Here is a 66,451-nt window from a genome sequence, read left to right on the forward strand (position 1 = left end):
ATCCCACTTGCATGCCAGCCCACCTAGCAGCCCGGAGCGCTCACCCAGCGCACCAGGAGGAGGTTTCTCCCGGCCAGGGTCTGTGGTCAGATCGGCATGGGGGAGATCGCAGAGTTCTCCGCGAGACGCAAGGGCGATTCAATTCAGGCATAGACCCCCTGCTCCTGATCACGGCCTTCTCCCTGCCCGCGGAGAAACCGTAAAAATTAACCTCCACTCCCTGAGGCAGTTAGCCAAAGATGTAGAAAGGTTTGACCCGTCAGCGTCAGGGAATAATGTGGAGACCTACGTCGATGAGCTGAGATATACTTTGCAGTTTATGCCCGGAGCGTCCGAACAGGAAAAGGCTATGTTAGTAAGGAAAACTACCAGTCGAGCGGTCCACGAGTGGATGTCAAGACAAGGACCGGAGGTCTGTAATAGCTTTGAGGAGCTGTGTCAGGCAATGATCGGAGAATTTTCGGCTTTTATTCGATCCCATATCTGCCGTGGCCGCTGCGCACCATATTAAGCACGAAAAAGCTGAAGCCCCTCGCGACTATTATGAGAGGCTTAGGCGCACTTATTTTGAAGGGCGGAATGAAGAGGGTTGCGAAGAGAACGTGAATTTCAAAGGTTTATTCATTGCTAATCTGTATCCCTCAGTCAGGAAAATGATTGTGATGCACACTGATGCAAAAGCGATGAAAATGGCTGACATTAGAAGGTTGGCTCAAAAAGCCTGGGGAGCTGAAGTCTCTGCTTCCTCAGAGCGAAAACCTGCTAAAACGGCCGTGTTCGCTACTAAAGCCAGCAGGGTTGACGACTTGCCTCAGCTCGAGGGAGCTGAGGTTCCTGAGCCCGCTAAGCCCCGGCACAAAATAGGCAGGCAGGACCGCACTAAGCGTCAGAGCCGCCGTGAGCGCTACGGGGAAGGCAAGGGCTCAGGCAGAGCCGATCATAAGGCTGGACAAAGGGAGTCGACTGCAGCCCGCCTGGCCAGGCTTGAACAAGCCCTGCTTGAGAGATCAGGACAGGGTAAACCTTCCGCTCCGAATGCCGGAAGCGTGAATGAGCTTAGGGGGACCACGCCCCTTCTCACTGGTGGAGGCGGGGATCCATCCCAAACCCCTCCCTCAGTCTATCTGATTGGGTGGGAGGGTTCCTGCCTGGAAGAAGGCTGTGACTCTAAGTTGGGCGCTGATCCCGCCCCTGAAGTCAAAGAAAAGGCAGGCTTCCAACAATTCTTAGGGAATCTCAGCCAGAAAGGCAAAGCAAGGCGTATTTATATCAAGGTTTCTCTTGAAAACGTCTTAGATAGAGAAGCACTGATTGACACTGGGGCTGAAATTAGTTTGATGTTTCAGTGAGCTCAAACGAGTAGCGAAAGGAAAAGGCATCAGACTTAAGGTAGAACCGTGTAAGATAGAGATTTCCAGCTATACCCAGGCTCATGCCAGGATCACACACCGAGTGTGGGTGGCACTTAGGTTCGGGCCAATGAACGTAGTGCATCCTGTTTACATCTCTAGGTTTAAAACAGAGCCATTACTCATTGGCCAAGACCTGCTTGACAGGCTGGAGCCTCTGGTGGACTGCCAGCGTGGAAAATTGTGGGCTCAGGTCAAAAACCCTAAGCCTGTCGTACAGCAAAAAGGGGGGTTCAGTGGTTATGCTGTGCTCACACAGTGCCCACTGAACACTATAGTTGAGTTGGAGGTTCCTCTGGACAAGAAATAAATGTCTTTTCTTGCTTTCCAAAACTACAGGGAAGTCCTGCCCAGGCCAGCACCACGGTCTCCCAACTACAGGAGCAGTGCTCCGAGCAGCGGCTTGACCCGTCAGGTAAAGCACACCCCTTTTTCATCCCTGAAGAAGAGTGGATCTCCCTGTCCGGTAATGAATGGGAGTCCTTTCTGTGCATCCTGGCACCTCAGGGGGACCAGGACTACCACCCCATGGTGGTGGGAGGGGTCCAGGTGGCAGAAGTGCAGGTTGATGATGTAATTCTTAGGCTCAGCTCTGAGAAGTCCATAATCAGTGAAGGTCTGTTCGAGGACCTGTCGCGAAGCCGTCAGGTGACCCTGGTGACGCAGTCACAGGTTCTGTGGTGGGCACCCCCACCTCATAGGTCCATTTGGAGCAAAGGAAGCTGTGTAGCTTCCATCTCCATCGGAAAAAGGAAGTTTGCTCACTACTTCCAGGTAGCACCTCAGCTGACCCATTCGGTCTGTATTGGTGCAGACCTGTTGGTTCGACTGGGCGCCCAGCTGGACACAGTAAACAGTGTGCTGTGGACACGGGTGAACCCAGATGCCCACTCTCTAAGCGGCGACCCCGAGAACATTCGGTCAGGTCAGACGATTCCTCAGGCCTGCCAGGTAGTAAACGAATCGGACCTGATCGTTCCTGCGTCGACAGCAGGGTTTCCGGTACGCCTTGTCCTAAAGAGGGGACAGAGAATGGACGCTGAGATGGTTTTCTTCCAACCATCAGCTCAGTTTATCAGACTGAACCTAGCAGTCTGTGGTACCCCCAGACTGGAACGGAATGGCCGAGCCACCTGCCTGTTGGTGCAGAACATAGCAAAACAAGATGTCAAAATCCCTGCTCGCACTGACATGGGACTGGTAATTGACAATGGTTTCTATGATTTCGAACTGGCCATCCCAGTACTGGGGCAGCTCCCTGGTCCCTTGGCCAGGGAGGGGGGAACCGAGCAGGTGTACTACACCTACCCCCGGCGGATGATTGCAATAATGCCAATAGAGGGATTCTGCAACCAGGAGGTGTGCAGGGTGGACCTTAGCGATAAGGATGAGATGGTTGTGTACACAGTACACGCAAGTGTTCCGACGGACCACTCAGCCGAGAGTGCGACCCGGGATACCGCCATGCCGCCAAAAGCGGGGTTCCTAGAGCAGGTACAGGAACAGGTTGGTAAGGCAGATGCCCTGGAAACGGAAAGCCAGCATCAGCAGCTGTGTCAGATCTTCCAGGATTTCCAGGAAGTGTTTGCACGGGACGCCTATGACTGCGGGGTGACGGATTTGCACACAGTGCGCATTCCCACGGCCCCTGGCGCCCGCCCAACCTATGTCAGGCAGTATCGCATTCCCCTCACGGTATACGAGTCCATAAAGCAGACGTTGGATGCTCTACTAGAGCGTCAGATCATAAGGGAGTGTAACTCCACTTATAACTCCCCACTGTGGCCGGTGCTGAAACCCAATGGTAAGTGGCGTCTGACCATTGACTACTGGCAGCTGAATAAACAGGTTCCTTTGTCACGATGCCCAATGATCTACCTAGATCAGGAGTTAGCCAAGGTGAGAACAGCGAAATATTTCACCACAGTGGATGTGGCCAATGGGTTCTGGACCCTTAAGGTAGAACCGACAGACCAGTACAAACTGGCCTTTTCCTTTGGATACAGGCAGTTCACCTGGAATCGATGCCCCTTTGGGTATTCCAACTCCCCAGCGGAGTTCAACATATTTCTGCACAAAGCCATGAGTGATGCAGCCGCCAGGGGCAACCTGGTCTATTTGGACGATATTCTGATGCGGAGTCAGACCTGGGAAGAACACATGGCCGAGATCAGGCATGTGTTGACCCAGCTCTCCCGTGCAGGGGCCAAACTGTCCCTGGCTAAGGGACAGTGGTGTAGGACCCAAGTGGAGTACGTGGGACTATTGGTTGGAGCCCAAGGCATACAGCCACAGTCCAGCAGAGTCCAAGCTATGCTGAATATGAAGTCGCCCACTAACCTGTCTGAACTGCGCAGCTTTCTGGGAGTATGTAATTATTCCCGGCAGTTCATTGAGGATTACGCTAAAATAGCAAGGCCCCTCCACAAGCTGTTGCAGAAAGACGTGCCCTTTGAGTGGGGGCCTTCCCCAGAACAGGCTGTGATGGAGCTGAAGCGCAGACTCGGTAGTGCGCCGTGCTTGACCTACCCTGACAAAAATAAGGTCTTCTACCTTGAAGCAGGGTTCTCAGAGCACTGCCTTGGGGCTGCTCTGAGTCAGGAATATGACCAAGAGCGAAGGGTGGTGGCGTATGCCAGTCGAGCCCTGAGCCCAGTGGAGCAAAAGTTCTTGGACTGCGAGAAGGCCCTGTTGTCTTCGGTCTGGTCGGTAGAACACGTCCGTAGTTATGTTGGGGGACAAAAGATCATCATCAAAACCTGCCACCAACCTGTGATATTCCTGCATAGCCAGAGACTGAAAGCGGGCAGGGTGTCAAATAGCAGGATTGTGGCATGGATGATGGCCCTACAAGGCTATGAGATAGAGGTACGTTATGCACAGAGCAAGAAAATGTACCTGGGACAGGGGCTGGCTTTGGGCCAAGTGTGTCACGGCTGTGACATTGACATGGAAGCTCCAGAAATGATTCCCGCTGCTGAGCTACCGAACAATCATCGCTACTACGATGAGAACGTGGGCCAGGGCTTACCCATGGCCTATGTTGACGGTTGCTCTTTTTGCCACGAACAGCAGGTGCTAGCAGGGGTAGGAGTAGTCTGGCAAGACAATACTCCCTGTGGGCCGACCCGCTATAAGCTAGGACCAAAGACTAGTCAGTATGCGGAAGTAGCTGGGGTGCTGATCACCCTCCAGCAGGCCCTGACACATGGCCTTAAACAGTTTGTCATCTGAAGTGACTCGAACTACGCCCGACATAGCGTCGTGTCCCATCTTCCATATTGGAAGGGTAATGGCATGAAAAATGCCCGGGGCAAGGAAGTAAAGAACAAAGAGTTGTTCCTGGCCAGTGACAAGCTCACGACCGAGGCTGGAATGATGGTTTACTGGAGGAAGGTGAAGGGACACTCCCAGGTGAAGGGACCCGACAAAGACGGGAATGATGAGGCCGACCGGCTGGCCAAATCTGGCACCTTAGAGGTTGAACCCTGGCAGTTCCAGCAGGAATGGCTACCCCCAGAAACCGTGGCTGAGGTCAAGGCGGTCACCCGAAGCAGGGCTAGACAGGATGTCGGAGCTGACCCTCAATCTGTAGTGCTTGGGTCACAGGGTTTTAACACCGATCTTGCGGAAATGCAGAAACAGGACCCAGCAATTGGGCTAATGTATCAGCATATCGCTGACCCAGTGCGTCAACCTCTTTCCGAGCAGGTGCTGAGCCAGTCTCCGGAGCTGAAGGAGCTGGCAGAGGTGAAAGACAACCTAAAAATTATAAAGGGGTTGTTGGTTTGTGTACCAGTTGCACAAGGTGTCCCAAAGTGGGTAGTTCCCCGCTGTCATCGGGGGGTCATGAACCAACACGCTCATGACGAACCCTGTGGGGGTCACCGGGGAATCAAGGCCACATACGACACTATCCAGCAGGTGGCATTCTGGCCTCACATGGGCCAAGACATCGCCGCGTATGTAAAGGGGTGTCTGACGTGTAGCCAGTTCCAACCATCACGGCCCTTGCACCGTGCACCACTCCAGAAAAAGGGCATGACATTCCCCTGGTCCAATCTACAAATGGATTGGGTGGGGCCGCTGGTGAGGTCATCCAGAGGGAACAAATATTTCCTCACGGTTACGTGTGCATTCACAAAATGGATTGAGTGCCTCCCAGCACCCAACGACACGGCAGAGACAACTGCAGTGCTGTTGGTGAACCATGTGTTCAGTCGATGGGGACTCCACCTGACCGTGGACTTGGATCGGGGAACCCATTTCACAGCTACAGTAATGGCAACCCTGTGGAATATGCTTGGGGTCAAGGCCCAGTTGCATATCTCCTACCACCCTCAATCCTCGGGCCAGACAGAAAGGGCAAACCGAACGGTGGTTAGTATGCTCAAAAAGTTTGTCTCCACCAGCAGTAGGGACTGGGACATTAAGCTGCCCCTGGTTCTGATGGCCATCCGAGCCACGCCCCATTGCTCTACGGGGGTCCCACCTTTTGAGATGATGACAGGTCGGAAGATGACTCTTCCCCTACACTGTCTTTATGGGGTGGAGGACCTGAGCACGACGGGGGCTGCTACGGCCCATCAGTATGTGTCAGACCTGCGAGCACATCTGCAGGCAACCTTTGCTTTTGCCCAGAACAATCTGGGAAGGAGTGCAGAGGGTAGGAAAGCATACTATGACCTAAAGGCAGTTAACCAGGAACTCTAAGTAGGAGACAAGGTCCTGTACTTCCAATTTGCCAAACCCACAGGGGTGGCCCGGAAGTTCTTACCCAGTTGGACAGGACCCCACGAGATTGTCGATAAGGTATCACCGGTAGCTTATCGAATTCGGATTGAAAAAGGAAGGCAATCTCTGGTCTACAAGTGGGTGCATTGCAACCAGCTCCGGTTGTATCGCCCACCTCAAATGGCGCCAGAGGACACAGAATAGGGTTAAAAGTCCAAACCCGATCAAAGAAGGGGGTGCCCCTTTGTAGTTGCAGGTAGTTAGGTACTGTAGTGTAGGTCCTGCTAGGAAAATATATTCAAAAATATAGTGGAACTGTACCATGTGCCTCATCTGTGTTCCAGAATGGGAATCCTAAAACTGCCACGGCTGGTCCTGACAGTACTGTGGATCGCCTCGACACAGCCCCTTGAAGTTGTGGAACCCGGTCCTCCTACCGGCATAGTCCTGCAGGACGCTCCCGGATTGTTGTTAACAAATTGCAGAACATATACTCAGCGAGTGTATGTACGGCTGGACCCACATGATGTGTTTCGGAAGCACATCAACATGAACAGTAGGGTGTCCTATCATGGTTGGCAGTGGGCTGGGGATACTATATGGCATGCCCCGCTAGACACTATACACATGCTCCGCCAGCTGAGGAAGGCAACAGTCACCCAGGAGGAGATGACAGGCCTCAGCCGCCCAAAAAGGTTCTTGGGGGGTCTGATTGCTGCGGCCTCCGCCGTGGGTTCGCTATTTTCAGCGGGTCTGTTTGCTGCTAACACTGTCACCCTGACCACCCTGAGAAGGCAGGTGTCTGGGTTACGTAAGGAAATGCCAGAAATTTATGACAGGCTGTATCAACAGCAGCAGCGGCTGGAAAGCCTAGGGAAAACCTTACAGGGCACAATTTTAGCAGTAAACCTTCATGCAGCAGTGTTAAATAACACCCTCCACACCGTGGGCAGGATTGTCGACGTGTTACAGTGGGACTACGCTTATGTGCAACAGGTCAGAATGCTGATGCAGGATCTGCTTAGGGAGCTTAGTGCCACGGTAACTAGCCTAGCCATGGGACAGATTCCAACCTACTTGGTTCCACTGTCCTTAGTAGAAGAAGTACTGAAGACAACCACTTCCGAGATGGTGCAGCCATTGCAAGTACATCTTGCATACAGTCTAGGCAGTGCCATTCCCATACATGTCAACCCCGAAGCCAAGGAAATAGGTTTCCTGTTGAACCTTCCCATCGTGAGTAGCAAGGATATCTATAGACTCAAGTCTATATTGAACGTTGGCTTCTGGAGGGGGGACATGCATGTGAAGTTGACCACCCCACCGCTCGTAGCTTACCAGGAGGATGATCCAAATTTGTACCTTGTTCCAAACCTGGAACTGTGTATATCAACCAAGGATATCCACTGGGTATGCCCAAGTAAGCCATTCCTTAGGGACACAACTCAGAGGTTGTGTGGTATCAGAAAGGGGGCTGCCACTGAAAAGTGTAAGGCCACAGTGACGAGCAAAAGTGAGGTTAACGAACCCCAGGTTGAGCAGGTGGGAAAGAAATGGCTGGTCAACACACCACAGTTAACTGTTACAATAACCTATGACAGACATGATACAGCTACCGAAGTGCAGCTACCCAACCAAACAGTTTTTCTACAAGTTCCTGAAGGAGCTATAGTGCATCTCAATGATTTAGCACTATATCACCTGGAGTCAGAACTGTATGAAACGGAACTCGAGATTGTGGACGCTTTCAGAGGACACAGCGTTGACTTGGATGAGAGAATCCAAGAGACATTAAGTTTTGAGGGCGTACAGTTAGTCGAATTTGTTCTCAACGACACAAACTTAAAAACCCCGCTGGTAGGTCCCAAGCACAGTCGTTGTGGATCCTCTGGGGGGCGCTAGGAACAGTAAATGTGGTCATCTTGACACTGCTGCTGGGTAGCTGGATCATGGCTGGGGTAATGTGTTGGATGCTGTTCTCTTGTATCAAAGCCTTGCGGGGTAGTTTGAATGAGACAAAGGGAGCAATGGTTTATCACCGAAATCAGGTAACCACTCCCAAACGTCTGCTGCAGAGCTATCCGATACTGATAGTGAACTGCCGGAAGTTTAAGGTCTAGGGCTAATGATGATGCCCGATGCCTCATTTCTATGTACCTTATAACTGAGAGCAGGTATACGCAATGTTCTTTCCAACACTATTTCCTGTACAAATTCTCGAGAGGTAATGTGAATATTGGGTGGTAGAATCCACCGTGGTACAACAGACATCACTTAACTCTGTTTTTGTTTTGAAGGCAACAACGCCTCAGGACCTCGTGACCTTCAAAAAGGGGGGATATGTAGCGGCAATGCTTGTTAATAACACAGAATTAAGCGTTGGTATGCTTCTAAAGGAGGCCCCATCTCACCCCCCATCTCTGTGGTGCAGCCACAGAGAAAGAATTCATGCAGGCTGATTTAAGATGTTTTCTTTTGATAAGAAACAAGCTCCCAGACGGGGATGCAATTAGCTAAGCCTGGCTATCATGATCAATGGTCATCCATTGGCGCCTATCAGTCTAGGGAGTGCCAAATGGACATCTGGACTGCATTCCTAACTGTCAAGAGTAAGTGACTCATATCTCACCTTGACCAACCAATCAGGGACTGGCAGGGCGTGGTAATACCACGTGGGTCTCCAATGCCCGCCAAACTCTCAACCAATCAGCACACATCTGGGTCTGGATCAAAAAGGGAGCGCAAGCTCAGATCGGGGCTCTCCTTGGCCATTTTCGCGCATCCTCAGAGACAATCACGTGACAACTGCTGTTGTATGCAAAAGGATCAATTCCCGCATCCTCCAGGTGTGTGCTTAGAGCTTGATGTGCTGAAAGGTGTCCTTTAGCCTGTGGTCACGCCTTGCATGGAGAGCATCGTGCAGCTGTCAAGCGTTTCGCAGCCACGCCCCCTTTTCATCTTCTCTCTGGGTTAAGTGTCTCCGCCACTCTCTCTTGACGTTTCATGTCAGCATGTCAGAAGTCCGAGTGACATTTTTAATGGCTAAGTGAGGGCACGATGCTGAAGCAGAGAGGCCACTTCAGCCAGAGAGGTAGTGTGTCAGTCTCATAACCTGAAGGTCGTGAGTTTGTTCCTCACATGGGGCAGGGTTGCTTCCTCTCTTGCTCTTTTCAGACACTTGCGCCAACTGTTCGCTCATAACCACGTCTGGAATGCGTGACCTTTACACGGGGGAGAAGCAACGCCGCATCCCTTTCCTAAAGAACATTCACATTCAGAAATAAGTCAAGAAATTTGCCATTACTTTCGCTCGCGCTGCTGTCGGCCTGCCCATGTTGCCAAAGAAAGATTCACTCGGCGTCAACATGACAGAACAGCGATCACTTGAAAACAATGTTCCACACTCCGTAAGCAAGAACTTCAGTGTTTGAAGTCACCCGATATGCCTATAGTCAAAGGAGCGCAAAACACGAAGCGTCAAAAGACAAGATGAGTTGATGGAAAGAGCGTTGAATTGATGAGCACAAAAGTTCAGCTCGTACAATAGGCAATGAAGGTCCTGGCATTGTCATCGCACTTGAAAGGACTGCCTTGCAGACTAAGGGCACTGGGAGGTTGCTGTTTTGAGACGGAGGCAATGGGATGGTGGGCCGAGATCTATTCTTCTTAAGGAATTCTTCATCGTGAAAGATCGGTCCACAGGTCATCCAAAGAACTTACAAATTTTTTGGACTCAGGGAATCACGTGCTACCTGAAGAGAGTGAAGTGCTGAAACACATGACATGCCCCCTTGATCTCACATGCACAATTCTGCTGCAACATGCACAGCTACCGTCCACACCATGCAGTGGGGCTTCAGCAGAATTTGCTACGCCACCTGCAATTACATATCCAGCTGCACACATATACATGGCCCTTCTGTCCTTTTCAGGATCTCAAAAAAAAGCATAGCGTGGTTTTCCTGCCACCTGATTGACCTCATCTCCCTCAGAATATGCCCCGCCATATTCATTGCTGAAGCAGGACGGAGGCTAACGGACATGTCAGAACAGTGAGGTTCAACGATCTCTCCAAAATATTGTGGTTGTAGTGGAAGAGATATGTTTTAAATTGTACCTTGGTATTTCAAACTCTCTCTAGAATGTTATCCATTTCTATTTTATTTTGACAGGAACTGTTAAAAGGCTAATGACACTAGATGAAAAGAGAAGAAAGAAAACACAACGTTTCAGCCGTGGAGCCTTCTTCAGGTGTGAGGGCTCCACGGCTGAAATGTTGTGTTTTCTTTCTTTTCTTTTAAGCATGGAATAGACCTATTACTTGTTCCTTTGCAGCCTACACATGGTGACGCAGCTCCCCACCTGATCTGCTAATGATACTAGATGCCTGGTAGTTTGTGGTACTTGGTTATTGTCTTATGTTTGCTCAAACTGCATATGTGTTGTAGCGGCGAGGCTTATTAATAAGAAAGAATTAAGTGTTCTGAGCCTTCCCAAATGAGGCCCCATCTCTGTTCATCTCTGTGGTGCAGCCACAGAGAAACTATTCATGCAGGCTGATTTAAGGTTTCCTTTGATAAGGGACAGCTCCCAAAGGGGGATGCACTTAGCTAAGCCTAGCTATCATGATCAATGGTCATCCATTGGCGCCTATCTGTCTAGGGAGTGCCAGATGGACTGCATTCCTAGGTGTCAGGAGTAAATGACTCATATCTCACCTTGATCAACCAATCAGGGACTGGTAGGGCCGAGTAACCCACGTGGGACTCTGATGCCCATGGAACTTTCAGCCAATCAACGAGCTGAAGTTCCTCCAGGTAAAAACAGGCAACACAGAGAGCCTGTAGTAAGATTCAGGAGAATTCTGTGGACTTTTCTAAAGGGAATTCAAAGGAGAATTCCAGGGCAGGACGGCCCAGGAGCAGAAGGCTCCCAAGGGCAGGACATTCTCGCAGCATGCCTCCTGACCATCCTGAGACTCAGCCCGGACAACCACGGAACGGCCAGTGTGTCCAAGTGCCAGAACTTTCCTTTGTTCTAAGAGTCTCGAGCGGAGGTTGCCATAGAGTAACCAGAGGATCCACCCGAGGTTAGCACCAGCAGCAGGCCTCGTGAACAGGTCAGAACTGTGGACAGCTGAATCACTATTCAGAACTAGCGCTTCATCAGGAACGAACCGGTCTTCTTCCTGACTTGCTGGGACCCACAGTCATCTTTTCTCCTGTGCGCAAACTTTGCTAGTTAAAGCCAACACTAACTAGCCGGTCAGTGAGCATCAGCAGCGCACCGTCGCAAGCCGCACAGCACAGCCTGGCACCGAGCCAGAGAGCGCGGATTGGACAGCAACAGCCTGCAACTGTTTCTTTGAGTCCGCAGGAGATCTGAATCCCCAGAGATTGGATGAGTATTCAACTTCACTGCATTACTGCTCGAGAATTCAATTGTTATCCCAACCAGTTGATATCAATTTAATTCCTAAGAGTTATGTACTTGTTTTGAGTATCTAATGTAGACGTTATAACCAAGTTCATTTACGAAACGGTCTAAATGAATGATATATTGAACGTATGTCCTTTTGATATGTGTAACACTTTGTAACTGACTGAATATATACCTTTTGTGTTCTGATAACCCTCTCGATAAGATCTGTTAGGTTTATATGCATATTCTATATATTAATAAATGTATCCTCGTGTATTAGTACCTGTGTGTGTGCGTTGTTTGAGTTATGTCGCATGGTTGGATTCTAAAGCCATTAAAAGAATCAATTTTGTGATTTACTGCTACAATTAATAATTGTCCCAGTAAATGCCCAAACCCTACAGAACTGGTGCCTTCAGAGAGCACACTACAGTGTGATTGCATATTTTTGTGTATTTTCATATGTCAATATTTAATTCACTCACATTCCTGTATGCTTGGAAGGAAGGCAGATTGGATTTGGCACAGGACGCCTGCTCATATATGTTGATCTTTGTTGGGCTGGAAAAACAATGATAAAAAGTGTATGAAAAAAGCTCTCCCCAACATTTCCTTTCTCTTGGCCATGGTTACACTGCCCTTTCTTTCCGTCTTTTGTCCTTCTACAAAGATTCCAGGGCTCTTTATCCACCATAATATCAGAAGCCAAAAATAACCATCTAATGTGTAAACAGCATTTGTAATGTTGGTAGCTGGAAGAGGTTAAGTATGTTTGCAAGACCTAGTTGATTACACCACAGACTTACCTTGTTTTTTTTCTCTTTTAAAGGCTGTGCTGGACTGTACCACTATCATAGAAGATTTTTTTCAAGACACATTGCAGTTCCATAGTAGAATTTATCAATAGTAGAATTCCATAGGACATTATTTATCAACATCTAACATTACCCAGTGTGAGACTCTCCACTGGTGAAGATGGCTTTCTGAAGTCATGAAATCCACTGCTGGGATGCCTGAGAGACAGTGATTGAATCCTGGCTGGAATTAGGCTCTCTGTTAGTGTTGATCTGTGGGAATTATGTGGTAAAAAGGGAAAACTCCTTTACTTTAGTCACTTTGAAAGTTCAAATGTACAGATCTTCAGAAACCCCAGTCTGAAGGATGAAGCAGGTTCTGCTCAAGGAGTTACCTACGTTTTGCTCCATTCAATCCAAGCAGATAGTCCAACATTTGCCTTCTCTTGGCCATGATTACACTGCCCTTTCTTTCATCTTTGTCCTTCTACAAAGATTCCAGGACTCTTAATCCACCATAATATCAGAAGCCAAAATTAACCTTCTAACATGAACAAATCATTTGCAATGAAAGGAGGTGGAAGGGTTTAAGAATGTTTGTAAGACCTGGTTGATTACCACACATAGACATACTTTGTTGTCAGTTTTTTTTCTCTTTGAAAGGCTATAGGAGGGGTGTGATGGACTGTACCACTATCATAGAAGATGTTTTTCTTCTAAGGACACTTCTGTAGCGGCAAGGCTTATTTAAAATACAGGAATTAAGTTTGCTGCTCCCTTGCCAGTCCCTCTCTCCCTCATCTCAGTGCAGCTGGATACAGAGAGGCCATTCCATCTGGTTCACATTTAAGGTGTTTTTCTAGCTGATAGAGTTTCCTGATAAGGAACAGCTCCCAAGGCTGAGATTCACCAGCCACCCTAATAAGTGGTCATCTCTGGCGCCTTACTGTCTGGGAGATTCCAAGGGAGAGGCTCATCCCAAGGTTTACAACCCTAAGGTCAGAGGTCACTGTTACTCATCCTCCACCTCAATCAGCCAATCAGGAACTGGTAGGGCAGGGTAACCCCACGTGGGTCTTGAATGCCCGCGGAACTTTAAGCCACTGAACTACCGTAGTTCCTCTAGATAAAACAGGCAGCACGATGCCCAGAAGGTGCCCCTCCAGGATGTTCTCAGACTCAGCTCGGACAATCATGTGATGGCCAGTGTGTCCGAGTGCCAGGACTTAACTTTGTTTTAAGAGTCGAGAACGGAGGTTGCCCGTGCATAATAAAAAGATCTGCTCGAGGTTTGCAAGCCTCGTGAACCGCCGGTACTCCACCGCCAAAGCTCACCTGATCAACGAGTGAACTACGGTTGGAACTGTCGACAGCTGAATCTCAGGATTCAGGGCTAGCGCTACATCGGGAACGAACTGGTCTTCTTCCCATCTTAAGAGTGTGACTGGCTTGGACCCGCAGTCACTTTCCATGTGCACAAGCTCTGCTAGTTTCAGCCAACACTAACTAGCCGGTCTTCGAAGAGCATCAGCAGCGCATCGCAGCAGGAATCTCTCCCTCCTCTCCTTCTCGCCAGCCGCACTGGCCACTGCCTGGCACCGAGCCAGAGAGCGCCGATTGCACACAGCAACAGCCTGCACACAGCAACACACTGCTTCTTTGTGTCCACGGGAGATCTGAATCCACACAGATCGGATGAGTATTCAACATTCTGCATTACAGCTCGAGAATTCAATTGTTACCTCAACCACAATTGATATCAATCTAATACCTATGAGTGATGTACTTGTTTTTGAGTATCTAGTGTAGAAGTTGTAATCCCAGTTCATTTACGAAACAGTCTAAATGAATGGTATACTGAATGTATGTCCCTCTTGGTTTGGAACTCTTCGTGATTTAATATATACCTTTTGTATTCTGCTAACCCACACTCTTAAGATCTGTTATGTTTATATGCACATTTTATGTATTAATAAGTGTATTAGTATCTGTGTGTGTGCGTTAATGAGTTAACCCGCAAGATCGGTTTTCTAATAGCCATCAAAGAATCATTTTGTGACTTACTGCTACAATTAATAATTGTCCCAGTAAATACACAAAACCCCTACACACGCATGGAAACCAATATTTACCTGCTAATCCAGAATGCAGCAGAGAACAGTTGGACAGAAGGTTAGTATTTGTCGATACTGCATCACAGAGGTCAGTCTCTTCCCCCTCATTATGCAGGCTGACTTGTTCACGATGAACTGTCTTCCAGCTGCAATCACTGACTCAGACATGGTGTTGATGCACTTTGGCTGATTTGGTTAAGATGCTTTCCTCTTAAACAGGAGATGCTGAGTTCAAATCCCAGCAGTGCTTTTCTTCCTGTCTTGTCTTACAAAATGTATCACTATGGATGATTACGTACAGCTTGATTTTGCTTAATGCAAGTTTTCATTTTCTTTCTGGAACAACTTGCTTTTCATGAAATTCATACAGCTTGTGAAGGATGAAATACAAATCTTGCCTTGTATATCACAGGCTGGTAAGAAAGAAGTATTATTTTCTTTTTTTTAATCAGAAGCTTGCAAATGGAGAAAAGGGACACACGTGAGTCTCTGTTAATTGAAAGGTTAGTGGTTTGAGCCCACCCAGAAATGCACTTCTCATTATTGCAATGTAAACCTCATCTCTACTTATTCGGATTTCTTAGCAAAACCTTAACCCACTTGATATTTGCAGGAAATGTGAATGTTTTTGTTAAATAATTAAGTACGTAAGTCAATATCACTGGGAATGGCCAATAATGACCAACATTCAAGGACATCATATTCAGCCAAGGACTTTGATCTTCGAACGGCTGGCAGAAGAATTCATTTATGCTCTCGATGCACCCTTAGTTAGAATATTTAAAATTACGACACAGATTTGTTGGAGAACTTGACGAGCAAAAAAGACAGTTGGACAGCATGATGATGTTAGGACTGTACGTTAGTATTTTAATACTTTTGTATATTTATCTTAATTTTAATATACATGTAACCATAAATGCTGTTCTATGTAAATACATTTTGTTGTATTTTATCATATTTTAGCTGATGGCACAAGGGGGTCTATTATACCTTCCGAAACTTCCAAGACAACTATAACAGAGGCTCATATTTTAATATAATTTGCTTTAAAAGAAAACCAAAATATGTAAGATATCATCCCTCAGTATCGACGTTCAAATGAAGGATTTAAAGAAGCAACAGCGATAGGAGAGTACATTGATTTTGGACCAATGTTTGCATCTGAACAATCCTTCCTCCTGGAAAGAAGAAAAAACAGGAATGTTTTGAGTCTCATGATGATGCTCTTCTGGATAAAGAAAAAACAGTGCACATTTGTTTCGGATGTATTTTGGATAAAATTATAACTGTCATCGAAGAGAAATTTGATCAGTTGAATGCAGACAAAACTTTTGACATTTTATATGATGACAGGACGTACATTTAGGACTCAGTACCGATAACACTGCTGCTATTGATGGAATAGAAATAAGTGTATTGGCAGTCTTATCTGAGGCAAGAACTACTAGAACACCTCCTATAAAAATGTTAGGATTCAGAGCAAGAAATATTTTTCCACCTCACCCAATGGTATTGCATTAACGAGGCTGAATCTGGCTTCTTATTCGCCAGCTTCTTCTTCTGCCTTAAATGCTGCTGCTGTGATGTTATGCCGCCTTTCGCCTGTAGATGGCTCTTTACAGTAATTTTTAAAATTACTAATCGGGATGGATTACTGTATTTATCCTCAGTAAAGGGGAATATGTAAGTAGTGACTATTCAAATAGCATTTTTGTGTGAAACACATTTCAGAAAATTGTTAACCAATTTTCAAAACTCACAATAACACAAACACAATAAGTAAATAAGACAAAGGCAAAACATAAGTTCACAGGCACTTTCTGCATATTTACCATGACCTTGCCTTCTGATCATAAAAAGTCTTAAAATCTTGCATTTTACAAGAACTTTTTAATATAAATGGGACATTTAGAACATGGCATATGAGAATATATGGTTAACCGAGGATGAGCAATGGGTGATGGCACTTTCTGCTTCTTGCTATAAACCTACCCCCTGGTTATAAAAACATCTAAAAATTCTGACAGTGAGGTGTGAGAGACAATGGAACAGACTATCAAAATCCTGAACTTTTTTTATATATGACCCTGTGAACCTGGCATGTCCCTCCTTCCTCATTACCAAAACATCTCAATGTTCCGACACTATGTACATTGGTAATTACAACACTTCACTGTTGCATTTCTGAGTTGTGACATTGTGAACATGGCATGTTAAAGTATTTAGAAAATCTAGATCAGAACAGGCTAAATGCAATTCATAGTGATTTATCATTTTCTTACTTTCTAAATGAAAAAAAATATTTTTTCAGTGATTATGACACTTCGGTATGACATAAAATATGCTTCAATGACAGAAGTGATTATAGGAATATTAAATATCAGGTGAGTAGCTGCGTCAGCATGCGTAGGCTGCAAAGGAACAAGTAAAGGGTTATTCCATGCTGAAAAGATAAGAAAGGAAACACAACTTGTTGGCCGTGGAGCCTTCTTCAGGTGTGAGAAAGAGGGCAGTAAGCAAAGATAATTTTCTTTTTATCTTTGCTTACTGCAGTTTATCTTTGATGACAACATCAAAGACATTAAGGAATTCTTACGGCTAACAGCTCCACATCAACTTCCTTTTATAACTAACCTCATCAGATCCCTCAACTCCCAACTCTTCCAGTTTCTCACTTCAGAGAAGGATAAAAAACTCAATCATCCTCTACAGAGAAAAACCATCAACACCCCTACCACCTCCACCAGTCCTAACCTTGTTGTTACTGTACCCTCTGACCTTTCCCTTTCACCCCTTTGCATCCTCAGCTAACATCTTTTAATATTACAACACAATTACAATAGATTGTACAGTATTTACAGTTTAAAATTAAGATAAATATGTCAAAATATCAAAATTCAACTGCACAGTGCTAACGTAACAATGCTTGTCAAGTTCTCAAACAAATCTGCATTGTATTTTTAAAATATTTCAGCAGAGGATGTGAGTATAAATGACGATTCGACGATCATTTTTCTTGTGTGAATATGGTTTTCTGGGGAGTTGCGATGTTGGGCATTATTGGACATTTTTGACACGTGTTGAACAGTCGCATTTCCTACAAATATTAAAATGGCTATGGTTTAGCTGAGAAATCCAATCGACCTATGCGAAAACAATGTTTACATCGCAAAAGAAACCCGTCCCTTGGGGGACTTGAACCACCAACCTTTCGGTTAACAGTCAAAAGCGCTAACCGATTGCGCCACAGAGACTGACTGCTGTTTTTTTTTATCGAATCACAAGTTTCCGGTTAAAAAAAATATCTCTTACCATTCTTTATGCCAGCCGGTAATATTTCTTCTGCACTGATAACCAAGAATTGAATTTCATTTTTCGCAAGCTGCGTGAATTTCATCAAAAACAAGTTTTCCAGAAAGGAAATGAACACATGCATTTAACGAAATCAAGCCCTTTGTGAGTGCCCGAAATGGTACGTTCTGTACTACAAGATAGGAAAAAAGACGCGGCTTGGATTTGAACCTCGTTACCTTGTTTAAAACAGAGGCGCTTTAACCAACTAAGCTACGGTGACAGGACAGCTATCACCTTTTACAGCCACTTGGACACACCGCTCTGAGACATCTGCGTTCAGTAAGCGCTGAACCTGCGCTCAGAGCAAATTGCCTCTTTTACATAGCAGCCCCGACACTGAGAAACGAAGAGAACTGTCTTTTATCTGGCATTTTTCATGTCCAATGCGTTTGACATCTCCCAAGGGCGACAGAGTTCTTTTGCGACACTATTTCTTCTTTTTTTTCTTTCTGTACGCTTTGATAAAAAAACGAGAAATCCTGCAAGAGAAAAATGTCTTTTTTTCATAGAGAAAACATGCACCAGGAAATGTTGTGTTGAGAAGAAATGATTTAACATGATACGTGACCTAATTTGTCAGAGCAGTTGCTCACCCAGCAAGGTCTGGAGAAGTTGGAGAGTCTGGTGGATGTGATAATTATAAGGTGTTGTGGAAGAAAACAGTCTTTCTTTGAATTCTCAATCAATCGGAATTTCAGTGCGAAACATAAACCCCTTGTCTGATTTAAAGAGATTATATTTTAAAACTCATAAAAAATCAGAACACATGTTGCTCACTTTGAAATTTTAGACGGAGCGGTGCGTTACTAGTAGCGGCGCTGAGCACACTATGGGGGAATTCAGGTTTTGTGAAATGCCAGCGGTTTAATAAATAACGCGTCTGATTTCGGCTCATAAGATTGTAGGTTCGACTTAGAGTTTTTTTTTCAAAATTACATTTGCGGGCTTAAGACACTTTTAAATCAAACAAAAGTGTCCGGAAATTCATTAACTTTCAGGTTTGCTTGAACCTGTATTAGAAAAAGTCGGACCTGATGTGAACTGTGCCTTTTCTCTTGTGTTCAAGGGTATTTCCTGTCTGAGCTCCACACTGCGTGTCGTGTACTGCTCTATTTTGTTTAGATTATCTATGTGGTGTACAGATAGAACTCAACTGCATGGTGTGAATTCCGTGTTCAGGACCAGCAGAACCTGAAAAGTAACAGCTGACCTCGACGTGATTTGAACACGCAGCCTTCTGATCTGGAGTCAGACGCGCTACCGTTGCGCCACGAGGTCACAGCTGTTAGTGCCTTTGAATTCCCCAAAGGAGACAAATCAGCTTCACAAAAAAAATCTCCTGTGAAGAGCGCCACTATTCCGAAGAGTCTCTTCTTCGCAGACCACATTTTATGCTTCTTGTGCAGGTGTTGTTCTCAATTACAGATCCAGGAACACTGATTTTTTTTTCTTTTTTTTTTAAATTAAGTACCCCATGGTGCAACGGTAACACGTCTGACTCTAAATCCCCAAGTTCATTTTCAAAGTATATCGGAGTCAACTGATACTGATCAGGTTCTGCTGCTACTGAACCCGCAGTCTTCACCTTAAAGTTAAATTCCCCAAGCCTTCTGACCTTATATGTCCACCCCTTCTCGTCAAAACTGGTATTTTCACAGAGTACCCTTCAGAAATCGCAGTATAAAATGAAAAACTCCAATAGATCTCGGCCGCTGTTGGTGATTTTCCTTTAAAAACAAATTAATCTCCTGAAATTTTACGGAGTGTGTCACTTTCACTGAGACCGAGGAGTGTTAAGCTGTACATGAGTCTTTGTGGCTCGGTTGTTAACAAAAAGGGTGGTGGTTTGAGCCCTCCCAGGGACGCTATGAGCATTTTAATGAACACATCCGTCTCACTTTATCTCCACGGCCGGTCTTGTACCGCAATCAAATACAGAGCCCACAGGGGGCAGTAGGGTCACAAATATTGCTCACTGTGTATATAATGAAGAAGCAGAGGTTAGTTTCTTATCTGCATGTTGCAGAGCCTTATGCAACTCGTACCAACAGCTGGGGTTTGATCCCTGCACGGGCTATTAGTTGAAAGGCCATTGTAAATGACGTATAACAGATTTATCCAGCTGGCTTTTATGTTTCACACTAAATTGAGATCTTGAAACCAAATTAGTTAGAAATATGGAACACAACCGTTGTTCCCCAAGAAGGAAAGCTGTTTTGTACTGACGTCACTACTTTTTATTTAACCCAGATTGTGAAGACAACTCTGCCCTATCAAAGGAAAATGTTACACAAAAGTTGGAAAGCACACTCTGAACCCATCTGTATATTTGATTCCCGCGATCCGTTCAAAGCTGCTTAGTGCTTCGCAAGCAAATCAGATCAGGGAAGAAACTCAGTTTAGTGAACTACTGTTGAATTTGATCTTTGTACTCTCTTTGCATTCTCAGCAATAATAAAATTACAGTTCGGATTTTTTGGAAAACTTCACAAGCATTATTAGGTTAGGACTGTTAAATTTTATTTTAATATCTTCATTTTAATATAGATATAACCATAAATGTTGTTAAGCATATTGTACTTTTGTAGTACTTTTTAAAACATTTTAGCTGAGGACGCACGGCGACTATTATACCTTGTGATACATGCAAGACATCTGTAAACGAAGATGTAATTACAATAAAATTGGCAATTAACAGAAAACCACAATTTGTATAATATTATTCCTCGATATCGATGATCAGTTGAAGGATTTGAAAAAACTATCAAAGAAACAGCAGCAACAGCAGATAACTTTGATTTTCAACCCATCTTTACACCTCATTAATCCATTTGTCCTCGAAAAAAGAAAAGACAGGCATATTTTGAGTCTCATAATTATCCTCTTCTCGATCCAAAAGAAACGTATAAATTTGATTGCTCCCGTAGTATTTTGGATTTTCTTACGAAGATCTCACAAAGTATTGCCAGGATCTATATTTAACGTTCGGTAGCGATAACACTGCTGATATTGATTGAGTAAAAATCTGTAATGTATTGACAGCTTTATCTGAAGCGAGAAGTCATCGAACGCCGCTTATGAAGTGTTGGGATTCATACCAAGAAATACTTTTTGTTTTCCCACCCAAAATGCTGGTATTGCATTACACATTATATGAACATTACCAGGTTTGGTAGCTTCTGGGTGCGATTTTCCAAAACTGAAACTAATTACAAAATTATTTAAGATGAACCATGGCCAAAAATTGTAAATCATGACTAATATTAATATCAACTGAAATTACTACAGTAAAAAAGATTTAACCGAAATATTCATAAGGCTATGCAAGCCTAAAAAGTAGAACAATTAATTTCATATAACTTTTTTTTATTTTTTTTATAAATGGGCTCACACACCTGAAGACACTAACGTTTCTCTCCGTTAGAGTATGTGAATAACAATTTAACCCAAAATGTTTTTAATTGTGATTTTGTTCAAATGCAATAAATCGTCTATCAGCAGTAAGGAATTATGAAGAAAGTAAGAAATTGTTTTATTTCACAAACTGTAAGATGTGAAGAGAGTTTACAGTTCGTATCCTTCGCTTTGTCTTTTAACTTAAGCGTTCAGGATCCAAGCCCGTGTGCGGACGGTTGTGTTTCTTGAATATCTTCATCATCAAAAGTCGTTGTTTAGTCCTTCAGTTTTTTCTCGAGGTATACCATGGATATTTCATACGATCCATACTTTTCATGCTCTTTTGCATTTTCCTTTACAAACGGAAAAAGTTCAAAGTCTCCTTATGGCTGTGCTCCACATCTACACGAGAGCACTTGTAACAGTACAGGACACGCAGTGAGAAACTTGGTATTTGGTAGTTAACACAACTAAATGCTTTGGAAGTATATTTAAAACAGCAGAACAAGACTTCAGGCACTTCGAGTATGCATGAAATTAATTGTGTAAACCTGGATCTATATGAACAAGATTTCTCTTGTTCATAATATCTTTTTATATTTGTTAATTGAATATATCAACTGAGTATATCAGTTATATTTTTGAATGGGATGGGACTGTACACTGGTGGTTCCCAGGGGAAAATGGGGTTATTGAGCCATTGGACATTCAGAGTGTATATGTTGTGTTGGCGAATGTAACCGTGTGTGAAAGTAAAAAAATCCTCTTAGATGATCAAAGAATAAGTTGGGTGGGTGAATGTAACTGTGCTCTAACAATCCTCTTAGATGAAGCGCTACAGATGCAGCCCCTGGAAGTGTATTCAACTTACAGTACCTGTATAGTACTGCTGACACAAATGTAGCCTCTACATCAGACAGAAAAGGCAATGTGTTCGCTTAATCGTGTGAAGGATTTCCTTGTAAATCTGTCTCATTCATCAATGGAAATAGAAGTCTTTAGAACACGATACATGTTCACCTTCAACCCCGCAGCTGCCGGACGTGCTTGTTTTGGGACTATTTGCAATGAGTATCGCATTAGTAGGTATGTGTCCTTAAAAATGTAAGGGACATTCAGTTATAAACAAACGTGACAGAGACAAAGTAATAATCCTATTTTAACGTGTCCTGCATTTTAACTTACTGAACAGATAAATCGAAATGTTCTGATTCAGAGCCCCTGCAGTTCGTGCAAATTAGAACCACAACAATGCTCCCGTGTCCTGAGCACCACACTGAGCATACGTTCAGCTGGGCTCTGACTTTGTTCAGCACGACTTCTTGTTGCAGTTGAGATCAGAGCTGGAGATGATCTCCATATTCTACCACACTAACTAGTCCTAAACGTAGAACACAGTACACACTTTCTTTAAAACAATTTAAAATATTACACAAAGGCTGTAAAGCACACTCTGAATCGATCCGAATATTTGATTTCCGCGATCCGTTTAGGCAACAACAGGCAACGTGGCGCTTCTCCAGCAAAGCATTTCTCAGTTTTGTGAACTACTGGTGCTTTTAACAAACTGGCTTATGTAGCTCGTCAGGATGACTGAGTGGTCTAAGGCGCAAGACTCAAGGACTCCTGTCTTTTCATTGCTTGGGTATTCTGGTCTAAATAGAGGCGTGGGTTCAAATCCCACTCCTGGCAGCCGCTCTCTTTTTTCCCGTCTTGTGCTCGCTGACAACGACAGGAAGAGGAAAACCGAGAAACCGGTTTGCGGGCACATGATGGACAGGGAAATGCTTCGTGAACACTTACACGTTATTAGCAGAAAGTCAAATAGGCTGCCTTTAGAACTGTTTCGGGTGCCTGTAATGGAGTAAAGATTTACGGCCGAGGTATGCATTGAAAGGTGAAAGACCGAAATATAAATCCAGAAGAAGATTTATTAAAACATATTGTTTTCCTTGCGGTTTCCCCTGTATTTAATTAAATTTGGCATTGTGAAATCAACCTGTAGCCCTACGGAATAAAGAGTGACAGCGGCAGGAACAGAGAGGATTATATAAAAGGATTATATCAGTCTCACAGTCTTATAAATTTACAATTAGATGAATTATTGTAACAGTTATACCGTTAATTTAAATAATCAGACTACCTATGGAACTGAGAGCAGGCTGGAAATAAAACCAGGAAACACATTTTAACCTCCAGGATCAGGTTCCTGATCCTCCTGGCTTCTATACTCTGATGATTTGTTTAAAACATTTAAAAGCACTTATTACAGGGACTTGTGCTCGTTCTCTACTGCTCACCACGGGTACGCCTTGCAACACATTAATCTGCGAAGTAAACTATTTTTTTTTCCTGTTTAATGAATTTCATTCCTTGGTTTGTCGCTCTCCTTTTACAACTGTTATGATTCGCTTCTCTTCACAGTCTGGTGTGTTTTCTTTTTTTTTTTGGAGATGTTATATCTGTAAGAAAAGCCCCCCGGGCTCCGGACAGGAGTCTCCTCCAGCGGAGACGCGCTCTGCTCTGTCAGAAAGAGCGCTGTGACGTCACAGACACCAGCCTGAGCGCCTGGATCAGAGAGCGAGGGCACGCACGGAGGAGAGTTATTGATCACTTATCTATCGAAAACCAATTAATTCAACTGAAGAACCGTAGAATAAACGATTAACTTCACCGATTGGTGAGTACTGATTCTTTTTCCGTTTTTGACCCTGTTTTAAATATCTAGAAAACAGTCAATAAAGACTGTATCCATCAATTACCATAGTGCGTTTAGTGTAGAAACAATTTTTTTAGGTAACTGTATCCTAGAGCTAAAAAAATATATTCCAAGTTGATAAATGTATGTAACAGTTTACATGTATTTTTTCCCGTGTTTATAAATCATAAGTATGGTAACCACGGCGACAGGCGCCACGTCACTGTGCGCATCTATGTGTCTTGCGTTCGTCACACAGAGTATCAACAAATACTAATACTAGTGTATTCATATTAATATTAATGAGAGTACAACTGGTAGTTTTAATGCTAGTGTTCATGTGAGTATTAATGATGATAGCGCTATTGATAGTTTTAGTTCTAATGTTCATATTCATGTTAATATCAATTATAATTATACTGTTAATGTTATTAACAGTAGTAGTAGTGTTAGTTTTAATAATAGCATTACTGTTATTATAAGTAGTTTGTGTCAGTGTTAGTGATAATGATAGTGTATGTCTTAGTGATAGGGTTACTGTTGTAATATGAGTGGTATTTGTGTTAATGTTAGTTATCGTGTATTTGTAGATACTGGACGGTATAGCTCTCGGTATAGCCCTCGGTATAGGTATAGGGATAGCCCTCCTGCACATCAAACAGTCCGAGTGACTGTTAGTGTCAGTTAGTGTTGTCTGACCATTGACAAAGTACAACTATTTTTTAGGGCGCAAGTTAAGTAAGCGAAAGTGTTCAAAAATCCTTTTGCCCAGTTCTGAGGGCCTGTCCCCATCCTATTCCATAATGTAATTATATATAATATAATACCTTACAACAGTGACCATTTCCTTACTAACTGCATGCGTTAAAGTTGTACATCAGCACATAGCAGGGGGCTCATTGCCACAATGTATTATCAATGTTAAATTACAACCGTAATATTGACAACATTAATAAACGCATATATTATTTAAATTGAAAACATATCTAACACAGCATCTTTTCCAGTTATATACCTAAATGCATTGCTGATATTCGAATTAGCTTCTAATATTATTTCTAATATAATGTTATTTCCAAATAAACCAACTTTGGAGAGTAGGTGGCAGTGATGTCAGAGAGAGTGTGTTCACCGTGTTGTTAAGGTATTGCTTACTGATTTTTAAAATTTATTTACATTACAAGTTTAAATATCCACAAAATTTAGCTAATAGATACCTATGTGTTAGCCACTTAATTTGCAAGGTGTAAAACTGCAAAATTGTTTTTTTAAAATATAAGGATTACAGTAGTACATTAAATCCTAAATATTTAAGTAAATAAATGTGAGTGAAAACTCTCTTGAGAAATGTCTAAGCTCAGTGATAATTTGGTTTTCAGACAAGACAAATGAACTGATGATGGAATTCAACTTCGCTGGCACAAACCGGAAAGATCAACAACAAAAGACGTGCCTGGGAGACACAAATCTTTTTAGAGCAATTAAAGGTACTCTTATTCTATGTTGTACTTTCAAACTTTGGGTACTCTTTAATTAGGACAGACTTTATTGCTCAATTACTATGATGCAAGCTAAACTTAATACATTGATTAAGCTTTGAGCTTAGTAAACCTTAATGGTTCTTTTTTTAAATTATATTCAAGAAGAGATTAATCATCATTTATCTGAGTACTAATATTGTAACATTTTTCCTAGCTGTGGTGCTGAAACCCCACCCAACAGCAACAGAAAAAGAAATAAAGGAGCACACAATGCGTTATTTGAAGAATGCGTATGCAAGGCAGTGGGCCTGGAAGTCTGGACACTGAAAACGATAAGTTGCTGGTCCTAACTGTTAGGACAATTGGACAGGGCTTTGCAAATGGTGAACAGTAAAAATGGTCTTAACTTCACATTGTAATAATATTTTCTTGGAGATATAGAAGTTGTAAATTTTGAAACTTATATTTGAATTTAAATGTGTTTTTGAGTTAAATATTAGCATGTTCATGTAATTAGTTTGTGTTTGTCTTTACTTTATATATATTGCCATGTTACTAGAATTTGTAACTGAAGTTTACTAGTTGTGTTTTTTTATGATGATTAGCCATATGTTGAACACAATATTGTATATAATGTATAATTTGAACTACATATTTCTCAGGTGTGAATAATTGTAAATTTTCAGAATAAATTTCTAAACCAAATCATTGGCTTGATTTACTAGTTTCTACACCTGTAAAACCTATCTTTGATGCACAATAGACCTTTAACCATATATGTATAATAGTCCTCTAAATTTATCCGTATAATAGAACTCCAACCATATATGTATAATAGTCCTCTTAAGTTATCCGTATAATAGAACTCCAACCATATATGTATATTGAACACATAATCATAGACGTATAATTGACGTATAACGATAGACATATATTAGAATTTCATTCTAGATCGATTACGGACCACATTTATACGTCTAAGGTATGCATTTAATAGACGTATATTATCTTATTATAGACATGTATTATATTATCTTTTGCCCACTGGGTGGTTTTCTGTCTTGACAGTGAAACAGTGTTTTGTGTTATTTGCTAAATAGAGAGAGGATTCTGTGTTAATTGGCTCCTCCTGGGAGAGGTCAAGATGAGAAGTTCACGAGGCTGGTGGTAAATATCCTGTCCAGGAATATCGTGGCTGTAGGTGGTCAGATCTATAGATGTAGTAAACACATTAGTGGAGACGGTGTGTCTGCTCTCTGTGTGAGAGCTGGACAGGAAGAATAATCTGTGGTCTGGGAAGAAGAGACCCTCTTCAGAAGAGCGGCACTCCTCCCAGGAGAGAATGAAAAAAAATCTTTTTCATGGACGCTGATTTTTGTCTTTGGGGAAATTAAAAGCACTTGTAGCGAGTGACATTGTGGTGCAACAGTAGCGTGTCTGACTCCAGATCAGGAGGTTGTGTAAATCATGTCGTGGTCATCTAATATGTTTTTAGGTTCTGCTGTTGTCGAACCCGAAAATCTTCTCATGCAGTTGACTTTTATCTGTACACCACGTAGATAATCTAAACGAAATAACACAGCAGTACAGGACACGCAGGGAGGAGATCACGCAGCGAATAATCTTGAACACGATATTATATAGGTTTCACGAGCAAAAGACTCGCTTTGCTACAAATATAAACAACACCATAACTTCTTGACTTCCAATCTCTTTCCTGGTTCAGGCCATGTAAAATGACATAATCAGTGGAGTCATGCCAAGGTTGTGAGTTTAAGCTTCACCTGGAGCAGCTCGGTTTTCTGTCTTGACAGGTGAAGTTGTTTCTGCTACCTACCCTCCCTCTGAACAATGTGCGGAGGTGTTTGAGGTACAAACAGTGATAGTTCAGGCCCTTGGGACAATCCCTATTCAACTGTGCATGTTTTTTTTGTTCTCAGAGTTTGCAGAGATGGAAGACATTCGCACCTGGCTTAGCCAGTATTCCATAGTCCTTCGTGGAACTCAGCTCAGAGATGCTGATGGAATAAGAACAGGAGCAAGGAAGATTCGCTTGCTACCAGACAGTGTAAATAGAGGCTTAAGACATCTGCCCTCTACGATCCGAATAGGTGCCTGCAATGGGTATGTTTTTGTGTGGGGCAATTGAAGGTATGTCGGTGCTGTGGGACACCTGGCATCATCTTGCACAAGTAAATTTTGCAACACCTGCAGCAATCAGGGACATTTTCCCTCTGGTTCTTTATTGTCTCTCATGTGATTACCATTATGAACCTTTCTTGTACCACAGGTGCCTCACTCCCAACTCTTTGTGACAGCAGTCGGATGTGAACAGGAATCTGTTCTGGGGCCAGTTGGGGGACTGGTTACAGGCCCTTTCACCTCACCCTGACCACTGCTTAATTTGGGCTGTGGTGAAGAGTGGAAAGGACACCCTGTGGGGCGTGAGGAACATGGGGGTGTTTATAGACATCGAGGTTCCAGTGAAGGGAGCAGGTAGCCTGGCCCTGTTCATTATTAGAGACAGCTATAACCTAATGAGATGGTTTCATGTATATTGTTTTGGGTATATTTATTAAAGTTTCCTATTTTGTGAATATTTGTATTTGTTTGTGAAATTAAAATAAAGTTCTTAAAAAAAATAAAATAAATGGAAGGTTTTCTGAAGTCAGAAAGCCAATTTATTTGGTGGAAAAACAGATTGGTGAAGCTCCTCCTCTTCCTTACCTTACAAGGAGAATTACAAGGTCATCTCCAGAGCTACAATCTAACAGTTGCAGTCACAATCCAGTGTATTTGTTTACATTTTTTGTTTCTGGAGTAGCTGTTATATTAATTATGCTAATATGTAACCTAACTCCAGCATGAATAACTAGAAGAGGAGATCAGCTCCATTCCAGACCATGGGAGACTTGTGATTGGCTGGGCCAGATCTCTCATTTGCATATTGGATTTGGAAATATAACACTAAACCCTCTTCTTGCATGGATTTAATTTACACCCAAGAGTCACCTTCTATGTATTGCCACTTCAGTTTTTTATGAGTAGTTGGGATTACCAGTTGACAGGTTTTATTTGTTGAATTTTAAATCATCTTGTATTATCACCCTGACTGGCCTGTACTCAAAGTTTGGTAAGGTACATGTGTTTTCATTTCCTTTACCATGTGGAATTTTTGCTCTTTTAGTATTTGTCTAGAAGGCTTTCTGAAGTCAGGAAGCCCATTTTTGGTGAAACAAGATATTGCACTTGGATATCATGATAAAGCTGTGTGCTTCCATACAATCTAGCAGTTATGATTCCTGGTATTTGACTGTGATTCCCTGGGTTCAACCTTAGGTGTGGGAACGTGTCTTTTCCGCCTTTTTGTTTTCAATTGATCAGCACAGTATAGAAAATAGACCCATAAAGCAACGTCAGCAATGAAAAATGTGAGAAAAGTGATCACTTGTTTTAGCTTGCTTTCAAAAAGAAACCCTTTGATGTGTTAAGAGAATGTGATAACCACTACACTGCGCAAGGTGGGAATGAGTGACTTGCAGAGAGTGTTGAACTTTGAGAAAATAACTTTTCTAAGGAATATATTTCCACTTTCTGAAGAGGAGATTTTCTCCATTTCTGTAGTCTGACTTCCTCTATGCTAGAGAGCTGTAGAATGTGGAGTCACCTATCCAGTTCTGGGAACAGTGTAGGTAACAGGTTTGTTACTGCCTGATGAGCACAGTAAATTAATACAGCAGAATAAAGACACTCTGAGTATTTGAAGAGAATTAACAATCTTTTACGTCTCGCCACGTTCAATGCTGCTGTCATTTCTGTAATATTGTGATTGTCATGTTCATCACACATGCGCAAGATCCCCTGTTTGAAATTGGGCAGAAACAGGTGTCTTTTTATCATCTCACATTTTGCAATTCTGCCAGTGTTTTATGGATCTTGTTTTGTCTTATTGCAAGAACTCGCATTTCCTGTGTCATTCATGATCACGTCAAACAGCCAGCAGATCATGTCACCTTTCAGATAGTCATTCTTCTGCTTCCTAAATTTCCTAGAGACAGGTCATTTCAGCAGAACTGACAAAATTTGCAAAGCAACCTGATAAGACCAGGTCCTAGAAGTCACCACTCAGCCAGTCACTGCTGCCAAAATGCAAGCCCTTCCTCCAGCCTGAAGAAGTTGATCCTACATTACTCATGAGGAAGATGTATCTACCAGACCTCAGAGAGCTGAGCCGGATCACTTCCCTTCTGAATGACGTTGCAGTAACACTCTACCACTCCTCTTCGTGCATTCATGCTGGAACTTTAGGAGGCTACTGCAGACAGCAGAGGTTGGATCACTAATTCCTAATCGCTAATCACTAATAAAACTAATTCCCATGTAGCCAAGGAGTTGCTGAAAAACAACTTCACTTTGATGTTTTGTGTTGTTATAACTAATTCATCTCCTTTAAAAAAAATAGATTTCTGTAGAAGAAAGGTGTCTCACACTACAGTTTAAATTGTAAACAGGTCATAGAAAAAGCTCCTTAGCTCCCTGTCAAGAATCAAACCCCACTCTCCTGTATGACAGGCAGGGATTCTCGCCATGGTTAAATTACAACCGTAATAATATTGACAACATGAATAAATGCATATATAATTGCAATTGAAAACATATCTAACACAGCATCTTTTCCGGTTATATACCACAATGCATTGCTGATATTTGTTGTTTGCCATTTAGGTTAAATACTGTCATGTTTTTCTCAGCAATCCTCTTTTGACATGTAAGTATAAATAATGATAATACTATTTGAATACATACAGGTCTTGATATTATTTTGATTAAAAATAGTACGTTAATAAGCAATAAATGACATATAAAATAGTGTGAAGGTGAAGATCACACAAAATCAACTAAAAATGTGGGAATTTTACATTTTTAAGATTATAAATTGCATGTAGCACATTAGCAACACTACAGTAATGCTAATATAACAATAGTGTAAAAATATCCTGACCTAATTCCTTACAAATGCTGATACAAAATGTGAATGATTTCAGAGTTTCGGGTATTGGGTCTCCTGATAGAGATCAGAGATGAACTGAGGCATGTGGGAAAGTGTACAGAACAGGTAGACTCCCAATTCCACATCAAGAGGCTGTGCACAATGGAAGAGTCCTGTACACACAAGTGAGTCCTTGACAACATGGACAATCAAAACCTACTGGTATGATATTATATTCTCTCTGTGGTGTAAAAAATATTCACTACTAGTATTCTAGGTTACAGATAGGTCATTATATGACAGCCTACATCTGATTAATAGGATCCATCTCTGGCATACTTTCTTATTTTGGGTTTATAATGTATAATCTTGCTTATCTTTTAATGCCAAAATAAAGTGTTTTACAAAAAGCTTCATGTTCTAAAAAGTTACTACAACTTTTGAACTTTGAAATATGGTCACTTTGTATTCTAGGACTGAGCAAATACTGCAGAAAAGTGCAGTTAATATGTGAAAATGTGTAATTAGTATGTCTGATTAGTTGATTAGTGAAGATCTAGTAGTAAAAATAGCTTCTAATATTATTTCTAATATAATATTATTACCAGATAAACCAACTTTGGAGAGTAGGCAGCAGTGATGTCAGAGAGAGTGTGTTCACAGTGTTGTCAAGGTATTGCTTATCGATTTTTTAAATGTTTTTACATTACATTTTTACTTTGATCAAGTTAAAATATCCACAAAATTTAGCTAATAGATACCTTGTTAACCACTGAATTTAGTACATTTGATCCTAAATATTTGAGTGAATAAACATTGAGTGAAAACTCACTTGAGAAATGTCTAAGCTCAGTGATAATTTGGTTTTCAGACTTAAGACAAATTAACTGATGATGGAATTCAACTTCGCTGGCACAAACCCTAAAGATCAACAACAAAAGAGCGGCCTGGGAGACACAAACCTTCATAGAGCAATTAAAGGTACTCTTATTCTATGTTGTACTTTCAAACTTTGGAAACTGTTTAATTAGGACAGACTTTATTGCTCAATTAGTATGATGCAAGCTAAATTTACATTAAATAAGCTTTGTGCTAAGTAAACCTTAATGGCTCTTTTTTGAGATTATATTCAAGAAGAAATTAATCATCCGTTATTTGAGTACTAATATTATAGAATTTTCTCCTAGCTGTGGTGCTGAAGTCCCACCCAACAGGAAGTCTGGTTCTAACTGTTAGGACAATTAGACGGTGTTGCAAATGGTGGACAGCAAGAATCGACTTAACTTCACATTGTAATAATATTTTCTTGGAAATATAGAAGTTGTAAATTTTAAAACTTATATTTGAATTGAAATGTGGTTTTGAGTTAAATATTAGCATGTTCTTGTAATTAGTTTGTGTTTGTAAATATATTGCCATGTTACTAGAATTTGTAGCTGAAGTTTACTAGTTGTTTTTTTATGATTTTTGATGATTAGCCACATGTTGACTACAATATTGTATATAATGTATAATTTGAACTCGATATTTTTCAGGAGTGAATGATTGTATATTTTCAGAATAAATTTCTAAACCAAATCATTGGCTTGATTTACTAGTTTCTATGCCTATAAAACATAGCTTTGATGTATAATAGACCTTTAACCATATATGTATTATAGTCCTCTAAAGTAATCCGTATAATAGAACTCCAACCATATATGTATAATAGTCCTCTAAATGTATCCGTATAATAGAACTCCAACATTTATGAAAAATGGACATATAATCATAGATGTATAATTGACATATAACAATATAAGTATATTAGAATTTCATTCTAGACTAATTATGGACCACATTTATACATCTAAGGTATGTGTTTAAGAGACATATATTCTACATCTTTTGCCCACTGGGATTGACCTTATTGATACTTGGAGAGAATACAAATGTTTTGCGTGTATCGAATTAAAGCACGTAACAACTGAGAGAATCTGAGTCGACATCACTGGGCAATTTCCGATAATGACCAACATCATCAACTTCAAGGAAAATAAGATTCACACATGTAGTTTTATCTTGGAATGGAGGGCGGGAGAATTCATGTATAATCCCGTTACATCTTGAGCTAAACTATTTTAAAAATATGACGCAGATTTGTTCAAGACACTTTAATCGCCTTAACGAGAGTTTTCATGAAGACGTACGTCGGCTAGCTCTCCCCTGTTAATTGACGGGACTTTTGAAGAAACTGTTCTCATACAACCAACATACAAATTACACATCTTAATAAACATGAACGGAAATCCGTGTTGTGAATAACATAAAACTGTCACTGCACATGATTGAGTCCTTGAGTCTGGCACCTAAGACCACTTAGCCATCCTGACAAGCAGTGGAGGCTGGTGTTTTGAATGCGCCCATTTCTTTGTCGAAGAATTATTAACTACTACTGATAGTTCTTTTCTTCTTATTACAGACATTTCTACATTGCAAGACAATTGACGATATAGATAAAGTAAAGTCTTGGTAAATGAAACAGGCACAGACAGGGTTCAAACCTGTGATCTTCAGTTTACAAGACCGACACCTTACCGATTTATAATGACATTCACAATAGATTTAAGGAAAGCACAACAACCTAAAAGGGGACGTGAACCCTGGACCTTCAGATTAAAAGTCTGATAATCTTTTTTTCAACTTGGCCACCACGCCTCCTGTTCTATCTTCTTTCCTATCAAGGCTAACATGTTTTTAAAATTAAAAAAATAAATCTTTGTGCACAAATTGTAATGGTAGGAGGAATAAAACAAATATGATTATGATATAATTGTTCAAGTTAATTCTATTGAAACTGATTAAATCACATGGAAGCAACAACAACAAAACCGTGATTCTTAACAAGGAGATACCGGGCAGTAGTGGGATTCCAACTCATGCACCCGAAGAGACGAGCTTTAATCCAGCTCCTTAGAGCGCTCGGCTGGGTTACCCTTGATAACATCTTAACGGCGCTTGTAGTCTGATTTTGTGGTGTTATGATGCATGGAAGCAACTACACCTCCTTTTTCTGAGATGCGTCCTCTCACTTGGTGAAATATTCAATTCTTTGGCCCTCTGAATATAGTTCTTCTATTCAGCAGGTTTCAGACTCTGCTTGTAGCGCCCATGTAGAGATTTTATTTTTACAGGAAGACGCATTCCAAAACGTATCTCTGTAGTTTTAGAAAAGCTTTGAACGGTGGATTTATACAACACACAAACAGTATTCTAATTGTTGACTGCAGATCTGTGCAGCAATCGTACTCGATTTGACTGAGATTATGAAATACTTTAGCAAACATATTCAGGTTTCCTTGAACCTTTAATAGAAAAACTACATCGTTTCCAAACTCCAATGTCACTGTAAACTCGGACGTGATGTTCCGCAGATGTGCAGTGTGCCTTTCCTCTTGTTGTATTAAAGAGTACTCACTGTGTGAGCTCCTCACTGCGTGTCCTGTACTCTACTGTGATTTCATTTAGATTATCTACGTGGAGTGCGGTGACAAGATCGTCTTGAACATTTTCGGTTTGTGAAAGGAAACACTAAAGAAAATACAAGTGATGAACATTTAAAATAACCACAGTACAGCTAGAGGAGTGAAAGATAAAAGACAATTTCTAAGGACATTCACAATAGATTTAAGAAAAGCACAGCCACCCAAACAGGGACTTGAACCCTGGACCCTCCAATTAAAAGTCCGATGCTCTACCAACTGAGCTGTCTGGGGTCTAGAAATGGTAGACACTCTCAGGATCCTCGCAAGTCACATGTCTCTTCTTGTGCCGAAGCACAGTCATACCTGACCCATCTGGAATGACCACAGACAGACTTTATCCAAAAGCGACGGCACCACCCCCAGTAGAATGAGAGAAAAAATACAGAATGACATGGAGAGTCAAGGGTCTCCCACAATCCATCTTTCCTCACATTACTGATTTTTTCACTAACATTTTGACCTTTTCACAATCAGATTTTTTCACATTTAATAAGATCTTTTAATCAACAACATTTAAGAAAGAAAACAAATGGAACATTTTTTGGAACAATAATAAAAGCTTTCAATGCCTTGGTTGTATATGTGTGCACACCCTTTCTAAAGGGGCTTGTAACTGTTGAAATTTAACCAGTCACATTCCAAATCGTGAACAAAGGTTATTTGCCTTCCCCAGACATCAGTTGTATTGATTCTGATAAGTCCTATTTAACATCAGATGATTTCATATAATGAACCAGATCTCAGAGAACAAACGTTCAAACTGCACAGCGGAACCTGAAGAGAAATCCGTCTGCTGATTGACACGGAATAATGTTGTTACAAATTATCCTCCGAGCTGTTTTAAGTGTCCGGCCATCTCTATCCTTCCATCTTTGCAGTGAGCACAATTATTTCAGTTTCTTCTCTTGTATTTCCCCTGTGTTTGTGCAGTGTCAGCCTGTGTAGAAAGAAAACTCGCACAGTTCCAGTGGTGCGATTGGTCTCAACAGCAGTACGCAGTGAAGTCATGTTGAGGTTTTGAGTTACCTGGAGCAGTCTCGCCTGTGTTTTCAGCTACAGAAGCTCGCTGTTTAATTTATGTTGGTTCTTCTGTTACGTTTTCGGCTCGATGGAGCTGTATTAATTCAGGCACACCTGCTTCCACAACAAGTTATTTATGCTCACATACCAACATACTGCAGGCACCTCTGATACTGTCACTGCTTGTGGACCACATGTTCTTGCTGTCAGCCTACTAAACCACGTTCATCCACATCTAGAAAGATTACTTATCTAGTACAAGAGCGAAAAATGAAACGAAAGCACAACCACAAAAAAAGCATATTTGTCAAACCCTGAAGTCAACGAAGATGGGATATGAACCCAAGCGTGCAGAGCACAATGGATTAACAGTCCATCACCTGTGCTGCACTGGACACCCTGTAGATCATCAAAAGCATATTGAGCTCCTTGGTAATGAAATTGCCAGATAAAAGCCATTTCACATCCTTTCTCAACTTGCTCAGCGAGCAGGCTCACTGCACACCGAACAAGATGTGACAGAGCAGTGTGTCCAAGTGGCTGAAAGGTTAAAGTGCTAGGAGATCCTGCGTTCAAATCCCAGCAGTGCCTTTATTCCTGTCTTCTCGCACTGTTTATCGTTATAGACAACATGCTTCTGCATTAAGTTTAATGGAGGTGTTCATTTCGTTTTTGAAACAACTTGTTTTTCAAGAAATCCACACATTGCAAAAGATAAAATGCTCATCTTTCTTATCAGTGCAGAAGAATTACTGCCAACTGGCAAGAAAATGACAAAGATTTTCTTTTAGCTTTAGCCAAAAATCTGTGAATGATATGTGTCAGTTTCTATGACACACTCAGTCAGGGTATCCTTCAGTTAAACAAAACGTTGGTAGATCAAACGCACCCAGAGACACACTTCGAATTAATCCACCTTCTCTAAATGTGATGAGTTTCTTTGCACATCCTCAGCCAACCTGATGTTTGCAGAGATTTTAAACTTTTGACACGAGTCAAACTAGAAGTAAATAGTTTAGTACCTCAACTATTTAGTCAATATCACCGGGAATGTGAATATAAACGTAAACGTAAATGCTATTCAATAGAGTACATCACAATTACGTTGTACTTCTTAGAATATTTTAGCTGGGGATCTTCAAATAATGAGTGAAGAAAACAGCACTGCTAAACATCAATATCTCTGCTGTCTCCTGAGAAACACAAGTATAGAGACAAAATAGAATAAATAATACTACAAATCTATTCAGTTAACACCCAGATGTGACAGAATACATTTAAGACTTACACCCCCTTTAAATATGTATTTCATTAATATCAGTTCTCTTCCCTCCCCAGGATACCTGCAAATTCACTATTGTCGAAGAAAAGTGAATTAGGAGATTAAGGTTAAGAGATTGTCAAACAGAGATCTTTAATTCAATCAGCTGAAGGGGAGCACATCACAGAGAAAGGTTTTCCCCTAGCACTCAAAACATGCTTCCTGGACTGAAGTTACACTTTCCTTTATTTACATTAAAAGTAGGCAAGACTTAAGCATATCAAAGGAACATACAGGGAAAAGGGGCAGTGTCAGAAGTCAAACAAACACGACAGGGAGATGCCATTTGGCATCCTGCAATCTGTTTCATTTCTCTCTGGTTGAATGGGTGTGAGGAATCACAGGCTTTAGTTTGCACCTAAGACAGTGGTCTTAGGTGCGAACAGAAAACCTTTCCCACGCATAGTCTTGACCTTTTGGCTTGCTCTTCCATACTGTCACACATTAAAATCTGTGTGTAAGTCTTACATGTGTGCTGTCACGTCTGGGTGTTAAATTAATAGATGTGTTGTGTTATTTAATATGATATGACTTGTAGAGGCAATGCTTGTTAATAAGACAGAATTAAGTGTTGCTGTGCTTTCCTAAATGAGGCCCCATCTCTCTCTTCATCTTTGTGGTGCAGCCACAGAGAAGCTATTCATGCAGGCTGATTTAAGGTGTGTTCTTTTGATAAGTAGCAGCTCCCAAATGGGGATGCACTTAGCTAAGATTGGCTATCATGATCAATGGTCTATCCCTGGGACCTATTTGTCTGGGGAGTGCCAGCTGGACATCTGAACTGCATTCCTAAGTGTCAGGAGTAAGTGACTCATCTCTCACCTTGATCAACCAATCAGGGACTGGGAGGGCGTGGTAACACCACGTTGGTCTCCCATTCCCACCAAAAAGTTAGCACAAGCTCAGGTTGGAGCTCTCCTTGGCCATTTTCCGCACACCCTCAGAGACAATCACGTGGCAATTGGTGTTGTCTGCACTGGGACTTTGTTCTAAGCACAAAGCTGAGGATCCCATGCGTACTAGAATTCTGCAACCACCAACGTGAACGCTCCGCTTAATCAACGGCAGCCTACAGTTGGACCCTCATCGACTACCTGAATAGTTTATTCAGAAGCACCACTGGACCGGGAACTAACCAGTTTCTTCCCATGCAAAAGAGTGACTTGCGAAGACCCGCGGTCACACTCTGTGCATAGAGACTTTCTACTAATCAGCCAAACTGCTGGTAGATTCCCTGGGAGCAACAACTGCCCTGTGCACTGCAGTTAGATTCCCCCGCCAGTCCTACTCCCAGCTGCACCTCGATTGGTTGGCCGGTAGCCAGAGGACGCCTAGACGGACACCTATTGGACAACCGCTGGAACAGAGGTTGCAACAGAACCTGTCAGCTGGTTGGGTGTTTGTACCGGGAAAACCGAATCCATACAGTGGATAAGTAACCCCATGTTCTACATTGCATCTCGAGAATTTCATTGTTACCTCAACACATGTTTTTATCAATTTAATTCATGAGTCATGTATTTACTTTCGAGTTTAGAGTAACAGTGGGTAATAACACTGATTAGGGATTTGGTATAGCCGAACGGCATATTGAAGTATACTCTCTGTTGTGTATCTCTTTGTGTTTGCATCTCTTCGAGATTATATACCTTGTATATTGATAACTCTCACAGTAAGGTCTGCCGCCTGTATTCAGGCAGACTGATATATGTTTGGTGCACAATTTATGTTAAATAAATGTATCTCGTGTATTGAACCCGTGTATGTGCGTTGTTAGTTGTTCTGACGATTGATTTTCTAAAAGCCATAACGAACTACCACGTGATTACTGCCACAATTAATAATTGTCTCAGTAAAATCACAAATCCCCTACAACTTGCTGTAGTTTTGTCTGGTCAAAGGTGGGCGCTTATGTAATATCTGCTGACTGGTTCAGACTATGTTCATGTTCAATTTGGAATTTGAGAATAATGTACACAATTTTACTATATTTATAGGAAAGAAATGTATAGCTGAATGCAAATCACACACACGAACATGTAGCTCAATGGCTATTCACTCCTCCTGACTAGTTGGCGCTAGACGGTACAGTGACGTTCATATCGTTACAGAAAATCCCTGTCGGCTTCCCTCCTGGGTTGTTTTAAAGCCTCTGCAGCGCTAAAATGACGTCATCAGGCTGCGTGGCCGTGATTGAATCCGCTGTTTAGATGAATAATAAAAAAATAATGTAATTCTTTTTCTATTTTAGAAGAATAATAAAGGCAGTTATTAAAAAAAAAACGTTTTAACTCCTGGGGGCGCGACCCTGTTTTGATGCAGATTTGTGCAGACTGAATCTAATCGTAAACTCAGCCTTTGTTTTGGATCGACTGTTTAGAAAGATGGCTAATTTATTATTCACGCTGGAGACCGAGCTTCACTCTTTCATGGAGGTTTTGCTTAAATCGATCGTGGATGAATTTTCTGAAGTTTTCCGAAACAGAATGGTTAATATCACACAGTGTGTGGAAGAGAGTTTCGGGAGTGAAGTGGCGCAGCTGAAGAAGGAAAACGAGAGCCTGAAGTGGAGACTGCAGCTGTGGGAGAAGGAGTCGGGAGCAGAAGGAGATCAGGGACAGACAGATCATGTTGGACACACGCTTCCCTGTGAGGTCACTGCAGGAATAAAGGAAGAAATGGACACGAAACTGGAGCTGTCAGGTCAGTGTGGTGACTTGTATGAGGTCAGTGTGTGTGTTTAAAACAGTGTCTTTAAATTCCTCATGGTGATAATATAGTGGAGAGATACAGAGTGAAGTGGGAAAGTCTTGTGTAGCAGCAGGATTATTTTAATAGAAACTGAACTGTTGTTGTCCAGTTATGATGCTGAAAACATCAGTAATACAGTAACAAGGCTGAAAACAGCACTTTTAGACTCTTAGGATTTTTAGGATTAGCAAAAAATCGGTAAATTATTTTATTTACATTTGTAAATTCAGATTGCCAACATATAATGTGAAACTTTATTCTGGAATACTTTTAGGTCTTTGGTATGTAATTAATCTAAAGGTAAAAATGATTGAAGACACAATAATTGTATAGAAACAAGTAATAGGTTTTTTCCATGCTGAAAAAAAGAAAAGAGAAAACAAAACACAACGTTTCGGCCGTGGAGCCTTCTTCAGGTGTGAGAGAGACAAGGCAGTAGGCAAAGGTAATGAGGAGGGAGCAGGGGACAGAAAGAGAGGCCAATCAAGAGGTGTGAAGTCAGGAGTAGAAAGGTGTGAAATGAAACTTCCAATGAATGGAGAACATTTAGTAGAATAGTAGTCTGTCGTTGAGAGAAGGGGGAAGGTGTGATCCTAGCTGCAGGATAAGTTTGGTTTCGGTAGTCTTTCTGATGTATGACTTCGGAAAACCATCTTTGAGAACACAGACAGAGAGATTAGAGTGGTCGTGGCCGTCAGAGGTGAAATGAGAAACAATGGGCTTGGAGAGATCTTTAATCTTCACAGCCCTGACGTGTTCTCTGAAGCAGTCTCCGAGTCTCCTTCCTGTTTCTCCAATGTAGATGGCTGGGCATTTACTGCAAGAGATACAGTAAATAAGGTTGCTGGAGAAGATGCCATCTGGGTGATCTGGAATTGTCCTGAGGGGCCTTGAATGAGTGTGGTGTTGGATGTGTACTTGTACTGGTGATACAGTGAGCTCTGTTGCAGGGGAACATACCTGGTGTGGATGGTTACTGAGGGCTGTCAAGGGAGCTGTGAACAAGAAGGTTGCGCAGATTAGGTGATTGGCGATATGAGATGATGGGGCGGTCAGAAAAGAGGGCCCCAATGGAGGAATCATCCTGTAGGATGGAAAAGTTGTCATTAATAGTCCTGGGGATAGGAAGTGTGTTACTTCTGAACAATTATTGTATAGTTCAGGTGGGTAGCTGCGTCAGCATGCGTAGTCAGCAAAGGAACAAGTAATACGTTTATTTGATGCTGAAAAGAGAAGAGAGAAAACAACCTTTCGGCTGTGAAGCCTTTTTCAGGTGAAGGCACCCGAAGAAGGCTTCACAGCCGAAACGTTTTCTCTCTGATGGAATCAGTTTCTATAATTTAGCCTCATTACCAAAATTATTGTGCAATATTTGTATAATTAATTATAATTAATAATTGCTTACACTTACATAGCGCTTTTCTGGACACTCCACTCAAGGACTTTACAGGTAATGGGGACTCCCCTCCACCAACACCAATGTGCAGCACCCACCTGGATGATGCGACAGCAGCCATAGTGCGCCTGAACACTCACTACACATCAGCTATCAGTGGGGAGGAGAGCAGAGTAATGAAGCCAGTTCGTAGACGGGGATTATTAGGAGGCCATGAAAATTTTGGCCAGGACGCCGGGGTTACACCCCTACTCTTTTCGAGCATATGTATAATAAATAATACTATACAGAAATTATAAAAATAATACAAGTTGCAGTACGTATATTTATGTTTATTGAAAAATAACTCCCCAAAGCACCAGATTAGTATTTTAAACGTCTGTGTGTATTAACATGTATTAACTCAGTGCAGTGTTAATGTACTGTAGTGTCCAGTGTGTCTGTATTAACCCCTCTCTCTCTCAGTGCAGTGTTGATGTACTGGAGTGTCCAGTCAGTCTGTGTCTGTATTAACCCCTCTCTCTCACAGTGTAGTGTTAATGTACTGTAGTGTCCACTCAGTGTGTCTTTATTAACCCCTCTATCTCTCAGTGCAGTGTTAATGTCTTGTTGTGTCCAGAGTGTCTGTATCTTTGTTGTATATCTGTTTGGATATTTGGTATATATCTAGTTTTTAAATTAGCTTTAACAAGTTAATTTAAACACAGTTGCCAGATGATATTTCTTTGTTATCTCAAATTTAAGATGTTTAGCTTGTTTTTGTGTGGATATTATTTACTTTTGAACAGTATTCTAAGCTTATGTTAAAGGCCTTGTTCTCTTGTCCTGTGTTTTCAGGGTCAGAGGCCAGTGCTCTCCCTGATGCTGGGGAAAGGGCTCCTCTTGAACAGCAGCACAGTGAGGAGGAGTGGGGCTCCAGTCTGATGCAGGAAACCGAGCTCAGTGCTGCAGAAGGGAAAGAGACACTCAGTGAGCAGCACACAGAGAGCAGTACCTTAAGAGCGCAGGTGGGCTCTCAAGTTGCTTGACTGATTAAAACTCTTCCCACACTGACTGTAGCAGAAAGGTTTCTCTCCTGTGTGAATGTGCCAGTGAGTTTTTAAGTGGCTTATGTTTTTCGAACCCTTCCCACACTCCCTGCAAGGGAACAGTCTCTCTCCTGTGTGAAGGTTCTGGTAGGATTTTGAAGTGCTAGACTGACAAAAAAACTGCTCTTGTCTAGGGCTGGGCGATATGGCCAAAAACATTATCACAATAAAAATTTTCATATCAGTCGATATCGATAATTATCACGATAAATTATTATTTCTTTCAAGTTTAAAGGCAGATTTTTTCTCCTGAGTGAAAGTTGAAGAAACCAGACAGTTAATTGCCCAGCATTACTCTTGTCCATCTGTAATTACAGTTTGTCCCCTTCCTCTAAGCAAGGGCTTGAGTGATTCTTCCTGAACATCTGGCCTTGCTGTGGTTTCTCACCCAGCAAATGTTCCCAGTAATATTCTTGCTCTGTGTGCTGATACTGAGCTGTGTTTACTCCATTGTGTCCCGCAATGTGTTGCTCAGCAGTGTGCTCTCTGTGTGAGAATAACGAGTGACCGGCTTGATGAAAGGAACTGGACCCAATAACTGTTCTGCTTCTGCTTAATGGTGATCTTACTGATTTTCTTATGTGGGTTCAGTTTATAGTTTTGTGATATGTTTATATTTTTTGATAATGTCAAATAATAATAATTTGTTTTGTTGATATTGTTTCAGGGTGGCTGATTACTTCCTGTTATTCTTACAACATTTCTCTAACAGGAAATATTTCTTGTGCTCTTATAGCAGTGAAAACAGTGCCTTTCTTCCTGTCTTGTCTTATAGAATGCATGATCACGTGTGGCTTGATTTTCCTTTCTGGAACAACTTGCTTTTCATTAAATTCATACAGCTTGTGAAAGATGAAATACAAATCTTGCTTATTAGTGCAAAAGAAATATCGCAGGCTGGCAAGAAAAAGCATTTTTTTCTTTTTTTTAACCAAAAACTTACAGGGACACACCTGATTCTCTGGGCACTGTTAATTGAAAGGTTAGTGGTTCGAGCCCACTTCTCATTATTCTGATGTAAAACTCATCTCTACTAAACAATTGAGTACGTAAGTCATTATCACTGGGAGTGGCCAATAATGACCAACATTCAAGGACATTGTATTCACCCATGCACTTTGATCTTCGAATGGCTGGCAGGAGAATTCATTTATTCTCTCGCTGCACCATTAGTTAGAATATGAAAATTACAACACAGATTTGTTGGAGAACTTGACAAGCAAAAAAGACAGTTGGACAGCATAATTATTTTAGGACTGTACATTTGTATTTTAATACCTTTGTATATTTACCTTAATTTAAATATACATGTAACCTTAAATGCTGTTCTATATCAATTAAGTTTGTTATATTTTTAAATAGTTTAACTGAGGGTGCAAGGGGTCTGTTATACCTTGCGAAACATCCAAGACAACTGTAATAGAGGCTCAGATTTTCAAATTTGCTTTAAAAAGAAAACCACAATTTGTGCAATATAATCCCTCAATATCAACGTTCAGTTAAAGGATTTGAAGAAGCAACAGCGATTGGAGAGTACATTGATTTTGGGCTGATGAAAATCAAGTAAATAAGACAAAGGCAAAACATGAATTCATTGGCACTTTCTGCATATTTACCACAACCTTGCCTTCTGATCATTAAAAATCTTAAAATCTTGCATTTTGCAAGAACTTTTAATATAGCAGTTTTAATTTGGGACATTTAGAACATGGCATATGAGAATATATGGTTAACCGAGGGTGAGCAAAGGGTGATTATTGCTATGAAACTATGTCCAGGTTATAAAAACAGCTCAAAATTCTGACACTGAGGTGTGAGAGACAATGGAACAGACTGTCAAAATCCTGGACTTCAGGAAATTTTACTGTACCATTTTTAAAATATGACCCTGTAAACATGGCATGTCCCTCCTTCCTCATTACCAAAACATCTTAAAATTCCAACACTAAGGTAAGAGAGACAGAATCACTCATCATGAACATTTGTAATTACGACACTTCAGTGTTGCATTTCTGCATTGTGACATTTTGAACATGGTATGTTAAAGTATATAGAAAATCTGGATGTACAAAAAGTCTTTTTTCAGTGATTATGACATAAAATACGCTTCAATGCCAGAATAATTAATCATGGAAAAAATGCCTGCAGTGGACATTCATAGTTGTGATTATAGGAATGTTATATACGGTATCAAGTGGGTAGCTGTGCCTGCATGCGTAGGCTGCAAAGGAACAAGTAAAGGACTATTCCATGCTGAAAAGAGAAGAAAGGAAACACAACGTTTTGGTTGTGGAGCCTTCTTCAGGTGTGAGAAAGACAGGGCAGTAAGCAAAGATAATTTTCTTTTTATCTTTGCTGACTCCAGTTTATCTTTGATGACAACATCAAAGATATAAAGGAATCCTTATGGCTAAAAGCTCCACATCAACTTCCTTTTATAACTAACCTCATCAGATCCCTCAACTTCCAACTCTTCCAGCTTCTCACTTCAGAGAAGGATAAAAAAACTCAATCATCCTCTACAGAGAAAAACCATCAACACCCCTACCACCTCCACCAATCCTAACCTTGTTGTTACTGTACCCTCTGACCTTTCCCTTTCACCCCTTTGCATCCTCAGCTAACATATTTTAATATTTCAACAAAATTACAATAGATTATACAGTATTCATGTTTAAAATTAAGGTAAATATGTCAAAATATCGAAATCCAACTGCAGAGTGCTAATGTAACAATGCTTGTCAAGTTCTCAAACAAATCTGCATTGTATTTTTAAAATATTTCAGCAGAAGATGCAATGGGAGTATAAATGCCGATTCGACTATCATTTTTCTTGGGTGAAGATGGTTTTCTGGGAAGTTGCGATGTTAGGCATCATTGGACATTTCCTGGTAGATTCTGACATGTGTTAAACACTCGCATTTCCTGCAAATATTAAAATGGTTAAGGTTTTGCTGAAAAATCCAATTGACCTTTGCGGAGACAATGTTTACATCGCAGAATAAATTCGTCCCTGGGTGGGTCGAACCACCAACCTATCAGTTAACAGCCAAACGCACTTACCGATTGTGCCATAGGGACTAGCGGGTGGGTACTTTTCTCAAATCACAAGTTTCAGGTTAAAAAAATCGCTTGCTTTTTTTTTGCCAGCAGGCAATATTTCTCCTGCACTGATAACCAAGAACGCTCGCCTTTTACAGCCACTTGGACACACCACTCTGAGACATCTGCGTTCAGTAAGCGCTGAGCCTGCTCTCAGAGCAAATTGCCTCCTTTACATAGCAGACCAGACACTGACCCAGTGGGAAATGATTCGTCGAATATACGTATATATCACGGGGAAAATACGGCTATACGTATATATACATCGCCGCGATGTATAATCAACGTTGAATTGCAACCGTAAAATCAACGACATTAATAAACGCACATATAACGTTGAAAACACATCTAACACAGTGTCTGAGGCTTTTTACTGTATATATCGTGTGTGCAGCAACTAGGAGTATACAGCAATCTGCACAGTGTACGAAGTAAATTATTTTCGCAGTAATTAATTTATTTACACGTGTATAATAAATATAGTTATTATAGTAATAAATATAGTAAATAAATTAACTCCTGCACATCAAACAGTCCGAGTGACTGTTAGTGTCAATTAGTGTTGTCTGACCATTGACAAAGTACAACTATTTTTTTAGGGCACAAGTTAAGTAAATTCTTTTGCCCAGAACTGAAGGGGCAACACCCCTCCCTCCCCCCGTGATGCCAGGCCTGTCCCCATCCTATTCCATAATGTCATTATATATAATACCATACAACAGTGACCGATCCTTACTAACTGCATGCGTTAAAATTGCACATCAGCACATAGCAGGGGGCACATAGCCGTGATGTATTATCAATGTTAAATTTCAACCATAATATTGACAACATTAATAAATGCATATGTTGAGAAAATATCTAACCCAGCATATTTTCCAGTTATATACCACATTGCATTGCTAGTATTCGTTGGTCGCCATTTTGGCCATGTTTTTCAATCATAGAAGAAATCTGCAGAAATCTCAGCAGTACGAGTATAAATAATAATAATAACACTATCTGAATACATACAGATCTTACTTAATATTATTTTGATTAAAATATTACGTTAATAAGCAAAAAATGGCACATAAAAATAGTGTGAAGGGGAAGATTACACAAAATCGTTTTGCCGTTTCTGTAATTTGAGAATCAGAAAAAACAGCACATGTTCAACGGGTCATTGAAAAGAAGTATGTAACATGTACCATTAACAATGTCAATGTTAACCAACCCTTAATTTTATAGTACGCCATGGATTTGTAAAGTATGTGATGATAATTTTCTCTGATTCTCCTAAAAATATATGGATATTCTTAGAAATTAGAATTGCCCCAGCAAGACAACTTTAAGGAATAACGATATGTTTTTATGGAAAAAAATAATCACGTGTTATACTCCTTTCCGTGTGATTTCTGAAATAATGTTTTTTTTCTAGATTTAACTAGGCAATGATATATGGGAAATACCTGCGTAGTGTGACCTTTTTTTACTCACCCTTTTAAATTTAACAACATTTTCATCGCAGTCATTTTGTTCTTGACCCTTATATAAATGTAAATTATATATACCCTTATATAATTATATGTAAATTAGATTATATAAATGTAAACATTAGAAAATCTCTGTTAAAATCCCAAAAATGAAACTGCTGATGGGAATTGCCGGAAATTACCGAGCGTACGGTATGGTCTAAAACGTGCAACAGTGCTGTATGTAAGTTATTTACACAGCTTTGCATACAGGGGTTTCACGAGGGGGTCTTGCCACCTGCCTGAAAAAATGTAATTAAATGTTGATTTCTTTGAATGACAATATTTCTATTTTTATTTTCTTAAGAAAAGTTGATACCATTTCCTTTTATATTCCATAGTCCTTATTGTACCTTACATACAGCAGTCGCTGTTTATTTACTAACTGCATGTGTTACAACTATCTGTAGGTGCACATCAGCATGCAGGGGGCACACCAAATCAGACTTTATGTCAAAGCACTATTTATCCCAATGGAGGAAGCGACGTGCAGAGCTAAATGCACTTGAAGAATCCAGCAGTGATGATCAAGATGATGAAGATGACAGTTTTCACATAGATGACACCAAGGATGAGAATGTGGAACAATCGTCTGGTGATATGGGTGCTTGTGTCAATGATGACATTACACATCAGGATTCAAATGACTATGGGTACACTGAAGAAGTTATTACTTCTGAAGAAGAAATCTTGAACGAGGTTGAAATTTCTGATTCTGATGAATCTGATGTAACTGACCCCAGTCCTGAATCTACTGACCTTGTTGATGAGGCACAGACTGACCCAGCAAGGCCAAATCTGTCTACCGAACTTGTAGCTTGGTTTGCTAAGCATGGTTGTAAAAGACAGTGTTTCAATGATTTATTGGAGATACTGAGACGTCAGGGGCACAAGCTTCCAAAGGACTGCAGGACTCTCCTACAAACACCTAATAAAGTGCAAATCTGGATAAATGCGGTGGTCAGTACATTTACTTTGGATTAAAGAAAGGAATCCTGAAAAACATATCTTCTTCTAAAACATTCCAAGAAAGCATGTATTCTGTAGACCTGTGTATCAATGTTGATGGAGTTCCTCTCTTCAAATCTACATCTGTAGATTTTGGCCTATTTTGTGCTCTTTTCACCAATTCCAGCCTTTCATTGTAGCATTATTTTGTGGAGGGTCCAAGCCTGAATCAGTTGATGATTATGTAAGTGACTTTTTAGAGGAGTTCAAGTTACTCACCAATAATGGCATTCACTTTGAAGATAGAGTATTTAATGTTACTGTGAAGGCTTTTATATGTGATGCCCCTGCACGCTCATATCTGAAATGCTGCAAAGGACACAATTCGTACTTTGGCTGCGAAAGATGCAAAATTAAAGGGAGCTGGGAGGGAAAAGTTGTTTTCACAGGGGAGGAACAATTCAAGAACTTTGAGTACAAGGAACACCAACAAAGACTTTCTCCCTTAGCTGCTGCTGGAATTGGGTGGATAAGCCAGTTCAACCTTGACTACATGCATCTAGCTTGTCTTGGTGTTGGCAAAAGAATTCTTATTTTCTTAAAGCAAGGACCATCTAAATGTTGACTGTCAGGCAGAGGAATGAAATTTCTGATAATTTGGAAATTCTTAGCGGAAAGACGCTGGGGAATTTGCTATACAGCCAAGATCCCTCTCAGAGCTTGACAGATGGAAGGCTACATAGTTCCGCCAGTTCCTTTTGTATACAGGCCCCATTGTGCTTCGTAATGTTGTATCAAAGGAACTATACACCCATTTTCTGATGCTAACAGTTGCTCTTTCCATTATGTTGGACTCGGATGAAAGAAAGAGAAATGCCTATCTCAACTATGCCCAAAAACTGCTTGATACCTTTGTTGACAATGCTCAGCATTTGTATGGACCAACATTTGTTGTATACAATGTGTACAGTTTGAGACATCTACATCAGGATGTGGTACAATTTGTTCCTTTAATGATGTATCTGCATTCCCATTTGAAAACTTTTTACAGTCCTTGAAGAAATTAGTGCGGAGCAGTCATAACCCTATAGCTCAAGTAGTAAAGAGAATGAAGGAGAAGGAAAGAGTTCAGAGCAACTGTGAATCATCTGGTTCACAGATGTATATTTTGTCAAGACAAAAAGACTGTTGTTTCCTGTTGGATAATGAAAACTTTGCATTTGTGAAGGAGGAAAGAGCAGACAGAAGTCTTCTATGTGATGTTGTATGACAGACTCAGACTTGTAACTTCTTCACTGAACCATGTGAGTCAAAACTGCTTAATATTGTATATGTTAATAGTCTGGAGATGCATGCAAGGGAGAAATTCCTCTCTGTAAAAGAGTTGCACAGAAAAGTAGCGTGTCTCCCATATGGTGCTGGTTATGTCCTTTTCCCTCTTCTACATGGCATAGAACATAATCCTGTTCCATGAAGAAGTTGCAACTTTTATTCACACAGGATGTTTCTGTCTGTTCTTTTCTCATGGTTAAGTTTAAATTTTAAAGTTTGTTAGGAATTGCATGTAGTGAATACCATCTAACTTCAAATATATACATGAAGCAGAATGTTTATTATTGAATTATGTGTTTTTATTGAGTATAATCATTATAAGCGAACACAAGTGTAGTAATCAGCACCACAATCTGAATTAAGACTCAAAATTAAAATGTGTATGTCTGTTTCAGGTGATGTGGACACGCGCTGTTTGGATAGAGCAGGAGGGGGAGGTTGAGGTCCTGCCCTCAAACTGGGTGGATGCCCGAAGAGAGTTTGTGTGGTGGCCGAATGATCCAAAGCAGGCCACAAAACTATACAAAGAGAAGGCCAACCCTAATAAAGATACTTGGGTTACCTTCAAGGTCATTAAAGTTAAACATACATCAGGTATAGCTTTCTTTGAAAATAAGAGCAAATTCCTGTTCATTATTATAAATTCCGATTGAATATTTACAGTAACTGTCTATGTACATGTATTAGTGCAACAATACCTTTTTCATATTTGATCATACATAATGTAAATATAATTATTTGTAGACAAGAAATCAGAGTGTGATCACTTTGATTTAACCACCTCGGTTACGGATGCTGAAGACGAGGATGAGACACCCAATTCAAAACGCAAAAGTAAGAAGCGGGTGTTCTCCGATTACGTTGATGGTATGTAAAAGTAACAATCTCAATAGCTATATTTTTAACCAGTTATTAATATCAACTGATGCCTCATTTAGCTTGTACCTTGTTATTGATTTTTTTACAACCCTTTAAAATAAGTCATTTTGAAAGGTGTTCTGTATGAAAATGTTAAAAATCTTATCAGATTTGTTGATCATGGAAATTGCTAAGAATTTTGGTTAGCTTATTCTATGTTAAACTAATTTTCAGTATTATATTGAAATATGATAATTTTCTATTATATTACAGACTTTGATTCTGATGCTGCTACTCCAAGTAAGTACATTTCTCTGCCTTCAAATTTCCCAAAATAAAGGAAATAAATTTATTGTAAAAAGTTACAGATCAAGTTGATAAAATAATTTAATTTGATATGAAATATTTTACTGCCATATTTTTTCTGTTTAGAAAAGAAGAAGCCACTGAAGCTGCCAGTGCTACCCCCCAAACTGAGGTTCTCTCCTAGGAAGAGAGTCTCCCAGACCTCACTCAGCTGTTCAAGTACGCTTAAAGGTAGGTTATTGCAATCAAAGTTAAAATGTTTTCTTAATGTCCTTAGAAGATAACCATCATCAATCATATTTAAAGACAAGTTAACACTATTCTTTATGTTATTGAAGCCCAACAATCAAAGGTGAGAACCTCCCCAAGGAAAAAAACGGTGCTAAGTTCTGGCTTCAACATTCCTGAAGTTATTACTACATTTTTTGCCTACATCTAATTACTCTATGAAATTCACAAGTTAATTTTTTTTATTACGCCTGAGGTTATGTCACTATACTTTCCTAAGTCTGGAGAACTGTCTACCATAAGCGAATTATATTAAAAGATTATTGGACTGGTGAAAATTTTACGTCCATACTTAAATATTAAGTTAATCTGCAATATTATATTAACAGCCCAGGTAGTCCAAACTGGGACCTCACCACGCAAAGTTCGAAGCCCTAAGCAAGTTATAAGACCAAAGTCTTCAACTGAACCCCAGAGTCACCATGCCTCCTCAGCTTCGCACTCACCCTCGCCTTCTCCCTCATCTCGATCAGCTGAGGAAATAATGGCTTTATAAATGTTTTAACACAAGGCTTTGTAGACATGAACAATAGTACATTACTTGTATCATATTTATTAAATTATTAAATTTAAGAATAGTTTATGATCCCTCTGCAAATGATAGATTTGATAGGTATGAGATTATTGTTAACTTTTTAGTTTCTAGTATCAAACCAGGATTGGCCAGATGGCAGAAATGATCCTGGAAGACTGTCAAAAAGTATGTATTTTTTATTGTATAAAGTAATAAATAAAACTACCCATATTATAGTTTTACACAGAATGTATTTTAATTATGTGTAGGCTCATACACAATATAAAAATATGTTGTGTTTTACCACAATGCTACAAACGACACAAACATATTCAAAATTGAAGCTATTTTTTTTAATAAATACACCAATGGAGTTTAATTGACATTGTTTATAGAATCCTAGTTCAATGACAAACTAAATGACTAAATTGAAATATTGAGTTGTGTGATAAAGTAAATGTTTTCCATAACTGAATTCTTTTCAGAGTCTCCCAGGCAGAAGACCACGTCCAGACCAGAAGAGAAGAGAGAGAGATATCCTCTTTCAGAAGGAAGTAAGTACAGTTAAAATAAACTACAGATGTGGGAATTTTTACTTTTTAAGATTATAAATTGCATGTAGCAACACTACAGTAATGCTAATGTGACAATAGTGTAAGAAACTCCTAACCTAATTCCTTTTAAATGCTGATATAAAATGTAAATTATTTCAGAGTTTCAGAAGCGAGTATTGGGCCTCCTGATAGAGATGAGGGATGAATTGAGGCGTTTGGGTAGGTCCACAGAACCGGTGGACTCCCAATTCCACATCAGGAGGCTGACCACAATGGAAGAGTTCTGTGCATACGAGCAAGCACTTGACAGCATGGACAATCAAAACCTGCTGGTATGATATTATATTCTCACTGTGGTGTAGAAAATATTCACTACTAATGTTCTAGGTTTCAGATAGGTCATAATTTTATAGCCTACATCTGATTAATATGATCCATCTCTGGCATACGTTCATATTTTTAGTTTATAATGTATAATCTTGCTTATCCTTTAATGGCAAATTAAAGTGTTTTCATGTTCTAAAAAGTTACTTCAATTTTTTTTTACTTTGAAAAATGGTCACTTTGTATTTATAGACTGAGAAAATACTGCAAAAAAGTGCAGTTAATATGTGAAAATGTGTTCGTTTCATTGAATGGTCATGTGTAATGGGTATGTCTGATTAGTTGATTAATGAAGATCTAGTAGCTTCTAATATTATTTGTAATATAATATTATTTCCAGATAAACCAACTTCAGAGAGTAGGCGGCAGTGATGTTAGAGAGAGTGTGTTCACAGTCTTGTCAAGGTATTGCTTATTGTTTTTTTAAAATGTTTTTACATTACATTTTTACTTTGATCAAGTGAACATATCCACAGAATTGAGCTTATAGATACCTATGTGTTAACCACTGAATGTGCAAGGTGTAAAACTGCAAAATTGTCTTTTAAAATATAAGGATGACAGTACTACATTTGATCCTAAATATTTGAGTAAATAAATGTTGAGTGGAAAAAAAGTCTAAACTAAATGTCTGAATTTGGTTTTCAGACTTATGACAAATGAACTGATGACAGAATTCAACTTCGCTGGCACAAACCGAAAAGATAAACAACAAAAGAGGGGCCTGGGAGACACAAATCTTTATAGAGTAATTAAAGGTACTTCTATTCTATGTTGTACTTTCAAACTTACTCTTTAATTAGGACAGGGTACTCTTTAATTAGGACAGACTTTATTGCTCAATCGCTATGATGCAAGCCAAATTTTATCCGTTTATTTCAGCTTTGAGCTTAGTAAACCTTATTGGTTCATTTTTGAGGTTATACTCAAGAAGATATTAATCATCATTTATTTGAGTAGTAATATTATATAATTTTCTCCTAGCTGCGGTGCTGAAGTCCCACCCTACATCGACAGAAAAAGAAATAAAGGAGCACGCAATGCGTTACTTGAAGAATGCATATGCAAGGCAGGGGGCCAGGAGATCTGGACACTGAAAATAATAGGTTTCTGGTCCTGTTAGGACAATAAGACAGGGTTTGCAAATGGTGGACAAAAATCGTCTTAACTTCAATTGTAATATTTTTTTTCCTTGGAAATATAGAAGTTGTACATTTTAAAATTTATATTTGAATCAAAATGTGGTTTTGAGTTAGATAGTGTGTTAATGTAATTAGTTTGTGTTTGTCATTACTATACTGTATATTGATGTTACCAGAATTTGTAGCTGAAGTTTAAGACTAGTTGTGTTTTTTTATGATTATTGCCCATATGTTGATTGTTGATTGATTGCATACAATGTATAATTTGAAATACATATTTTTCAGGTATGAATGTGTATTTTCAGAATAAATTTCTAAACCAAATCATTGGCTTGGTTTACTTGTTTCTACACCAACAAAACCTATCTGATGTATAATAGACCTCTAACCATATACGTATAATAGACCTCTAAAGTTATCCGTACAATAGACCTCTAACCATGTATGTATAATAGTCCTCTAAAGTTATCCGTATAACAGACCTCTAACCATATACATATAATAGACCTCTAAAGTTATCCGTATAATAGACCTCTAACCATACACGTATAATAGTCCTCTAAAGTTATCCGTATAATAGAACTCTAACCATATACATATAATAGACCTCTAAAGTTATCCGTATAATAGAGAGGACATCTCCGTCACCTCTTTTACGATGCTGCTTTTTTTCCCTTGCGTTTTTCTCTTCTTCCCACGTTCTCTCTCTTCACTGCCTTCGCCTCCGCTCTGTTTCACTTCAGTCTTTCACTCTTGCTTCCTTCCAATAAGGACGGAGCTGCGGGAGAAAGGGTGCTATAGAGGATCGCTGTGGATAGCTGCTGCTGTGCTTTGACACCTGAGCTCCGTGGAAAACGATCTCAATACAATTCTGAAAAACGCGACTCCCAGAACGCCAGCCGAACAAGTCTCCACAGCCGAAGCGCTGTGTCTCTTTTCAGCTGGCGATAAACCTTTCCTCGATCCTTTGCGGACTTGTAAAACTGTTCATGATCAGAATAAAAAATGCTCACGCTAATACACAAGAACCCATGTCTCGCCAAAGCTGACAAATAAACAGACGGAAAAGCCGCACTGCACACACGAACAGGGGAATGAGCGAGCGAGCGGGGATAATGCGCCCCCTGCGCTTAAAAGCTTACAGCACCTGGTGTTCCCAGGCAGTCTCCCATCCAAGTACTAACCAGGCCCGTCCCTGCTTAGCTTCCGAGATCAGACGAGATCAGGCATGCTCAAGGGGGTGTGGCCGTAAGCGAGAGCAGGGCTCACTGGCACCCTTCTTATAGAGAGGACAGCTCCGTCACTTCTTTTACGACGCTGCTTTTTTTGATTGTTTTGTGATTTTTTGCGATCTACCGGGTTGATTGCATACTTGATCTTGTGGTTTTCTGTGGTAAAACTGTGATTTCGTACTTAAAAGTAATACTCTTTTAAGTTTAACGATGGTTACTAAAAGGTCTGAATTCGAGTCGCTAGTAAGCATTCTCTCTAGCAGCGACAGGTCTGACCACGATCTCCGCCATATCTCCATCAGCAGAGAAGTTAGGAGAATAAACCTCCATTCTGTGAGAGAGCTAGCAAAGGACATGGAGAGATTTGACCCTGCAGTGTCAGAGAATAATATCGAGAGTTATATTCAGGACCTAAGAGAGTTATATGGCAGTACCTGCCAAACGCCACAGAACAGGAGAAAGTGTTTCTGGTCAGAAAAACTACCAGCAGAGCTGTACATGAGTGGATGGCTAGGCAGATGAAAGAAGTCTGTAATGACTTTGAACAGCTTTGTCATGCACTTATCGAGGAATACAGTGCGTTTATTGACCCGACTGCTGAGATAGCCGCCGCCCTTAACACTAAGCACGAGAGAGCAGAGTCCCCTCGCGAATATTACGAGAGACTTAGATGAACCTATTTTGCAGGACGAAATGATGAGGGTTGCGAGGAGAACACACATTTCAAGGGTTTATTCATCGCGAATCTCCACCCGTCAGTCAGAAAGATGATCTTAATGCATACAGATGCACAGACCATGAAAATGACTGATATTAAGAGATTCTTGCAGAAAGCCTGGGAGTATGATGTCCAAAGTCGCTCTGAGCAAAAAGCTGCTAAAGCGACTGTGTTCGCCATCAGAGCCAGCAGGGTTAACTCCCTCCTGCTCGAAGGAGCACAGGCTCCTGAGCTGGCTAAGCCCCGTTCCAAAGCGGGCACACAGGACCGCACCCAGCGCCCTAAGTGCCATGAGAACACCGGGGGAGGGAAAGGGCTAGATAAAGCTGAACAAAAGGATTCAGTAGCCGCCCGCCTGGCCAGGCTTGAACAAGCTTTATTAGGACAGGGACAACCACTCCCCAAGGCTGCCGGAAGCGTGAATGAGCTGATACTCTCCACTGGAGGAGGCGGAGACCCGCCCCCTCTCCCTCCCTCTGATTGAGCGGAAGGGTTCCTGCCTGGATGAAGTCAGTCACTCCCAAGCGAGTGCTGACTCCACCCCTGAAGTCACAGAGCAGGCAGTAAAACACAGAGGAAAAGCAGGAAGCTTTTACCTCAAGGCTGCCATGGGAGATGTCTTACCCAGTGAGACACTGATTGACACTGAGGTTGAAAGGTGTTTGATGTCACAAGGCAAGCTCAAACGGGTTGAAAAAGAAAAGGGCATGCGACTCAGAGAGGAACCTTTGGTGGATCACCAGAAAGGCAAAGTGTGGAAACAGGACAAGGCTCCTAAGCCTTCTGTACAGAAGGAAAGGGGGGCCAAGAGGCAGACTGTGCTCACACAGTGCCCACTGAACACAGAAGCCTATGTGGAGATTCCTTCTGTTCCCTCTGGACAAGAAATAAAAATATTTTCTTGTTCCCCGGATATACAAGGAAGTCGTGTCCTGGCTGAGGTCACAACAGCCTCCATGCCACAGGAGCGGTGCTCCAAGCAGCCGCCTGATCCACCAGGTAAAGCAAACCCCTTTTACATCCCTAAAGAGGAGCTGATCTCCTCCCCTGGTGATGAAAAGTAGTTTTCCCTGTGCACCTTGGCACCCAAGGGGTCAGGACCACCACCCCGCAGTGGTGGAAGGGATCCAGATGGCAGGAGAGCAGGTTGGTGATGTAGCCCTCACCCTTAGCCCTGAGAGATCCTCTATCAGTGAGGATCTGCTTGAGCAGCTGTCACAGGGCCACCATCAGGTGCCCCTGGTGCAACATTCACAGGTTAGACAGGAGGTCCAGCTGGACGCTGAGACTACTGCGCTGTGGACACACCTGATCCCAGATGCCGATTCCCTCTGCTGTGACCCAGGGAACTTGCAGTCAGGTAACATTATTTCTCACAACTACCGGGTAGTGAGTGAGACTGACCTGATTGTTCCTGCCTCAACGGCAGGGTTTCCAACACACCCAGTCCCCAGGAAGGGACAGGGAATGAAAGCCGAGCCGGTTTTCTTACAGCCACCAGCCCAGTCTGTCAGTCTGAGTCTGACCAACAGTGGTTCAGCCAGACTGGAGCTGGATGGTCAAGCCACCCGCCTGCCAGTGCAGGACATCGCAAAGAGGGGTGTCAGAATCCCCGCCTGCACTGACATGGGCCTGGTGGGTGATAGTAAGTTCAAAGACAGTGAACTAGCTATCCCACTGCTGGGGCAGCTCCCTGAACCCCTAGCGAGGGAAGGGGGGAGTGAGCAGGTGTCCTACACCCATGCCCAGCGAATGATTGTAAACATGCCGATAGAGGGATTCCTCAATCAGGAAGTGCGCAGGGTGGACCTGAACAGTGAGAATGGGGTAACAATCCCAGATCACTCAGGTGCTCCAGATGACCACTCAGCCGAGGGTCAGGCATGCTCCACCGCTGCACCACCCCCTGCAGGGTTCCTAGAGCACAGGCATGAACAAATCGAAAAAGCAGATGCCCTGGAAACGGAGGAGCAGCATCAGCAGCTGCGTCAGATCTCCCCAGATTTCCAGGATGGTGGTGCCCAAGATGTCACACGGCATACTGAGAAAGACACCATGTACATGCTGGGCCAGCTTAGAAAGGCGACAGTCACTCAGAAGGAGATGACTAAGATCAGCCACCGTAAAAGACTTTTGGGAGGACTGATTGCTGCCACCACTGTTGTGCATTTGCTCTTTTTGGTAGGTTTGTTTGTTACTGGCACTCTCACCCTGACTGCCCCAAGAAGGCAGGTGTCAGAGATGCCAGAGGTTAGTGACAGACTGTATCAACAGCAGCAAACGTTGGAAAGCTTAGGGAAAACCCTACAGGCAACTTCCTATGCAACAGGGTTGAATCTTATTCCCCAACCAGTGGACATGATTGTTGGTGTTATACAGTGGGTTTATGCTTGTGTGCAACAGGCCAGAATGTTGACACAAGACCTGTTAAGGGAGTTTAGTGCCACTGTAGCCAGTCTAACCATGGCACAATTCCCAAACCACTTGATTCCACTCTTCTCAGTAGAGGAGTATGTGACATTAACCCCATCGCTCATAGCTCACCTAGAAGGCAATCCAAGATTGAATTCGGTTCCAAATCTTGAGATGGGTATGGCTACCAAAGCTATCCATTGGCTGTGTCTAACTGATCCACCAATGAAGGGTGTAAAGCTACTAATGGGCAGAGGGAGGTTAACGAACCCCATGAAGAGCAGGTGGGAAGTAAATGGCTGGTCAGCACACCACATTTAACTGTCACCATGACTTGTGACAGGCATGATACAGCTACCACAATGCAGCTACCTAACCAAACAGTTCCTGTAAGTTCCTGAGGAGGCCATAGTACAGCTTGGTGACTTAACACTGTACTGTCTAGAACCAGACAATATTAGACCAAACCTGAGGTCTTGGATGCCTTCAGAGGCCACACTATTGAATTGAATCCAAGAAACAGTAAGCCCTGAAGGGGTACAGGTAGTTAGTTTGCTTTAATGGAACAAATCTCCAAACCACCCTAGCAGGTGCCCAACACAGGTGTCGTGGTTTATCGGGGGGCTGGGAACAGGAACTGTTGTTATTGTAACACTACTGCCGGGTAGCTGGATCATGACTGACAGTGTACTCTGAATGCTGTACTCTCACATCAAGATGTACTCTGGGTAGCATGAATGAGTCAAAGGTAGCATGTCAAAAGAAAGGAAGTGACGTCTCCCCAAATATCTACTACAGAGGTATCAGATATTGACAGTGAACTTCCTGATGTGTAATTCCGAGACTGAGATGATGTCTCTTACCTTGTTTATATATACAGTACTCCAGATGTTGTTCATAATGTTTGTATCCAATGCTGGTTCCTGTATGAATTCTCGAGGAGTAATGTGGACATTTAAGGTTAATGTTCTAATGACAAGGGACATCACTTAACTCTGTTTTGTTTTGAAGGCAACAACGCCTCAGGACCTCGTGACCTTCAAAAAGGGGGGATATGTAGCGGCAATGCTTGTTAATAAGACAGAATTAAGTGTTGCTGTGCTTTCCCAAATGAGGCCCCATCTCCCTCTTCATCTCTGTGGTGCAGCCACAGAGAAGCTATTCATGCAGGCTGATTTAAGGATGTTTTCTTTCGATAAGGGACAGCTCCCAAATGGGGATGCACTTAGCTAAGCCTGGCTATCATGATCAATGGTCATCCATTGGCGCCTATCTGTCTAGGGAGTGCCAGATGGACATCTGGACTGCATTCCTAGGTGTCAGGAGTAAGTGACTCATATCTCACCTTGGTCAACCAATAAGGGACTGGTAGGGCCGAGTAACCCATGTGGAATTCTGATGCCCATGAAACTTTCAGCCAATGAACGAGCTGAAGTTCCTCCAGGTAAAAACAGGCAACACAGAGAGCCTGTAGTGGACTTTTCTGAAAAAGAGAATTCTGAAGAATTCCAGGGCAGGACGGCCCAGGAGCAGAAGGCTCCCAAGGGCAGGACATTCTCGCAGCATGCCTCCTGACCATCCTGAGACTCAGCCCGGACAACCACGGAACGGCCAGTGTGTCTAAGTGCCAGAACTTTCCTTTGTTCTAAGAGTCTAGAGCGGACGTTGCCACGAGTAACCAGAGGATCCACCCGAGGTTAGCATCAGCAGCAAGCCTCGTGAACAGGTCAAAACTGTGGACAGCTGAATCACTATTCAGAACTAGCGCTTCATCAGGAACGAACCGGTCTTCTTCCTGACCTGCTGGGACCCACAGTCATCTTTTCTCCTATGCACAAACTTTGCTAGTTAAAGCCAACACTAGCTAGCCGGTCAGTGAGCATCAGCAGCGCACCGTCGCAAGCAGCACAGCACAGCCTGGCACGGAGCCAGAGAGGCCGCAGGAGATCTGAATCCCCAGAGATTGGATGAGTATTCAACTTCAATGCATTACAGCTCGAGAATTCAATTATCCCAACCAGTTGATATCAATTTAATTCCTAAGAGTTATGTACTTGTTTTGAGTATCTAATGTAGAAGTTGTAACCAAGTTCAATTACGAAATGGTCTAATTGAATGATATACTGAACGTATGTCCTCTTGATATATGTAACTCTTGGTAACTGACTGAATATATACCCTTTGTATTCTGATAATCCTCTCGATAAGATCTGTTAGGTTTATATGCATATTTATGTATTAATAAATGTATCCTCGTGTATTAGTACCTGTGTGTGTGCATTGTTTGAGTTATATCGCATGGTTGGATTCTAAAGCCATTAAAAGAATCATTTTGTGAATTACTGCTACAATTAATAATTGTCCCAGTAAATGCCCAAACCCTACAGAACTGATGCCTTCAGAGAGCACACTACATAGTGATGACATCTTTCTGTATGATCAGGACAGGAGCTGCAGGTCTACTGTGTTGTGGCTGCAGTACAGTTTTAGCTTATTATTACAATACTTTTTAACAGCGACAGATTCTTAAGATCACAAGGTGTTTATATTATTTCAGTATTAAGCTGTTACTACATTAGGAACTGTCCCATAGGATTCAGTGTTCCATTAGTTTGGCACGAAACTGCTTAGTCCATTGCAGGAATTGTACTTAGTCCTGTCCTGTAGTGTCCTCTAGAGGGCAGCAGCTGTTTCCTTGGGCTCATTGCAATTGGGAACATTGTGATTACTGAGCAGGAGACTAAAGTCAGCAGACGAGCGCGTTGCAAATCAGTAGTAATCTGGCGTACAGACCTGCATGCTAATCTCTGGATCCTCTCCAGTTAATGCGATGCTGTTCTTACCTTGCAATTGACCCAATCTGACTACTGGCACCAACCCTGTTATTACAAAGAAACTTCTTGTGTACCTACCGTGATACATAAGTTTGGTGGAGAGGTTTGGCAGCCCATATTCAGTCAAAGATGTGTGTGCAGATCACTGTGATATATAGGCATCAACAAACTGACAAATACAATATTAAATGTTTAACTGATAAAACCCAAATGAACCAAACCTGTATAAATTAGTGGTGGAAAGGAGTCTTTTTATATAGCAAAAGGTCTCTGATCCTTTGGTAAGAACGATGGGTATATAACCCATTGTCCTCAATATTAGAAATGAATCCTTGAGCATTGCCGTTGTACCAACGATCCTCAAAAGTGCTGTCATTACCACTGTTCCATAAAAGCCTAACATTACCCTTTCTTGCATAAATTGTAGAACATGCCGTCACAATTCAGTTGCAGTTTAATCTATTATCACCCTACTCCCCACATCATAACCTTTGCTCTTCTAATTCTAGTCTCCTAACTGTCCCCCAAGCCCATCTACACTGTATGGGTGACAGGACCTTCTGCTGTTATGCCCCCAAGCTCTGGAACTCTCTCCCCAAGGATACCAGAGTCACCTTCCCTAAACTCCTTCAAATTCAGACTCAACACCTTGTTCTGTAGAAGAGCCTTTACTGAACTGATTCTATTCTTTACCCCTCTGCTTCTACTTTTCTTAGTACCGCCATCCATGGTCTCCTCTGTCTATTGGAATTGTTTTATCCTGTGTATTCTTATTGTAATTATGTCAAGTGCTTTGAGAAGCCACCTTTGGAACCATTATATAAAATAGTTTATCCTAAATCCTTCAAACTTTAATAGGGCACTGCAGTAGGGCTAAAAATTGACAGCGTTAGTGGGCCATCATGATCTGTGCAAATTATAGGTAGTCACAAAGGAAGACTAGGATTCACTTGAAATTCATGACATGGGACACTGAAACAGTGGAGAGGCTTTGTGTAGTAAGCGTTCAGTCTCAATCTACACAGTCTGTGCTGCTGGTAGAGGTAGTTGTGAACACCTGTCTTCGGGATCAAGTGCTGGGATCTCTAGTCTCAATCCTAATACTTCTCATGACTGTCCACTACCACTGCTGTGAAACCAACACCCTTAAGACAAGACCTCCGAGATTCTAACTGTACCATTATTCACTGATGTTTGTGCACCAGTATCGTTCCTCTGCTAAGGAAGGGAAGGCCTACTTTACACCAAGCCCCTGTTGACAATTCCTTCCTTGTGTTTCTTTTAGTCAGGTTGTGCAGCCTAGAATAGGACACCAGATCTCACTCTTACTGGGCACTACAGTAGCAACTCACACTCCATAACCACTACCCCTCTCGGAAACGGGAGGATTTCCAGTATATTGAACACCTCTGTCTCTCCCACAGTAAAAAAGTCACACTGCCCTGCCCAAGGAATAGTGCGGCCATCTTCCCCCAGTACAATGCTTTATTACTCCAGCCATTTCCAGTCCTCATTGGCAGCAATAAGGAAAGCATTTTTGAAAGGGGAACCCCCACAAATACCTCAATTTATTAATGGGTCTCACTTCCCTTGAATTCCTCCACCCCATTCAAACCTATAAACCATAAAGAAACAAGGGCAGGCAGAAGGGTCTTTCACAGCTTTATTGAAATGTTGCCATTACAAGGCAAGAGGAGGCAGGAGAGTCACAAGGGCCAGGCTGGAGCCTTCATTCAGGCACCTGGGGAGGAAGAAGGAGAACAATCCAGCTGAACTGCAGGACACCCACCCCTACAGGAGCTCCTCCTGCCAGACCCTACCTGTCCACTGGCCAACATCTCCAAAGTCCCTCCACATCCTCACTGGTGCTCTCAGCATCTTCACTGGAGCTCTGAGGGTCTCCCTCCTCATCCTCAGTCCAGTCAGCTCCCACATCCAGAGGAGCTTCTACTGGTGCCACAGCCACCCGACTGCTGGTCACCAGGCTCCTGGTACCTGTGGACAAGCAGCACCCAGGAGTGAGGGATCTGCTATACCCAGAGACCCACAGTGATGCTATTCATCTAAACAGTCCCTTTGTTCAGCATGGGATCATTCCTCAGTTGTCCAAGCATGGTTGTCTCTTGGGCAGAGATGCATCCACAAGGGATAGAGAACCAGACCCACCTTCATTCCGGCTGCCAGCACACCTGGACTCACAGCAGGCACAGACCTCATGGTCACCATACAGCTCCTCCCACCTGGAGGAGAGGAGGACAGGTGAGGCTTCCACCTGGCATTTCCCAGAGCATCCTCAGCAGGCTCCTTGCAGAAGTACCTCTTAGCCTCCCTGTTGTAGGTGCAGGACTTGGTCCCTGGTGTTGCTTTAGCAGGAGCCACAGCCATGACACAGTGCATGTACAGCTCAGTCACTTCATGCTGCAAGAGGGAAAGTCACAGCATTAAGGGATCAAGGCCAATAGAGGGACAGAGAAGGACCTTCTGCCATCAGTGAAGTCAAGCTGGCAGCTCTAGGCACTACAGCTGCCACAGTCTGGTTCACATCTAGATCATGGACGTGAAAGCAGACCATGGATCAGTAGAGCAAGAAGGCTGAGCAGCCTTTGAGAGCAGTACCTTCCTGGACAGCTTCTTCTAGAAGAGGAAGACATCAATTGTGAAGCGGAGCACATCCTTCTGCTTGGAGGGGACAAACCTGGACAGGCAGCCATCTGCCTTGCTGTCCACCATGCACCTGGGGACAAGGACAAGGATGAACCCCTGCAGGCTCTCGGGGCTCCTGCCCACCTCCCCTCCCAGAAGGGGCCATACTCCAAGTTGTCGATCACGGGGAAACGGGGCTGAGAGTGCTGGTCTGGTTTCTCCGTCGCGTAACACGAGTGGATGTACAGCCTCTGCTCCACTGTGGCAAAGTAGGCAGTGGCCTGGAAGTACATGGGCTGACCCAGGAAGTACTCATCCTTAGGAGAGAGCCGGACCCAGCAGGCTGGAGAGAGAGGCAGCATTACACCTGCACACAGCGCCCCCTGCAGGCAGGAGGAGCCACTTGCTCAAGGAGCTTACAGTTGGTGATGAGCAGGACAAAGCTGTGCTTGTTCTTCAGGTCCTTGAAGAAGGTCCTTCTCCTGGCCCACGTGGGGACATAGCCAACCTTGTAGGAGTAGTGGAACCTGCAGGACAGAGGGGATGAGGGGCTTCTGGACACTTTCCCAGCAGCTTCTCAGCAGCAGCAGAGCCCTGCCTACCTGTTGTAGGAGCACTTGACCGGCACAGAGAAGGGAATGAAGCGATGCACAGGCAGACTGGAAGAGGGCGGGGCATACCGGAGAGTGTTAGAGTACACCAGGCGGCCCTGGACAACCTGCAGGGACACAGAGGAAGGGATATTCCCAGGAAAGGCAACCCCGACACTAGCCCTACAGCTCACATCGCTACACTGCCTGTAGACGAAGACCCGCTTACCGATCGCTCGGTGCCACACTCATGAAGCCCATAGATGAAGTAGAAGTAACGGCGTGTGGTTCGGCTGACGCTGCAGTTGCCCAAGGTCGCCTCCGATGGCCGACAGCTGAAGCCGAACAGGAGCCGACTGACCCTCACGTACATCCTGCTGGAGTCGCACCACACAGCCACTCCTCGGGTGCCCCTGATGGCCGGGCGAGCCGGCTGCCGCCCTCGCTGGGGAGGAAACAGGACGCTCTTGATGTAGGCGGGTAAGGGGCGGCTGCCGGCTTCGGGCTTCATCTTCTCCTTGTAGAAGTAGGGCGAGTACGCGTCTCTGGACATGGGAAGGCGGCAGAAGTTGGGAGCCAAGGATTGTGAGTCGTTCTCGCTTGCAGACAGGTCTTCGGAGGGCGCATCTGCCAGGCTCAAGTCCTCCGACTGGGCTGCGTCTTCAGGAGCCGGGAGGTCGGCCTGGAGCGCTAATTCCCGAGAATCCCAGCCAGCCGGCCCGGCGGAGATCAGTGTGGGGAGCCCGGCCCCTGCGCACAGGCACAGCACAAAGAGAAACGAGCGCATCGCCAAATTGACGTCCCGCTAAACTGCTACAGGAGTAAGACAAGTAAACCACCAAACTGTGTTGAAGCAAGAGAACATAAAGTGTGAACGCAGTGAATAGGTTTTTATACTGGCAGGACCTGCTACCACACACCTGGTCACACTACCGCTCAATCAACACAATCAATTACACACAGAGACCCGGATTGTTCTCAGCGTCTAATTAGAACCTGCTTCCAGTCTGAGGCGGGACTCCGTGAAGCCGCCTGAACGCTTTCCTGTGTGTATCTGACCTCAGCAGAGGAGTTCCATGCAATTTAGACAGAATTAAATCACCCACACGTGTAGATTTGGCTCAGATGAATTTATTGTTCAATTAGTTTCTATTTTCCGAGGACAGTGTGTTAAACTCTCTGTCAGACAGAGTACGGAACATGCGACACGTCCGTCCATACTTTCCTTTATCGAGGGGGCTGTTCCATCAACATGTACCGCAATGAAAATAATTTTACTATTTTTCATGTGTAATTGCATGTCATATTAAAATGTGTAATACAAGCATTTCCTTGCTTCCCAGTAAAGAAATACTGATCAGCTTTTGACATGATCTGATAATAATTTGTCTGATATTTCAGAGATTGCTTTTGCTTCGCAGGACTGAGAACCTATGGAAGCCCGTTTCCGCCAGGGAGTAAAAAAAAAAAACCGCGCTATGGTATCACAGAATTGTGACTGAATTCCTTCAGTCTTAGAGAATTTGAAATTCAGTTGTTGGATTCCTTCAGGTCAGGATAAAGACTGAACCGCAAAATGCATTTTGAAAGTCCAAAAGAGTAGAAATCAAAATAACACAAACTGCTCAGTCCTGTTCTGACCCCTGTAGTGTGCTCTCTGAAGGCACCAGTTCTGAAGGGTTTGGGCATTTACTGGGACAATTATTAATTGTAGCAGTAAATCATAAATTGATTCTTTTGATGGCTTTAGAATCCAACCATGCGATATAACTCAAACAACGCACACACACAGGTACTAATACACGAGGATACATTTATTAATACATAGAATATGCATATAAACCTAACAGATCTTATCGAGAGGGTTATCAGAATACAAAAGGTATATATTCAGTCAGTTACGAAGTGTTACATATATCAAGAGGACATACGTTCAGTATATCATTCATTTAGACCGTTTCATAAAGTGAACTTGGTTACAACTTCTACATTAGATACTCAAAACAAGTACATAACTCTTAGGATTTAAATTGATATCAACTGGTTGGGATAACAATTGAATTCTCGAGCAGTAATGCAGTGAAGTTGAATACTCATCCAATCTCTGGGGATTCAGATCTCCTGCGGGCACAAAGAAACAGTTGCAGGCTGTTGCTGTCCAATCCGCGCTCTCTGGCTCGGTGCCAGGCTGTGCTGTGCGGCTTGCGACGGTGTGCTGCTGATGCTCACTGACCAGCTAGTTAGTGTTGGCTTTAACTAGCAAAGTTTGCGCACAGGAGAAAAGATGACTGTGGATCCCAGCAAGTCAGGAAGAGGACCGGTTCGTTCCTGATGAAGAGCTAGTTCTGAATAGTGATTCAGCTGTCCACAGTTCTGACCTGTTCACGAGGCCTGCTGCTGGTGCTAACCTCGGGTGGATCCTCTGGTTACTCTCTGGCAACCTCTGCTTAGAACAAAGGAAAGTTCTGGCACTCGGACACACTGGCCGTTCCGTGGTTGTCCGGGCTGAGTCTCAGGATGGTCAGGAGGCACGCTGCGAGAATGTCCTGCCCTTGGGAGCCTTCTGCTCCTGGGCCGTCCTGCCCTGGAATTCTCCTTTGAACTCCCTTTAGAAAAGTCCACAGAATTCTTCTCAGGCTCTCTGTGTTGCCTGTTTTTACCTGGAGGAACTTCAGCTCGTTGATTGCCTGAAGGTTCCATGGGCATCAGACTCCCGCGTGGGTTACTCGGCCCTACCAGTCCCTGATTGGTTGATCAAGGTGATATATGAGTCACTTACTCCTGACACTTAGGAATGCAGTCCAGATGTCCATCTGGCACTCCCTAGACAGATAGGCGCCAATGGATGACCATTGATCATGATAGCCAGGCTTAGCTAAGTGTATCCCCCTTTGGGAGCTGTCCCTTATCAAAAGAAAACATCTTTAAATCAGCCTGCATGAATAGTTTCTCTGTGGCTGCACCACAGAGATGAACAGAGAGATGAGGCCTCATTTGGGAAAGCACAGCAACACTTAATTCTGTCTTATTAACAAGCATTGCCGCTACACCCCCAATATACTGCACCGACTCTCCTCATCACCCCTGCAGTCTGTGTCCATTGGAGACAACAGGACCAGAGTGTCCGTCTCCTGTCTCCTCAGTCACCTTGACACCAGGGACCTGAGGACAGACTCCATTCTGACTACCAGTTTCTGGTTGATCTGCTGGAGGACTGATTGCTGAGCTGCTGTCATTCGGGGCATCATCTCTCCTTGTCAGTTCATAGGTCCCGTCATTCCTGATCGTCGTCCTTGATCTCCTGATCCCGACCCATACTCCCAGGATTGCCAGGATGACTCCAGCAACACCAACACCAGTGACACCAGCGATCACTCCGACAGACCTGTGACGAAGATGGTCTGATGTAGGAAACACAGAGGAGACAAAACACAGCTCGTCACACCTTCAAGAAGACATGAGGAGTCTCTTCCGATAGAGATACTGACCAGCAGACACACCTCTGATCTCTCTCCACAGGATCAAGAACAGGAGAAACTCTTTACACTCGAGAATGTCCTGCGGTTAAAAACCTCAGACTGAGAAC

At 42.2% G+C, this 66,451-nt stretch overlaps 2 protein-coding genes, 2 non-coding genes and 1 pseudogene across 6 annotated transcripts in view; 2 read left to right on the forward strand and 3 right to left on the reverse strand.

Annotated features, from left to right (window-relative positions):
* Nucleotides 1-19,035: 19,035 nt before the first annotated feature.
* On the reverse strand, nt 19,036-19,107 carry trnaw-cca (transfer RNA tryptophan (anticodon CCA)). The gene has a single exon. It is a non-coding gene; the product is annotated as a tRNA-Trp (tRNA).
* Nucleotides 19,108-28,571: 9,464 nt separating this feature from the next.
* LOC148825664 (U7 small nuclear RNA) lies at nt 28,572-28,629 on the forward strand. The gene has a single exon (XR_016093274.1). It is a non-coding gene; the product is annotated as a U7 small nuclear RNA (small nuclear RNA).
* Nucleotides 28,630-38,435: 9,806 nt separating this feature from the next.
* Nucleotides 38,436-52,760, forward strand: LOC148825665 (uncharacterized). 3 transcript variants are annotated; one of them, XM_088926219.1, is made up of 11 exons: nt 38,436-38,962; nt 41,244-41,413; nt 48,786-48,984; nt 49,135-49,257; nt 49,522-49,548; nt 49,681-49,785; nt 50,842-50,910; nt 51,070-51,242; nt 51,635-51,699; nt 51,943-52,052; nt 52,279-52,760. In XM_088926219.1, exons 1-11 carry the CDS (start codon nt 38,644-38,646, stop codon nt 52,389-52,391), a joined length of 1,473 nt encoding a protein of 490 aa, XP_088782345.1. In that variant the 5' UTR covers nt 38,436-38,643; the 3' UTR covers nt 52,392-52,760. The 3 variants fall into 3 exon arrangements, 2 of the variants coding, with proteins under 2 accessions (XP_088782345.1, XP_088782346.1); XR_016091766.1 differs by lacking the exon at nt 51,635-51,699 and having other exon boundaries at nt 52,279-52,315; XM_088926220.1 differs by lacking the exon at nt 49,135-49,257.
* Nucleotides 52,761-53,571: 811 nt separating this feature from the next.
* Nucleotides 53,572-53,690, reverse strand: LOC148825666 (5S ribosomal RNA; annotated as a pseudogene).
* Nucleotides 53,691-65,943: 12,253 nt separating this feature from the next.
* LOC148825667 (uncharacterized) overlaps nt 65,944-66,451 on the reverse strand; it is a 2,631-nt gene continuing 2,123 nt past the window's right edge. Inside the window, exon 5 of the mRNA XM_088926224.1 lies at nt 65,944-66,266. Coding sequence (XP_088782350.1) covers nt 65,944-66,266 — 323 coding nt within the window. The remainder of the gene's footprint in view (nt 66,267-66,451) is intronic.

The sequence above is a fragment of the Atractosteus spatula genome, chromosome 10, assembly GCF_055471065.1.
Source record: "Atractosteus spatula isolate fAtrSpa1 chromosome 10, fAtrSpa1.hap1, whole genome shotgun sequence".
Classification (NCBI taxonomy): Eukaryota; Metazoa; Chordata; class Actinopteri; order Semionotiformes; family Lepisosteidae; genus Atractosteus; species Atractosteus spatula.

Coding starts and splice junctions, on each gene's coding strand:
- LOC148825665 (XM_088926219.1), top strand. CDS start 38,644: ATGGCTAATTTATTATTCACGCTGGAGACCGAGCTTCACTCTTTCATG. Junction 49,258..49,521: donor GTTCTCCGATTACGTTGATG/GTATGTAAAAGT, acceptor ATTATATTACAG/ACTTTGATTCTGATGCTGCT. Junction 49,549..49,680: donor TTCTGATGCTGCTACTCCAA/GTAAGTACATTT, acceptor TTTTCTGTTTAG/AAAAGAAGAAGCCACTGAAG.